The following is a 72,089-nucleotide window of genomic DNA, read 5'->3' as shown; positions in this document are numbered from 1 at the left end:
GAGACGCTGCAAGCAGCAGAGATGGAGTCCACCAGGATGCAGACCCTGGAGAGCTACAGACCATGAAGAGGACACCTGATGCTGGAGAGGAAAGCGGTCAGCTACAGACCAGAGAGGCTGGAGAAGATGGTGATCAGCTGATCAGAGGATACAAGGATATATATATATATGTATATATATATATATATATATATATATATATATATATGTCCTCTCTCTACTCTGTAGCGACCCCCAATCTGCTTGTGTCAAACAAAAACTACACATATTTGGGACAATACTGTATATCTTACCCTTTACTTTTCTTCTAAAAAAAGCTAGGGAGTTGTAACTACTTTATTTTAAATTTTCTGTCCATTTTGCTAGCTCTGGTTTGCCGCGCTCCGACTGCTGCTGCTCTCTCCTCTGCACATGCGCTCACAGAGTCCCCCGGTTATTAGCTGTGGGTTTGTGGCGCTATAGAAGCAACTACTGTAACTTAATGTAATTTGACGTTAGTGACAGGGCTAATCAGACCCTCCAACCCACAGTCCAGCCCTGCTCAGCCCAGCGTTGCTGGCAGCAGCTCTGGAAAGCTGTGAAGACTTGCGGTAGGTTGCGGCAGCTGCATGAAGTGCTGCAGGACGTTGATGCTGCTACGATTTGAGCTGCTGTCTGTCGCCTGATGAGGATCACCAAGTAAAGAATAAAGTCAGGTATTGCTTTTACATCCCCCCAAAGCACAAATCCATCCCACTGCAGGAATATTTAATCAGAAACTCTGTGGAAAAACTAGTCTGACAAGTCTGAAACTAGCAAATCTACACTTCATATGCATTGGTGGGCGTCGTTTTCTATGCCTGAAAAGCTAGGATCCGTCTATTTGCATAGGAGGGCTGTGAGGTTTTTAAAAATTTCTCATGGCATAAAGAAGCACAGCACAGCATTCCTACACATTACACTACAGTACACTTCCTATACAAACTTGATTTTGCCCTATAAGGGGCGTTATGAGCCTTTTTTTACCCACAAAATCCTGTTTGTTATATAAATGGAAAAATACAAATATTTTATGATGAGTATATGTGGTTTCCATCACAATTAAGTAAAACAGTCTTGTTTAGAGCTCAGAAAACACATTTTTAGGTGCGCTACCCCTTTAATTACAAGTATAAGCAGATCCATTCAGTTGCTAATTGTTCATGTTCCAACATCCTTTCTCTGAATTCTAAAGCTTACATTTTAAAGAAAACACTTAAGTTTAAGGGATTTTTCTCCCATGTGGTGCCATTTCATGTGAGTTAATGGATTCAAGTTGTTTTTTGGTTATTCTGACATTATTACATAAACAAGTGTGGAAAGAAAGCAAAAACTTGAAATTTTCACATCAAGCCTAAGGGCAGCTAAGATAGTCTTTTATAAGAACAAGATCCGCAGTGCCTCCAACACACAACAATTGTTCATGTCATTTAACTCTCTTCTATCTCCACCACCTGCTTAGCCTTAGAAGGATTTTTATTGTTTCCATGTAGTGCCCTTTCATGTGAGTTAATGGATTAAAGTTGTTTGGTTATTCTGACATTACTACATAAACAACTGTGGGAAGACAATATATAAAACAAGCATATATCATGCTAGCAGCTGCTAAGCTGGTTATGCTTTTATGCTCCTTTAAGCTAACTTAATGTAGCTCTGTCTTGAACTTTTAAATGTAAACTGAAATGAAAACCCTTACATTTTAAACATATTTGGCATTTCTTAGAAATTCTTATTAAACATGTTCAGTTAACTTGATATTAGTGAAGCAAAAAGCATGAATATGATAAGCATGTGTTATGCTAGCAGCCGTTCAGCAGTTGCTAACTGTTCGTGTTCCAACATCCTTTCCCTGAATTCTGATGCTTACATTTGACAGTAAACACTGACGTTAAAGAGGGATTTTTCTCCCATGTAGTGCCATTTCATGTAAGTTAATGGATTAAAGTTGTTTTGGGTTATTCTGACATTACTACATAAACAAGTGTGGGAAGATAATATATAAAACAAGCATATTGTTAGCTTTGGCTAACAGGAGATATTTTGGATGCTGTGTGCAGCATAAAAGATTACTCCGGACCAGGAATATAACATTTAGCTTCCTTTTATTGGAGATGACAACACTTTACAATCTGCGGGACAATCACAGACTGTTGAACGCTCTAGCACCAGTGCAGACGAAATTTTATGTCCACACCAGGGCCAGTGAGCGATCATCACAACATTTCTCCCGGAACCCTAACCCTAACTCCTACAAAGTTCCGCTTACCAGGTAAAGCTGTAGTACTAAAACACAAACGGTCTTTCTGTAATATGCAATATAACTAATGACCCAAATAACTAAGCAATATAAGAACATAAACATTGTCTGTAGTAGATCTACAAAATATCATGCTAGCAGCTGCTAAGCTGTTGCTAGCTTTTATGCTGCTTTAAGCTAGCTTAATATTGATACATTTCAGCTGACATCACAGACGCGTTCCACTGCATTTGAATGCTTGCCGCGCCATATTGAGTACCTGCACTGAGTACCTGAACCACACAGGTAGTGGGAGATGCCGTCAAAATGCTGTGCAGTTGGGTGTGACAAAAAGAAAGGCGACCGAGATACAGCTTTTTATCGATTACCAAAGGAAGAAGATCGTCGTCAGAGATGGCTTTCAGCGATCAGGAGGGTTAACTGGACGCCGACTGCAAGTAGCCGTCTGTGCAGTGTACATTTCATATCAGGTGAGTTTCAATGCAAGCTAGGAGAGCTAGCTAAAGCTAGTGAGGTTTGATGAACAAACTTTTTAGAGAAGTAAGTGATTAGATTAAATCCGATTAGACCCTTTGTGCAACAAATGCATTTGATTAGCATTTCATATGAAGATCATTCAACAGAAATAGCAGTTGTTAGCTTAGCTTACATATCGGTCTACAGCAACAAAAGTTAGCTTACACCACAACAAGCTAAGCTGCCAAAAGATGCTCCTCTGCAGTCTGTTCTGTCTTAATAATAACTGACAATTGGTAAAACAGCAGTGGATATTTTAATCGGTTTCCCTATTGTTTTATTTATGGCCACTTCTGTGCACTAGCAGCATTTATAGTTTTCAGTTTCTGTTAACTTCGGGTGGTAGGTCAATGTTGGTAGTTTATTGTGCTTAGATCAACTTAAAATATTTCATTCATCTGGTTACTTGGTTGTAGCTGCCTTGAAAACAGGTCGAGTAATATTAACTGAAACCTCTGTCTCATCAGGTGCAAAAAGCCAGAACCCACTAAGCCCAGACCATGTGCCAACAATATTTCCTCATCTAAGTTTTCCCAACAAGCGGAAGAGGATTTATCAAATGGCAAGGTTTGAATGAACTCAGGCCCTGAAAAGAAAAAGGGCAGTGCGCAGAGCTGACAGAGGAGGGACAGGAAAAGCAGGAGAGGACAGACAGGAGGAGGACAACAGTGACCAGGAGGACCGAGGAGAGGACAGACAGGAGGAGGACAACAGTGACCAGGAGGACCGAGGAGAGGACAGACAGGAGGAGGACAACAGCGACCAGCAGGGGGAAGGGGATGCGCAGCAGAGGAGTGACAGGGAGGAGGCTGGATTGGAGATAGATGGTTCCTGTAGTAATGCAGCCTGTCAACTCACAATTAAAAGATTAAATGAGGAACGTATGAGATTAAACACTGAAATCCGTAAGATTAAAGGTCAATTAAATTTATTATCTTTCAATCAAATATTTCTTTTTCTTATTTCTGATGCATAACAGCTGAAGGTCTCATTTGTTCTGTACCTTCCTGCATTCATAACATCTCCACACTTTTGAAACTTTTGTCATATGCAAGCAGGACCTGTGAAAGTGTCTTCTGCACTGTTTGGATTTGCAGATAACGACATCCTCTGGTGGTCCCTCCGGTTCACCACAGTAGCATCCTGAATAGCGCTGTTGCTCTGAGGTTGGGGAGACCACTGTGCGTGGTACTGTGTCACTACTTTCCAAGCAGTTCTGGCAGAAGTCCAGTTTTGATGAACTACACTACTCTGCTATATGTCTCACTGAAGAACACTTCATCAAACTGAATGCGCTGAATAAATGTTTCAGTCGGACTCCACACAACAAAGTCACAATACTGCACACCCACAAATCGCATATGTGCTTGAACTTGTGACATATATTTGTGATCGGCCTTTAGTGTAATCACATTGTTCTTTTCCATCAGACAGAAATTTGTGTCGGTTTTACAGCTGTTGATAATAGAGCTATCTTTGAGGACAAAGGGACATTTTATCTCAAGCACACCTCTACCATGGCAGACACAGTTAACAATCCCATCTGGTGAAGCACCAATCCAGGGCAAAGATGGGTTGATAATGAGGCCTGTTGTTGTTACCTGAAGATCTGTGTGATGATCTCGCATTGCTGTGATGTAATGCTTCCTTGCTTCTGGCTCATTTTGATTTCCCCATCTAGAGAAATGAAGTAGCACATTAATTAGACCGACTACTACTTCCAACAATAGCAAGTTAAAGTTTACTAGTTCACATAAAAAACCTGTACATTAGAGCTTATGTATACATTATCTAATTGTAAATTGTACACATTATCTAATCGTGGAATTACCTGTCTTCTTGAAAAAGCAAAAATATAATAAAGGATTTTTTTTTTCTTTTTTTTTTTTTTTGGATGGGGGGTATTTTGAGCTTGCAAAACTTAAGTGTTTGAACTGGAATAATAAGAACTGTTTTACACTGCAATCTGGCTTATTAATGAAATTAAAACTGTTGGATAAAAATAATCCCAGACTTTAAATAAGCAACCAACAGAATCTTGGTAGAGTCAAATTTACTTGCAAGGAGTTTAATTTAACACAAAATCTGACACTGTGGACAGTGTACAGCCAGTTGTGAACCGAAAGAGAGCCAAATGTGAACTAAAGATGTATTTGTTCAGTCCATTTGTTAAAACTGTGTTATCTTCTCAGCACGGTCATGTTCATGAGAAAAATCTGTTATGTATCCACTGACAATATACGCACAATCACAGTTAGTGTGAGATTCACAGAATATGCTGCAATAGTCTTAAGAAGAAACAATTGTAACTATAAACTATGATCTTTATTGAAACAATTATGAAACTATTAACTTTATTGAACTTTATTTTCTTCTAACAAAATCCAAACCTGGGTGATCCTCTTTAGTTACGTAGTCTTTCTATATGAACCCCTGTCTTTACCTCACTGCCTCAGTAGAAAACTGACAGGATCGAGGGTAACAAATTCTTTTAATCAAGGATTAAAGCCCCGTCCGTCCTGCCTGCCTCATGAAGACTGATGCTGTGACTCTGCCTGCTCTCTGCTCAAACCACACCTTGCTGGCTGACTGCTCTCTAGTTGCCTCTTCTATTGAAAGGGACTGCAAAGTGTTTTAAACATTGAAGGTTATTTCAGTAAAATGCAGTTTTTAATGTTGGTGCATCTGTTGATATTGACGTTAAGCAAAGTACAAAAGGTATACTTAATACCAGTACTTAGCAAATTAATATTTATCAGATGCTTTTATCAAAAGTGTTAAAAAAAAGATCAATACTCAAGCTACATAGGTAATCTTAGTTAGTATACCAATATTAGAAAATTGGAAAGTGCATTAGAAAGTTGGAAAAGAATGAGACTGCCAGTTGGTCTGTACATACTTCTTGCTCTGTTAGCTGAAGATTGTCAAAGACCGTTTCACTCTCCACTAGTAGTGATGATAAATCAGCCTGTAAACTTGCATTTGAGAACAGACTTGTTAGCGGTTGTGGCAAGTTCAGTTTGAGGGTCTTTGGTATGTATCTGTCAGAGTGACCCTCGATCACAGACAAAATAGCTGTTCCTTTGGGATTACTATCCTGAACATCACACTCATGCAGCTGCTGGAAGAACTTCATGTACTCATCTTCTGAAGGGACAGGAATGCTGGGTAGTTGGTTGGATTTTGAAGGGTTCTTTTTGGTCATTGATATTTTGCTCAATTCTTCATACTGGATTTTAGATTTTTTGCTTGGGAGGACCCAGGCACAGGCCATCTGAGTGCTGGACTGTCCATCTTTGAGACTGACTGCAGCCAATAGCGCATACATCAGCGCAGTTGCATGGGAGCTTCTCCTTGTCCAGCTTTACAGGTGCAGTGAGCCGTTAGTACTGTCCCATCCTCTTTAACAACAACCCAGGGTTGCGTAGGTGTGGCATTTATGGCCTGAGAGTGATTCACCTAAAGTGAAAGAATAAAATTTATTAGTGAAGTATAAATGAAAAAAATACTTATCAAGGACGAGTGTATTATTTTAACTACCCAGTGGCAAGTACAGCATTACATGAAGTAACTTAAGGTACTAGGCTACTTCAGTAAACATTCACTTGTTACAACAGAAAGGAATTGGATTGCTCGTTCACCCACCACTTGTAATTCCAAAATAATTTATTTAGGACCTTAACATCACTCTTACACTGCTCATCAGTCATCTATCATTCGGTAGATTATTTATATCGTCGTAGCCTCCTTCTGTGCAGAGCTAACAGCTACATAGCATTAGCCATTGTTTATATTGTCTTTGAGATGCCATATTTTCGGGTCAATGACCCAGCCTGCCGTGAAATATCGATAAGCATCTGTGCTTTTAAAAGCTTTCAGACTTTCTCCTGTGTAGGATGATGGGTTATGTATGAGGTAGGTGTAAATGTCGTGAAAAGAAAAATCCGGGAGCTTGTCAGTTGACGTTAGTGGTTGGAAAATTTCTGAAGGGACTCCGTAAGGATCGTACGGAAGCGTGAAGCTGTCACCCAAATAAAAAAAACATCGGACCTTATCACGTTATAACGTGATATGTTTATTGTAAAAACGTGAAACGTATCACGTTATAACGTGATACTTTATTGTAATAACGTGAAACGTATCACGTTATAACGTGATAAGTTTATTGTAATAACGTAAAACGTATCACATTATAATGTGATACTTTATTGTAAAAACGGTCCGATTTTTTTTTTTATTTGGGTGACAGCTTCACACTTCCCTAGGATCGCATCCAAAAACAGCTATTTTTTTGTTGTATCTTTTTAGTTCTCGGCGATTAAAATGAGAAATATCCATCTCTGCCTTCCGGTGTTTGGTACTCAAAATGGCGGAAGTAAAGTGGAACGCGCAATGACGTCACGCTACTGAAAGGCATGAATAGCTCTGTCTTGAACTTTTAAATGTAATTTGAAATAACAAACCTTACATTTTAAAAATTGTTGGCTTTTCTTAGAAGTTCTTATTAAACGTGCTCAGTTAAATTGATATAAGTAAAGCAAAAAGCTTTAATATAGTAAGCATGTGTTATGCTAGCAGCCGTTCAGCAGTTGCTAGCTTTTATGCTCGATTAAGCTAGCTTAATGTAGTTTTTAAGAAGGATTTTTCTCCCATGTAGTGCCATTTCATATGAGTTAATGGATTAAATTCATTTGGTTATTCTGATATTACCACATAAACAAGTGTGTGAAGATAATACATAAAACAAGCATATATCATGCTAGCAGCTGTTAAGCGGTTGCTAGCTTTTATGCTCCATTAAGCTAGCTTAATGTAGCTCTTTGTCTTGAACTTTTAAATGTAAACGGAAATGAAAACCCTTACATTTAAAAAAGATATTTGCCGTTTTTAGAAGTTTTTTATTAGGTGTGTTCAGTTAACTTGATATTAGTGAAGCAAAAAGCGTGAATATGACAAGCATGTGTTATGCTAGCAGCCGTTCAGCAGTTGCTAACTGTTCGTGTTCCAACATCTTTTCCCTGAATTCTGATGCTTACATTTGACAGTAAACACTGACGTTAAAGAGGGATTTTTCTCCCATGTAGTGCCAGTTCTTGTAAGGTAATGCATTAAAAGTGTTTTTGGTTATTCTGACATTATTACATAAACAAGTGTGGGAAGATCATATATAAAACAAGCATATATCATGCTAGCAGCTGTTAAACTCTTGCTAGCTTTTATGCTCTATTAAGCTAGCTTATTTTACCTCTGTCTTAAACTCTTAAACTTAAATTGAAATGAATACACTTACATTTTAAAAATATTTTGCTTTTTAAATCACATAAACACGCACCTTCTGGATACCTCTCGGATAAGCTGTTGCTAGCTTTTATGTTCCTTTAAGCTAGCTTAATGTAGCTCTTTGTCTTGAAGTTTTTAATGTAAACTTAAATGAAAACCCTTACATTTTAAATATATTTGGCTTTTCTTAGAGGTTCTTATTAAACATGTTCAGTTAGCTTGATATTAGTAAAGCAAAAAGCATGAATACGATAAGCATGTGTTATCCTAGCAACCGCTCAGCAGTTGCTAAATGTTCGTGTTCCAACATTCTTTCTCTTAATGGTAATCCTTACATTTGAAAGAAAAAACTCATATTTAAGAATGATTTTTCTCCCATGTAGTGCCATTTCATGTGAGTTAATGGATTCAAGTTGTTTGAGTATTCTGACCTCACTACATAAACAAGTGTGGGAAGATAATACATAAAACAAGGATATATCATGCTAGCAGTTGTTAAGCTGTTGCTAGCTTTTATGCTCTATTAAGCTAGCTTAATGTAGTGTTTAAGAAGGATTTTTCTCCCATGTAGTGCCATTTCATATGAGTTAATGGATTAAATTTATTTGGTTATTCTGATATTACCACATAAACAAGTGTGTGAAGATAATACATAAAACAAGCATATATCATGCTAGCAGCTGTTAAGCTGTTGCTAGCTTTAATGCTCTATTAAGCTAGCTTAATGTAGCTCTTTGTCCTGAACTTTTAAATGTAAACGGAAATGAAAACCCTTACATTTAAAAAAATATTTGCCATTTTTAGAAGTTTTTATTAAGTGTGTTGAGGTAACTTAATATTAGTAAAGGAAAAAGCGTGAATATGACAAGCATGTGTCATGCTAGCAGCCGTTCAGCAGTTGGTATTTGTTCGTGTACCAACATCCTTTCCCTGAATTCTAAAGGTCAAATTTGAAAGAAAACAATTGGAATGCTGAATGCTAATTTGACAGAAAACACTCAAGTTTAAAAAGGATTTTTCTCCCATGTAGTGCCATTTCATATGAGTTAATGGAATAAAGTTGTTTGGTTATTCTGATATTACCACATAAACAAGTGTGTGAAGATAATACATAAAACAAGCATATATCATGCTAGCAGCTGTTAAGCTGTTGCTAGCTTCCATGCTCCTTTAAGGTAGCTTAATGTAGCTCTTTGTCTTGAACTTTTAAATGTAAACGGAAATGAAAACCCTTCCATTTTAAAAATATTTGCCGTTTTTAGAAGTTTTTATTAAGTGTGTTCAATTAACTTGATATTAGTAAAGCAAAAAGTGTGAATATGACAAGCATGTGTTATGCTAGCAGCCGTTCAGCAGTTGCTAACTGTTCGTGTTCCAACATCTTTTCCCTGAATTCTGATGCTTACATTTGACAGTAAACACTGACGTTAAAGAGGGATTTTTCTCCCATGTAGTGCCATTTCTTGTAAGGTAATGCATTAAAAGTGTTTTTGGTTATTCTGACATTATTACATAAACAAGTGTGGGAAGATCATATATAAAACAAGCATATATCATGCTAGCAGCTGCTAAGCTCTTGCTAGCTTCCATGCTCCTTTAAGCTAGCTTAATGTAGCTCTTTGTCTTGAAGTTTTCAATGTAAACTGAAATGAAAACCCTTACATTTTAAAAATTTTTGGCTTTTCTTAGAGGTTCTTATTAAACATGTTCAGTTAACTTGATATTAGTAAAGCAAAAAGCATGAATATGATAAGCATGTGTTATCCTAGCAACCGCTCAGCAGTTGCTAAATGTTCATGTTCCAACATTCTTTCTCTTAATGGTAATCCTTACATTTGAAAGAAAAAACTCATATTTAAGAAGGATTTTTCTTCCATGTAGTGCCATTTCAAGTGAGTTAATGGATTAAAATTGTTTGGTTATTCTGATATTACCACATAAACAAGTGTGGGAAGATAATACATAAAACAAGCATATATCATGCTAGCAGCTGTTAAGCTCTTGCTAGCTTTTATGCTCTATTAAGCTAGCTTAATGTAGTGTTTAAGAAGGATTTTTCTCCCATGTAGTGCCATTTCATATGAATTAATGGATTAAATTTATTTGGTTATTCTGATATTACCACATAAACAAGTGTGTGAAGATAATACATAAAACAAGCATATATCATGCTAGCAGCTGTTAAGCTGTTGCTAGCTTTAATGCTCTATTAAGCTAGCTTAATGTAGCTCTTTGTCCTGAACTTTTAAATGTAAACGGAAATGAAAACCCTTACATTTAAAAAAATATTTGCCGTTTTTAGAAGTTTTTATTAAGTGTGTTGAGGTAACTTGATATTAGTAAAGGAAAAAGCGTGAATATGACAAGCATGTGTCATGCTAGCAGCCGTTCAGCAGTTGCTATTTGTTCGTGTACCAACATCCTTTCCCTGATTTCTAAAGGTCAAATTTGAAAGAAAACAATTGGAATGCTGAATGCTAATTTGACAGAAAACACTCAAGTTTAAAAAGGATTTTTCTCCCATGTAGTGCCATTTCATATGAGTTAATGGAATAAAGTTGTTTGGTTATTCTGATATTACCACATAAACAAGTGTGTGAAGATAATACATAAAACAAGCATATATCATGCTAGCAGCTGTTAAGCTGTTGCTAGCTTCCATGCTCCTTTAAGCTAGCTTAATGTAGCTCTTTGTCTTGAACTTTTAAATGTAAACGGAAATGAAAACCCTTACATTTTAAAATTTTTTGGCTTTTCTTAGAGGTTCTTATTAAACATGTTCAGTTAACTTGATATTAGTAAAGCAAAAAGCGTGAATATGACAAGCATGTGTTATGCTAGCAGCCGTTCAGCAGTTGCTAACTGTTCGTGTTCCAACATCTTTTCCCTGAATTCTGATGCTTACATTTGACAGTAAACACTGACGTTAAAGAGGGATTTTTCTCCCATGTAGTGCCATTTCTTGTAAGGTAATGAATTAAAAGTGTTTTTGGTTATTCTGACATTATTACATAAACAAGTGTGGGAAGATCATATATAAAACAAGCATATATCATGCTAGCAGCTGCTAAGCTGTTGCTAGCTTCCATGCTCCTTTAAGCTAGCTTAATGTAGCTCTTTGTCTTGAAGTTTTCAATGTAAACTGAAATGAAAACCCTTACATTTTAAAAATTTTTGGCTTTTCTTAGAGGTTCTTATTAAACATGTTCAGTTAACTTGATATTAGTAAAGCAAAAAGCATGAATACGATAAGCATGTGTTATCCTAGCAACCGCTCAGCAGTTGCTAAATGTTCATGTTCCAACATTCTTTCTCTTAAAGGTAATCCTTACATTTGAAAGAAAAAACTCATATTTAAAAAGGATTTTTCTCCCATGTAGTGCCATTTCAAGTGAGTTAATGGATTAAAATTGTTTGGTTATTCTGATATTACCACATAAACAAGTGTGGGAAGATAATACATAAAACAAGCATATATCATGCTAGCAGCTGTTAAGCTCTTGCTAGCTTTTATGCTCTATTAAGCTAGCTTAATGTAGTTTTTTTTCCTTAAACTCTTATACATAAATTAAAATGAAAACACTTACATTTTAAAAATATTTGTCTTTTCTTAGAAGTTTTTATTGGATGTGTTCAGTTAACTTGATATTAGTAAAGCAAAAATCATGAATGTGATAAGCATGTGTTATGCTAGCAGCCATTCAGCAGTTGCTAACTGTTTGTGTTCCAATGTCCTTTCTCTGAATGCTAATCCTTACATTTGACAGAAAACACTCAGGTTTAGGAAGGATTTTTCTCCCATGTAGTTCCATTTCATATGAGTTAATGGATTAAAGTTGTTTGGTTATTCTGACCTTACTACATAAACAAGTGTGGGAAGTTAATACATAAAACAAGCATATATCATGCTAGCAGCTGTTAAACTCTTGCTAGCTTTTATGCTCTATTAAGCTAGCTTATTTTACCTCTGTCTTAAACTCTTAAACATAAATTGAAATGAATACACTTACATTTTAAAAATATTTTGCTTTTTAAATCACATAAACACGCACCTTCTGGATACCTCGCGGATGAAAATCCGGATTTTTTTTGTGTTTCATATCCGAGGAGATCTAAAAATAGGATCCGTGAGGGATGCGCCAGGGATTTTCCCATATCTTGTTCGTATTTCTGACAGTTACGGACAAATAGGGCCTTTTGATCGCTCTGTATCTTGGTACTTTTCATCCACTGCCTCCTTCTAAGAGTTGCTATTTGCTGGAGGAAGGGATTACTAGTGACTCAGACAAATGAAAGAAGAAACATTTTTGCTATTGCTGTTGTATGTTTGCTAGTAAAAGGTTTATATGGTGGTGTTCTTTTCTAAAATGAATGCTTGCTGTTAGCCATTTGCAATGAAGGTGTGTATTTTTTTCATTAAAATGTCTTTTTTCTGTCTTTTTCCGTTATAAATTCCTAAATATTTCTCTTTAAAAAAACAAACAAAAAAAAAAAAACATGAAGGCTCTTGCATCATATTTTCTCATAAGAACAGTACAGTATCCTTGTCATCATAAATGGCAGTGTAAAAGATCCTAACAACTATTGCCTATGTTCAGACATCAAATATGGCAACAAGCCATATGTTCAGTAATCTGACCTCAGATATAACTGGTATGCTGGTATCAGAAATAAACAGATATGACTTAAGAAGTGTCTTGAAATATCCTGACAGAATGTCTCTAGGTCTAGGACACTCTCCGAGTATAGGTATCTGATGTATAGTATCTGGTGTCAGGAGTGAATCTGAACAGCAGATTCTCTCAATATCAAAGTGGTCCCATGGCCTGAGTTTATATGCTCAGGACATGAAATCAGAAACTTATATTAGGAGAATATCCACCATGCATGAGGCATATCTGAGGATATAAAGGCAAGGATATCTTTGGATTCTGGGAGTTTTGCGCTGTGCATAGACCAATTGGACAACTCAGTGACTATGTCAACATGCAGAGTATGATAATGAGGAATAATCAGAGATGAGTGTGATCTTGCAAATGCGACCACACCTCTACGGAGGCTAAAGGCAGACTAAGGTGGCCCAGAGACCCGGGTCATCAGCAGCAATCCTGGAGCACGAACCCAAGCCACCCCACTATGAAGGAGGACCAGGTCCACCAGCGTGGGCCAACACCCACCCCAATGTTCCAGCCCGGGATCACCATTGACCACTCCCCCCTTCCTCCCCTCCTCCACCTAGCCCTTACCCCCATCTTTCCTCCCCATAACCCCTCACTCACAGCCTCCCCTTCACCGTACCCAGGAACACTCATTCTCACACAACTACATCACACTTAACCCTCCCACCATGCCCTGAGACATCCCGGTGAACCAAAGGAAAGTGAGTCTGGCTCATTGCATGAGCTCAGGACACATCTGAACACAATTCACTGTGAATACAGAATGCACAGACTTCACCCTTCACAACAGCATGGCTGTTGGGGTTGTAAATCCCTAATACATTTAATGTTGTTAATCTATTTTCATCGTTATTAACATATGAACTTTTTCTCATTAGCCTGCTCTTTTTGTCACAATTTCCTGCTTTCATCAGATTTAGTTTAATCAGCTTCATCACGCTGGAGTTAAAATCTTGCCGTTTAACATGACAGGAGAGAGCAGCTCTGCTGCTCTGCTCAGACTGCTGGTGGTAGGTAAAACATGCACTGCAAGCTGCTGCAAAAACACCAGAACATGTGTCAAACTATGTAGCTGTGTTTTGCAGCCCTGACAGTTTGACTACACACTCTTCTTCCGCAACACTACTGACACTCCCACAGGTAAGAAGACCTGTTCACAGAAACTCTGTGAAAACTGGATCTAATTGTTTAAAAGATATTTTGTCTGACATGATTTTATCCTTCTGTTTCAGCTAATCCAAATCTGTATTCATTTATTTACACTTACCTTTCTCTTAAAAATGATCTTCCTCTACATTAAGCTGTGTCTCTATTTCTTTGGGAAGTTATTCCCATCATAAAACATGTCTAACAAATAATGGTCCATATGTGGTCCCTGAGGGATTTTTCTTTTTTTTAACAGTAGTCAGCAGTTTTATGAAAGTTTCTCATTACCCTGAGTGGAAATCATGACCTCTGACCATCCTGCATCCTGCTCTCCGACAGCATCAGTGTGTGCGCAGCAGATGTTGGCTCGCAGGAGACAAAATCAGAGCATCTGGAAGAGCCTGAACGCCATGGAGGAAATATCACTGCAGCATTGCCATCTGGTGACCAGCTCTGGCAGTCACAGCCAGCAGTTTCCCTTTCATCCTGAGCGCCCTCCAGTGGACAAACAGAAGAAAGCAGGTCCTGTCAGCTCCAGATGACTCTCCAACCTGGATGACTGAGAATCTCCACCAACATGTAGCAATAGTTGCTTTATTTCCTGATTTCATTTTAAATATCTCCATTACAGACATTGTAAAATTGTATTTTCTTTATTTATGTAAGAAATGTTTACTAGGTCTGCAAGTACTGGATCTATATCTAAAATGGTGAGGTTTTAGAATTAGAAGTTTAAATGTTTAGAATGAATATTTTCAGTACTCTGAGTTATTTCAGGCCCTTTTAAAAAATTTGATTTTTCTGATGTACTTCTGCATCACCCACTGTGGACCTGTTGAGACACTGTCCTGCAGATTTCACATGCTTACCTGCTACAGGACACTTGATTCAAATTATTATTGGGTCATTAAGAGGCTGGTGCACAACTTGACAACAAGCTGTCACTTGGATCAGATGTGACGTGGATCAGGTTTGTTGCAGCAGGACAACATCTAAAGCCTGCAGGACAGGTGGTGATCCTGCACTAAAGTGCAGCATATTGGCCGTCCTCTATACATTCAGGAAAAAAGTGATATGAAATGCAGTATTAGTATTTTAAATTTCAGTGGGTCCCTGTGGATTTTGGTTCACAGTAAAAGCTCTTAGATAAGTTATGTTAAGAGCATATTTTCTAATATGAATACAATTCCATGTTCATCTGCAGGTTTTCTGAAATCAGTGAAGCAATGGAATCATCCAGTGGAGAGGGACAGAGTATTTATCAGTTTAAGCTACAGATAAGTGCTGTTACTAAATGCTGGTAGATAAAAGGTTAGTATGAATTTTAAATTCCGTGGATATTACACTGCAGTCATCTAAGCAGACCAGGCGGCAGGACTTGAGATCAAAGACCCGAGACTGCAAAAAAGAACATCTCTTACTGAATCTGCTGATCAGCTGAAGATCATTTATAAAATTCCAATAAAATTTATGCCAATATCATGCTTTTTTTTTATATATCCAAGGAAACTAAGGTACTTCCCTTCGCCAGCTCTTCATGCAGACAGTATCACTGCTAGGATTTCCTTCTCAGCCATCTTGTCCAATGCTACAGACTGTGTGGACACCTCACTTCTGCTTTTATAAGTTCCTCTTTTGTCATCATTAACTTTTACTAGATATGTAGAAAATCTTTCAAATCCACAACAATATTTAGCTAAAATGTGATTATTTCCCCCACCCCTAATCCAGGCATTTATGTTTCTTAGACATGCTTGTAGCCTGAGTAACTATTCAGTTTTATCTGAGGTACGAGGAAACTTTGTGATAACATCTCCACCACCTTTCAAGGATTTCAGTTTCCTGTTTTGAGCTGGGATATCCTGCTGCTGCTCTTTCATCCTGCTGGGATCTTTGTGAGATTTGGAGAAGATTGTGGGATTAAAAATGAACAACAATGACCTCTGCTGAGTCAAACAGCCCCTTGGCTTTAAATAGTCTAATTTACATGTTGGTGCTCTCCTCTCAAACCAGCATGAGAAGCAGCTTGGCTTTAAAGACATCCAGTAGTTTATTTATTAATTATACTTAAGCTGCATTTTCAGCTTTCTGTCCTTCAACATTTAATATTCTGCCTTTGTTGTTATAGCTGTGCTTACATTTCATTTGGTTAGAAAGAACTAGCAGACACAGTAAACCTGGCAAGGGAGGAGAATTTAATATAAGAAACTGATTTAGTTTTAGGAATCTGGTCAAGATGAGATGATGTTGCCTGCCAAGTACTGGAAATGTCTAAGGTTTATCACACAGTTTCTTGAGGTAATGCAGCCATATCAGAAAAATATGGATTTGCATAAAACTAGAACTACCATCAGTCTAAATGTGAAAATGTAATAACTTTACTGTTTTTAAAATTTAAACACTGTTGAACTGTGGCTCAGTGTCTCCAGACTGAAAAGACAATCCTTCGAATTCACAGATTTCTTGCAAAATGAAACACAGCATTTAAAATGTCTCACCTTAAAACAGATTTCTTCTACCAAAATAGAAACACGGAGATGTTTCTCTTTCTTTCTGACAACATCCAACAAACACTAATAGAATAAATTCAAAACAACCACCTGAGGTGTTTCTGTATGTTTTGGCTTCACGTTACACACACATGTGGATTTTTTACTGCAAAGAAATATAGGAATATTTGTCTTGGGGTAGCATAAATACTACCCCAAGACAAATATTCCTATATTTAAATTAGTTTATAATCCAATTTATTTGCAGTAATTTACTGCACTATGTGTTTATCTGTGCAACAAGTACAGGATGTTTGATGTAGCAAAAGTAGTCATTTCAGAGAAACACAAAAATCTGTCCACAGAGACCAAAAAGCAAAAGAAGACAAAGAAAGAAAACTGGACTGAAAAAAAAAAAAAAAAAAAGAAATCAACCAGTTTAACCTGCACCAGCTAGGCTTCCTCTTCCTCTACCTTCATGCCAATCCTCATGAAGGTTGGGAGTCCTAATCGTAAGTCACCTGAGGCAGTAAGAAAAGCATAACTACGTCTTGCCTGCTGTCGCTCCTGGAAAATACAAAAATGGGCAAAGTGTAGGAGCTAAGTGGGAGGCGGTGAGCGTGGGGGTGGATGATTGACGCCTATCAAACTCCAAGCTGCCTGTAGCTAACAGCTAACTGAGCCAACTCGGATCTAACATGAGCTAACTGGCTAATGAAGGTAGGTGGGATAAAGCTATGACACGCTGTTAACCGGCTAAAAACTCCCTTCTTGCAGCAGATATTGGATACCTGTCAATCAAAAGGACGCGTCCTTAATTATGCCGAATTTCAAGATTAAACAACATCCAAACGGATGTTTAAAAAAAATTCACCCCCCTCACAGTTGTCATGAAGGTAAACGTATTAATCCTAAAATGGATTTTTGTCCAGGCTTTAAACAAGTTTATTTCTGCTGTGAAGTTGGTCTTTTTAACATGGGAGTCTGTGGGGATTTGCTCTGTTTTGGAGCCCCTAGCGGATGAGGGGTGAACTGCAATTTTTTGCGCTTCCGTTGCTGCGTGGTTTCAACTAATCATCGGAGCATTTGTTTAAATCTTGAGCTGTTTTGAATCTAAATCTTATTAGCATACTGGTTTAGATCCAGATCAACCTTTTACAGCAAATTCTGCTGAATTTGGACTGTGCTTTGTCTTTTTGCACACACCAATTGCAATTCACAAACCTTATTTTATACTGTTTGTGTGATTAGTGCTTTATGTCTTGCTTTGTTTTCTCTTATGAAAACTATACAAGAAAAAAAACTTTATTACAGTAAAATTGCTGCTCCAGAAGAGATCAACATGTCTGTCTCGCCTGTCTTCCCTCTCCTGCTGCGAATTCCTGGTTGTAATGTCTGAGCTAAGCTGACAGACAGACACAATCTTAAAAGATAACTGGAATGTCATCTTTTACTTTTATAATATTTTCCCAGAGGAAGGTGGCTTTGATCTTTCTTCAAATCCTTTTCATTACTTGAGCATGTGAGCAGACATACTTCAGTCCCTGTGCGGGTGATGAAGGGTTAACAGAGGATGTTTAGGAGGGTCATGGGCCCCTCTGGGGGCATAGCAGGGGGCTACGGCTGGATCCCCTGTCTTTTAGGCTTATTAGCCTCTCGTCAAGATTACAGGAGACGAGAGGCCAGAAGACAAAAAAAAAAAGGACAAAAAAAGGGAAGGAAACCTTAAGTCTGTAGACCTTACAGAGAAAATGGTATTAGAGGAGGAGTCAGCTGTTTTTGCCAACCTCAGACATTTTATGTGTAGCTTTCAGATGTAGCTACAATAAAATATGCTGCAAATTCTAGTCCAGCATCGGTCCCAAGAAGAGTCAGGCCAGAACAGGGACCCCATAAAGACAGGGAGCGAGACGAGCCCCAGTTGGCCTCTAAATCACTTTACTGTGCTAATCAGGTATTAGAGACAGTTGTAGCAATTACTGGAGTGACAACAGAGATTTGTTTTGGTGACCTACAGTCAGGCAACATTTCTCCCTGAATGAGAAACCTCAGGGATTTAGAGATGTATCTAAGGCCGCTGCTCTTTAGGATTCTTGAAAAACCCAGAATCCTCTTACAGGATCTCCCATTATTCACACTAATTCCCCTGAGGAGGAGGAGGAGGCACCGTAGTGCTGTAGTTATCACTCTCAGCTGTCAGACAGAAAACTCTTATTTCATTTAACCCGTGTTTAACCTCTGTAACTAGCAGCTACATCCAGGCAGTCACAGCTGCCGTTTGCTCAGGTGGAAACATCTGAAGACATCAGGAAACGTTGATGGACTGATGAAATGCAACATATTTTTTACAGTTTGCTGCTGAATGCTGCACATCTCCTCTCCATTATCATGATCCTGCATCTCCTGAAATAATTATAAAAAATCATGTAACATGTAACTAAAGCAGAATTGGAGTGGTTAGAAAAAGAAACCATTTCCAGGAAAATTAAAGGTCAGATTTACTTCCCAGCATACACAGTGAGGTATGAGGGTGAAAGCGTACACATATGCTTGCATTTTCAACCTGAAGTTTTCTGTTTTTGGTTGGGACTTAGGGGTTATTGTGGCAAATTCTGTTGGTTGCATAGAAATAAAAATGTTATGCTAAACACAAAGTTGAGCTGTTGTAGGCATGTAAACAAGTATGTGAGTAATGGAGTAACTGGACGTTAAATGGAGTTTGGATGCCTCCCTATTTGAGCTTTAGTAACATTCTTTGTTGGCAGAGTTAAAAAAGAGGGAGGTGGGGGTGAAGTTAAGGGTCACAAGGCAACTAGAGCTCTTTTCAGATGTCATTGTTTTGGAGGGTCAGACTGGAATGGATGTTGAGATGTGGAGGAAAGGAGAATGTGAGTGTTTCCATGCTGGGTAGAGAGAGAGAGAAAGACACACACACACACACACACACACACACACACACACACACACACACACACACACACACACACACCCACACACACACATGTATGAAGAGCAAATGGGAGTGGGGATGAGTATCCAGAGCAAATCTCCTGTCTGAAACTTTAAGGAGGCTCATAAATTACAAACCTCCCTGGTCCTGCTCTCTTTACAGAAGGTGGGAAATGTTGCTGGGATTTAACATCACAAAGAAGAAATAAAGAAAAAACAGAGGGCAATAAACTTTTTCTCACTCTCTTCAGAAGAAGAACCAAACATCTGTTTGTATGCAGAGTTGTGTTGAAACTCTAATGTTCTGGTGCACTGCTGAATTTCTGCTCTGCACATTGTTCAGCTGTCTGTCTGTCTGTCTGTCTGTCTGTCTGTATGTATGTAATGTATGTAATGTATGTATGTAATGTATGTAATGTATGTATGTAATGTATGCAATGTATGTATGTAATGTATGTAATGTATGTATGTAATGTATGTAATGTATGTATGTAATGTATGTAATATATGTAATATATGTAATGTATGAATGTATTTACGTACGTACGTCCAGCAGCAGGTGATTGGTCAGTTTGTTTACTGCTTTTTCCAGTTAACGGAAAAACTTTCCAGCTCCACTTTTATTGTTTGTTTATCTTTTTCACCTTTATAATTTGTTTCTTCTTCTTCTCTTCTGTCTTTATTTTATTGAACTGAACAATCCTATACAAAACAACAAGGCACCAATAATTAATCATATGGAAAATAATAATTAGTGACATTAGAAAGCAACAGATGGACACTGCTAAACAGTCTCCAAAAAAAAAAAAAAAAAAACAAACAAAAAAAAATCAAGAAAAAAATAGACAAAAATATTTTCAATAATAATAAAATAATGAAAGTAGTACAAAAAAAAAATAAATAAATGAAGAACTTAAACACAATAAAAAATCAATGTGGTTGTCTTTCTCTTTGTGAGAGGTTTAAAATGATTGTATACATTTTTAAAACTCCAATTAATGTTCGTTGTAAAATGAATAAATATAGCTTTAGGACTCCTAACCTTCATTATTCGACTGAATTTGAGAGTATTTTGAATGATTTCAGTCAGACTTATAGACATCCATGTCTGGTAAAGTTGTTAATCTGACATCATGTAAATGTTCAGCCTGTTACGGTTCAGTGCTCTGAATACAACATTAGCTGTACATTTAAGATCTTTTTTCTGGAATTATCACCAGCTTCTTAGACAAAGGTTGTCAATGTTGTTGTTTAGCCTGTTCTGGGAGTTTTTTTTTTTTTAACCACTAACGCCACAGTTTGCAGTAATGGGCTTTTATAAACCCTCATTACCATTAAATAGCAGAATTAGCATCAGCTAGCAATTAGCAGACAGCTGCCGTCCTTCCCACTGCTTGTAAAATGCCACCAACAGCGAAGCCGCTTTGTGTACCCATGGAAGCCCAAACAGACATACAGAAATTAGTATTCGGGACACACAGCTTTTTCTCTGTGTGGACTTAATAATTGTGAATCCTAACCATCCAGAGCTTCTGAAAGATTTGATATGCCCCATCACAGTTATTTTGGGAAAGTTTAATCAGACCGAGTCTTGCGGACTTTCCTGGTGTGATGCACCCTAAGCTGATGTTTTTCAGAAATGAGACCACTGATATTTGAATATAAACTCCTGTTTCTTTTATAGTGTTTTTTATGACATTTTTACTGAAAAATGTAACAATTGTTTTAATAGAATATACGTATCTAGTGGAAATAACTTCATTTTAATCTAGTTGTTGGTAATTGGTAGTTTTCTAGTTGTTGGTAATTGGTAGTTTTCTTTTATCTTCTTGCTCCTGGTGTGAGGAAACCCGTTTTCAACTAAACAGACAGGGAAACATGTTCTGGTCTCCATACTGACCTCATATCAGCAATAATCCACCTTTCCCCACTTTCAGTACATAAAAACATGTTCTAGACATAAAAATACACTTCACCTGTTAGAATGATGATTAGCGATGAAAATAAAGAAGTTATAATTAATGTTGGTATTGTCATGTGACTGCTATCCAGTTACTGCTCCTCCCTGTGTTTAAAACCAGTTATCCAGGCTGCTGCTGCACCATCACAGAGACGTCTGGTCTGACATTAGTTCAAGCAGAAATTAACAAGAAATTTACAAAAACTTTGACTGAAATCAATCTGATCGGTAATTGCAGGTGACATGTTTACATGGATGCTAGATAAAGCAATTCAACTGTATTTAAATGATGAACAGATTTTATATGATTGTTATATTTTTTACATGCGCAGAGCATACTAGTTCAGAATAAAATATATTTTCTTATATGTGTGTGTGTGTGTGACCTTTTAACTGTCGAAATATTCAATAATCCTGAACTCTTTTACCTTCTAACAGAAACATTGTATCCGACACACTAAGTTTCTGTTGTGCTGCCATTAAGTCTTCCCTAAAACTCATTACATCACACAACCCCCACATGGGTCAAGCATGCATGGAAATAACATCCACCACAGAAACAATGAGTGTACACGCGGTGAAAAGAAATTCATTTTGTTACAGAAGTATATTTATTGAGATCTATCTCAGTGGCAGCTTCTTTTATCTGTCATGTGCCCTGGTTCGTGTTCGTAGGATGACCCTGCGTGTGGGAGTCAAAGTTTATTTGGCAGTAATTTAGCTGTGTAGGGCAAAACTGTACTGTTTAAACACACAAAGAACACTTATATCATACAAGCAACTTAGCAACCCTCAGCAACTCAGCAACCTGCAGCAACTCAACAACCTGCAGCAATTTAGCAACTCAGAAACTCAACAACCTGCAGCAACTTAGAAACCCGCAGCAACTCAACAACCTGCAGCAACTTAGAAACCCGCAGCAACTCAACCTGCAGAAACTTAGCAACTCAGAAACTCAACAACCTGCAGCAACTTAGAAACCCGCAGCAACTTAACCTGTAGAAACTTAGCAACTCAGTAATTCAACAACCTGCAGCAACTCAACAACCTGCAGCAATTCAGCAATGTGCAGTGACTCAACAACTCGCAGCAACTTAACAACCTGCAGCAAAATAGCAACCTACAGCAACTCAGCAACCCACAGCAGCTCAACAACCAACAGCAACTTGCAACTCAGCAACTCATCAACCACCAGCAACTTAGCAATTGGCAGCAACTCAGCAACTTACAGAAACTCAGTAATTCAACAACCTGCAGCAACTCAACAACCTGCAGCAATTCAGCAACGTGCAGCGACTCAACAACCTGCAGCAACTTAGCAACCTACAGCAACTCAGCAACCCACAGCAGCTCAACAACCAACAGCAACTTGCAACTCAGCAACTCAACAACCACCAGCAACTTAGCAATCGGCAGCAACTTACAGCAACTCAGTAATTCAACAACCTGCAGCAATTCAGTAACGTGCAGCAACTCAACAACCCGCAGCAACTTAGCAACCCGCAGCAGCTCAGCAACCCACAGCAGCTCAACAACCAGCAGCAACTTACAACTCAGCAACTCAACAACCTGCAGCAACTAAGCAACCTGTAGCAACTTAGCAACCCGCAGCAGCTCAGCAACCTGCAGCAACTCAACAACCTGCGGCAACTTGCAACTCAGTATCTCAACAACCCACAGCAATTCAGCAACCTGCAGCTTCTTAGCAACCCACAGCAGCTTAGCAACTCAGCAAGCTGCAACAACCTAGCAACCTGCAGCAACTTAGCAATCTTTGGCAACTCAGCTACAAACAGCCAGCCAAAGTAAAACTACACAGACGTCACTGACATATTGAAGGAGAAAAAATGAATAAAGAGACACGGTGGAAAACTCAAACATGCGTTTAGGTGATTAAAAAGTACAAAACAGCGTCGCTCACTTGTTTGGTGAGCATTCAGCACTATAACAAAAGTCAAAATAGCATAATAGGGCCCCTTTAAAAACAAAGCTGGAGTCGATGCAAATGATCACATCATAAGGTTTAAAGAAGAATACTCAATTACTTTTACAAATAGACCAATAAAAGCAGGTATTTCATTCAATGTGTTGTTTCTGTCTTTCTGTCCGTGTGTTTCTCATTGATTCTCAAGGTGAAACTACGAGCTGCTTTCACACATGCACTGCAGGCATGAAGCTTTCTGGAGCTTTACATGTGAAAAAGTAAATATTCAACTCACTCCTATATTTGTAAATAAAAAAATGAACAAACAAACAAAGGTGGCCATGCTTTGGAATAAACAGGTATAAAAAAAGATGGAAGGGTGGGACAAACAAAAGAGAAAAAAAACACACCAAAACAGAAATGAACCCCAGATAATGATTCCAATGTCAGTTAGCTTAAAGAAAAAACAGAAGCAGTTTAACTTTTACAGTCAGGATGTGACTGCATCATCACCATGGTGACGTTAACGTGTGAAGCAAATCTGGTTCACTATCTGTGAGTTCCTCTTCTGTTTCAGATGAGAAAGAGGACGGAGTGTCAGCATCCTGCTATCAGCTGTTTATTGTATGTTTGTTTACTCACAGAGCTCTTACAGAATCTTCCAGTACATCCCTCAGTCTGCTGCTCCTTGTAGTACAGTACGAGGGATAAGCTGATAACAACATGGGGGAAGATCATCTTGTTGTCTGTTATCAGAATAATTTCTTTGCCTGTGCCCCGGGTGAATGTGGATTTATCTTTCCAACCACTCCTATAGAATCCAAAGGCAAAAAAAATAATGTTTCCCAATTTATTCTCAATTCAATGAGTTTTCTGAAGCAATATTCAGTTTCTGGACTGTGTAAGGAAGTTCGTGCCTGTTATGTTTATATTCAAATGTTAAAATATAATGCTGTCAATTTATATGAATTACATAGGACAAAATTTAAATATGGAATTCATGCATTAGCTTGTACAGCTGTATGCAAAAGATATAATTATGGATTCTGTACTGTAGCTGTTGCTACTTGCATTATCATGATATCACCATGTGCTTTTCTCTTATATTAATCATAAATAAATACATGGTAATTATCACAGAATTAACAGTTCTTTCACAGGGATGGAACAGTCTTTTTTCTTTTATGTTGCCTTACACTCTGCTATTGATACCGCAGATACACAAACATACAGATATAAGACACAACAACAGCCACCGTCACAGATAAGTGTGGAGCCTCACACACCATCCTGTCTGTAGTTTCTACAGCACATGGCCTTCCTGTGTCATAATGAATACATTCAGTCTGATGATTAGAAGATTAAAGGAGAGCTGTAGAAACGGCTGCTGCCTCAGAATGCAAGTTGTACTGGAAACACAAATTTCCCTGAGGAATTTCCAGAGGGATTAATAAAGTATTTCTGATTCTGATTCTGATTACACAATTTTCTCAGAATGAATCAAGAAGTTGTGACATTGATTTGCAGGACATGAGTCCAAATTATAACAATGAACACTACGGTGTGTTATAATGATGTGAGGGGTTCCTTTCTTAAAGTAATATTTGTCTCAATGCTGGTGCTTTCCACTGGTTTTGTGGAGGTGCAGTTTGGCACAGTGCTGTTCGTGTGTAAATCACCTCCGCCCACACAGAGAGCTCAGCCACTTTTAACCTCCATAAACCGTACAATAATGTTGGTGTTCAGGACCAGGCCTGGGGAGGCCTCTGTGGATATCTGTGAATGTGTTTTTCAGGGGAGGAATAGTAAATGATAGACAGCTTGTTTTTGTTAACAACAATCAGCTCCTTGACTACAGGGACAAAAGACTCCCCAACATCAATAAAATATTTATTTGGATTCCAACCATGATGAGCTGTTTCTGTGCCCGAACCTAAATAAACCCTTAGCCTAAAAGATAAATTGATCACGTTTACATTTATTTTCCACCTTGTTGAGGTTTTAAAAATCACTTTGCCATGTTTTTATTTACCGTTTACATGAACAGTTCTATAGCGCTTCTCATGGGCTCGACACATGGGAGGCCACGTCGCTCCTTCATCATTTCCTATGGAACTGGGTCAGTGAGGAAAAATCGCTGCCCTCCTCCAGCCAAGTGACGGTCACATTTGTGCATGTGAAATGTTACGCTTGTTCATGTAGACGTGCACATGAGGGCTTGTGACGCAACATAAGAAAATAGAAAAATGTTAAATTTTTGTCGCTGTTGCATGGCACCACCACCAACCAGCGAGGGTTTCATTGACTGACCAATGAGAGCAGGCTAGACAGTACAGTCTGCAAACACTTTCAGCATGGAGGAACAGATCATTACAGCTGTGTCCAAGTTTCCCATACTTTACAATACTTCCCACAAAGATTATAGAGATGTAAATAAAAAGGCAGCCGTGTGGCGCCAGGGGGAAACTGTCTGAACGTAGGTCCTGGATCGATCTGGATCAGCCTTGAGGTCCGCCATTAAATGATAATATTCACTATGCTGTTTCCTGGTTTGTAAAACAAGATGAACCCAGTAAAATAGTAAAAATCTTCCGACTCTTCATCCTTCATGCCTTGTCTGTCACGAACTGCTTTGAAAATGTTAAAATTCCCTCTAATATCATAACCAATCAAATTTCTTGGAGTAAAGCGATCAGAGAGCATGATGCCTGGTGCTGCTGCCATCGCTGTTGTTTGTCACATCCCGTGTGCTCGGTTTCACCTTGGTGGCGTTGAGTGTTGCCTGACGCTGTCGTTGGTCACCCCCAGTGTGTCGAGCCCATCACTACATATGCATGCACTCTGTTCTCATGCACTAATGTTTAATGTAGCCTCAAACCACCAGGCATTTGAACTGGATTTTCCCTCTTTAGGGCTCGACACAGACAGACAGAACTTTGGAAAGTTGGAAGCATAGCAGATGGATCCATGTTAACCCAAAATTTTTGTGCTAAAGTCGCAAAATTGTGACATGCAACAGGACATGTTTTCAGGAAGAGAGCTTAAACCTTCTAGCACTTTCTATTGCTAGATAGCAGACACGTGAATCCCCAAAGCCAAACAGCCTTGGGGAAGCAATGATGGCGGAAGTGCCATATTTATATATACATACATAATAGGGGTGGAACTTTAACGCCTTAGTTGCGATTAATTAATTACTAAAAGATTTACGCGTTAAAAAAATTAAAACATTTAATTGCAGTTTGAATTCCAAATAACTCTGGTAAGTGCAAATTTCCGGTACACTGATGACAGCACGTCTATTTAGTGAGTTTTCAGACGCCCTTCTAGCGATTCTATTTTTTTTTTAAAGCAACTAATAACAGATCTAGAGAGTTTTTCTGGTGATTGGAGACTTTTGGTGACTGGGGTGAAAACACGCAACGTTTACTCTTCTCAATGAGCAGCAGTGCAGCAGCTGCAGGACCAGACTCAAAGCTGCTGTTGGCTGATCCTGTCCTGGCTCACTGTGACACATTAATGCCTATTAATGAAGAGTGTGGACGAGAACATTTAAAGCATTAAAAGTACTGTTACATGTTGTAGACTCTTAATCAAAGAACAGCCAAGTCTGTTAGTTAAAGGTGTCATCTCCTGGTCTTTTTATGCATCCACTGTCCTCTAAGTGTCTTTAAATATTTTTTTGAAAACAAAAAAAAAAACAAAGAGTTTGTTCTGACCCTTTGCTCATACCACAACTTTGTCTTGTGACAGTTCATGCAAGCTTTTGACTAATGGTAATGAGGTGCGTGCTGATTGGCTGCAGGGAGGCCAGAGCTGGAAAGGGGGCTGGCCCAGTGCATGCACAGCGAGTCAGACTCCAATAGTGAGGAGATGTTCGACTCTTTTCAGAGAGCCAGCCCTTTTGGCTTGGCTCCCAAAGAAGAGCTGGCCCTTTTGGCTCCCGAGCAGTTTTTAAATTAAGTGTTTTTTTAGCCCCATTAATTTACCTTAATTTTGCAAAAATTAATGAATTGTGTTTTGAAAACCGGTTTGTGTTCAGCATTTTTACAAGAACTCTATATTTGCCTCCTTTTAAGCATTTATTCTGATACAAAACCACTTACTTCTGTTTAATATTTCAACAAAAATCATATATTGCGCAAATGGACAAAAACCAGAAAACAACTCCAGAAAACAGAATAAGAAACAAACTGAAGAAAGCAGCTATAATGTCCTCAGTGCAGGTTGGCATTCAGAAAAATAAGATGCTCCATCCTGGATGGCTGATCCGGTTTCCCCCCTCTGTGAGGAAGGTTTGATAACATGACGCGCTCACTCATGTACTCTCCTCACGGCCGTCTGCTGTCTCACACAGTGTAGTGCCGTCTATCCCCCGTTTACAAAGGATAATTATCTCTTTGCTGTATCATGTGAGATGGATGAAAGAGTAGCGAATGCCACAAATATCTAATAAGATAAAAAAGGAAAAGCTGGAAGCTCAGAGCTTGACTCATTGTTGTGCGACAGTTTAAAAGAATGCAGCAGTGAGTCACTAAGGAATGTCAAACTGTGGATCTGCTGTGAATCACTGCTTCACATGTCGCTCATTGGAGGCGCCGGGGAGAGGAGGTCTGCCTTCTTAATGCCCTCTCCCTTGCCCGACCCCCTTGTCAAGTGTTTAATTAAAACTTTTCTGGTTGTTGGAAACGCAGCAGGTTGGAGTTAAGCCTGGTGCTGGGCTTAGGGACAGAGTTGCAGGGTGCAGTTGGGGGATGGGGATGGGTGGTGTATGTGGGAGTGAAGGGGTGAACAAGGCATTTATCAAGCCGCCAACCAGATAGGTGCTGGATAAGCTCCCTCCACCCCCGCTTTGTGAGCAACAATCCATTGATCCCAGACCTACTCATCATAATCCTGGACTGGAATCCAAGTTTAACCAATGTGTAAATTATGAGTAGAAATTCCCATTTTTCCTTTTTTGTTAAACTAATTTAATGTGTTTTTTATTAGGAGCATTAAGTTAGATGAAGCCGCTGCTAATTATTACTGAAAAAAAATGTTATAAACAAATGGAGTTTATAACAAGAACAAACTGAGTCAGTCCACATGCTTGGTGTTGACCAGGAAACACTAGAAACTAAGTTCTTCATCCCAAACAGAAAGACATTTCCTACAGCAACCCAGATAAGATTCAGGGCTCTAAATCTTTTTTTGATCAGCAGCCAGTATGTGATAGATTCTTAAAGTTTCCACAAGCCACATTTTTTATGGGGAAAACAAACCAGACAGGTGCACCTAAATGCATTTCATCGTCTTTCTTTAAACCGGTTGATGCTTTTTAATTAAAATGCCAACAATAACAACAACAATAACAACAATATTCTCTTAATCAAGACAACGTAACATTTGCTCTGAACACATTTGAAACTTTATCTTAGCAGATTCTTTGTCAACAATCTCCTGTAACTTCTTTCTTTTTTAAAGCTGTTTAAATTTGAAGCTGTACGTTGTTCAGACAGTACCACCTTGCCTTGGGCTGGCCTTTGATTTTAACCCATATTTGTTTGACTAGTGGGAGTTAATTTAGAGCCCTACCCATAATATACACAAAATTCCATCAAACAACAAAGTTTGTTATATGTTTAGAGATGTTGAACACTGCTGTTCTAACAGAAAGACTAACACCAGATGTGTAAACTCTAATAGAAATGTTTTTCTTGCTCTCGTAAACTCTGAGAAAACAATTAAAAACAAACAAACAAAAAAAAAAGAGCTAATAAATTTAATATAAAGTGCTGCTAATAACCGCCTTTTCTACTGTTCGACTAAATGTTCCATTTTCTAATTTATTTCATTTTAATGTGATGCCATGTTTATATCACCACTATCAGCATGATTGATATTAAATCTCTGAGTAAAGATGTCTACTTTCTTTCAGCAGCAAAACAGAGTGTCCTTGATTTTTTTTTCTCCTTATGTCAGAAGAAGAATTAGACACTTAAAAATGGGAAATTGTAGAAAATATATCATGTATAAAATATTTCTTTACAGCACTTATGTGACCTGGAGCCTCTCTGGGTTAAAGTGAACATTAGCGCCTGAATTCGCTGATGAATGAGTCCAATCCTCGACTCCGTCCCGTGTTTTCCATCCCTCACTCTCTGCTGGGGTGATTACTCTGCTTTACTCCATCCCTGCTCGGTCCCTTGAGAGCCTCATACACACACATACAAACACTAGAACACGCTTTCAAACAGACTGAGAAACTCAGTGGTCCGGCATGGAGGTGCTGGTGCTCCCTCTCAGCAGCTAACTTGCAGCAGCGTGCATGGAAGGCTGCAGCGTGTTGGATGGAGACCCTGGAAACTGACAGCATCCCTTTACACTAACTGGAGACATCAGCAGCCTGCTGAACATGGAATTAGGAAGAATTTGGTCCAGATATCAGAGGACGGTGCTTATCACCATGATGATGTTCAAACTGGGTAAGTTATCACCCACCGCTGCATGTACGTTATGCCTGAGTTGCAAGCAGGAATGTCTACACATTCACTTTTAATTCACAGTTTCAGTCACAGGTGCAGCTGCAAACTTTAATGTGTGAAGTGCATGTGTGCACATACACAAGCGTGTTTTCATCCGGTGCTTGGACCATGAGGCTGTAATAGTAAATGATAGTTTTTCAGCCTCTGATTCAATGAAAAAGTTCAAATAATCACTTTATTTATTACCAAATAACAAAACGTTACTTAAGCTTAAAACTTCCATGTGTCTAATCTGCAGCATGTGCCCCCACCTGTCTCTGGGTGTGTTGGGTTGGGTATGGGTGGGGGTGGTAAGTCAACCCCAGCAACCTTATGAAGCCCTGTTGACCTATTTTTCCCGCGACCTTCATTTGTGTGAGGCGTCTGAAGCTCGTTTAAGTGGTGACACACCAGCCAAAGGGATTGGCTGGGGGTGGCATTGTTAAAGATCACCATAGTAACGAGCTGAGCGTCCGGCTGCACAGTTTTTTTGTCTCCTTTTGAATGGAGGGGTCGGTGGGCATTAAGGAGCATGGAAAGAGGTCTAACGCTCTGCTCTAACGATTTAAAGGAAACGACAGAAAAGAACACACAGGCAGGCTGAGGTGGTGTGATGAAGGAAAGTCAGCCTCATGAGAAAGAAAAAAGTAGGAAAAATAAAGTTTTTAAAAGCTGAACACTTGTAGGATTGTTGTCAGGCCTCATACACAACAACAGCTTTGAAAAGGAGGCAAAAATCTACGTATCTTCTGTGTGGGCCTCGTGCTGTAAGTGCCGTCATCTCCAGATGACACACTGAGGAGACAAGTGCTGCTGGCAGGCCAGCGATTGCCTGTAACAGCGAAACTGTGACTAATCCTTGCTAAATTTGCTCTGCTGGGACCTGAAAACTTATGATCCTATGATAAACTTTTGAAAATTTGGGGTTAAAAGTTTTGCTTTTTAATTTTTCTGCTGATTAAAGAAAAACTCATGTACTGGGCCCAGGCTTACTAACAAACCTCTCATTAATCTAACTTATTATGGTTAATACTTTTATCAGTATGAGTTCAGTGTAACTGTAAGGAATTTCAGAATAAACACCACATATTTTGCCTCCAAACTAGACACAAAGCTCCCACAGGAGACAGAAGTCTCAGTGTTGTACATTTGGTGTATAATAGCGACTGAGTCATGGGGGATTTGTGCATTTTTTGTATAAAGCCAAGCAGCCACCTGCTGCGGAGCCTCTGGAGCACAAAGCTGAACCCCGGCGGAGCAGCCAGTGTCTTGCAGTTATTCAATAAAATTCCTCTGAACTCAGCCTGCGTGTTAGCCAGGAGCTTCCCTTTCTCTGATTTACAGCGTTGATGCTTCCTCTGCCCTGCAGTAGGACTCTCTGTTGGCTTCATGCTGCTGTTGTTGTGACTTCTTCTGCCTTTTACACCTACTGAAACTAAATCTGATTCTTCAGCTGTGTTGTGCCAAACAACTTCGCTTGACCAAGGGAAGTTTTATGGATATAAAGGAAATGAAGCTTTGTGGATATAAGGCTCCCCTTGATGCTTATTATTTTTCTTTTTTTTATGTTTAATGCTGAATTGCATATTTAAACTGGACCTGACAGGAGGAACAAAAGAAGGGGGACAGTGAGGAGAGAAAAATGGGAAAATGAAGAAAACAACAGCAACAACTAAAACAGGGAAATCAGACAACTGCTCCATCTGTAAAGAAACTTAGTTAACAGGCTGTAAACACTGTAATGAAAACAAAGCAGAGGATCATCAGGAGCACTTACAGGATGAGAAACTTAGAAAAACATGAACAACAACACCAACAACAAGAGAGTATAACTGTAGTAATTGTTGATAAACCCAGCGGTACCAGGTGTCCCATGAGCAGAACATGACAAATATATATATATTTTATGCAGTCTACCTTGCAAGTACCTACACGTTATACACCATTGGAAAGCTAAGATTTTTGAGATGTGTATGATGTTTACAACCCATACAACATTTACAACATGATCAAACTCATATTGGTAAAACTGCAACTTGCATTGCTTGGTATGCTTTCATGTGGCCAGAAGACTTGCTAATTTTGCTTTTAGACCAGGGTTCCTTTCCATGGATGTCAGGGCTTACTGCTTTGGAACAGAACGGAAGGGGATGGCTGCTTTCCCGCTCCAGAAATGACGTATTCTGTATCGTGTTGCCAACCATTCACATGACAAATTGTGGATGTCTGCCTGAAAATAGAGGTATCCAAGAAGTATTGGCAAAAACGACACTTGCAATTTTTTTGTGGTCCATGAAGATGTGATGGGGCTTAAACTAAGGTGGTGCTGAAGTAGGTCATCCAGTAATAAACCCAAGGTAACTAGGAAGTGACCAGAAGATGCGTTCTATTGGCTCCAATTTGCTGTCACGACGAGATCACTGGAATACATGAAGCAAGCAAGGCCTTCGCTTGTTCAGTCTTTTTGAATTTGAGCAAAAACCACCAAGACATTATGCAAACACTGTTCCCATAACTTTTTTTTACCATAAGTAAGCCTGGAGTGGAGGAGTCTCTCTGAAATGACAACCCTAAAGCTATTGCTGCTGAGGTGGAAAACCTGTGACAGCTTCTTTGTGCATTTGGTAAAACCAGGATCAAACCAGGGACTTTTAGATCTAACGGTCTAACGGTCTCCCAGCTGAGCTATTTTAGCTTGTGACAGTTCTATAAGTGTTCTAAAAACAAAACTTGTTATTGACCAGAGGGTCAGTTGATATTCAGGCTGGAACAGAGCATTTGAAGCACAGATGAAATCTCATTTAATTTTCTGTCCCCTGTTATTTGTGTGAAAATGTAATCTTAGATATTTTATATACAATTAACAAATATTAATTCCCGTTTTCCTGTCTAAAGGGTATTTAGGCAAAATGTCATTCTTGTCAGCAGATGTTGACAGAGAAAGTTCATAAATACGTCTCCAAGGAAAAAGAAACAGCTTAGATTAGTGTTGCCAGTTACAGCCGATGAAATGATAATCCTGATTTGGTGAGTTGGGCATTCCCTAAAGCAACTATTGTGCAAACGAATTTACTAAAAGCCTGCTACTGCAAAGCAAACTAATAGACAATAGCTAGACAAGCATGTTGTTTGAATATATAATATATAACTTTACTTTTGACCTAAATTAGACATTTTGTTACAGTTTCTGTAATTCAAGGAGCAACACAATTAACAAAAGCTTTAGAAATAATAAGAAAATAAAGAAAATATGCTGCATGTGGAAGGATAACCTGTCAAAGCTCCCCAAACTAAAGCAGATTTGTTCATTTAAAGGATATCAGAAGACTCCGGTCAGTTTGTGCTGCTTCATATTTATCTCTGGAGAAGATTAAGTGTTTCTGAGACCATGCAATAATTTTTAATAGAGAATCAGGTTGGTTTTTAATGTAGTGCTGCCTGAGGGCCCCAGGATTACCATTATTCAGTTTTAACCTTTAGCATTGTCCTATGTGCACAGAGATTCCCCCTAATTGTTTTAATGTTTTGAAGATATAAATACACTGTAAATGGTGGAATCGTCAATGCCTTCATAGTTTTATGTTGAGGAACATTTTCTATATCTATATATGTCATTATCTAGATATTTGAGAGACTCTGCCTCTCCTTTTGCTCCTTTTCAACCAGGTGATATTACTGACCAGTTAACCTGATTACTTGTCAAATGCTGCTTTTTAGATTTGTACCAATTACTTTCCCAGCCTTTTGTTGCCCTCTTTCAACTTTTACAGATGTGCTGCTGCCATCAGATTTAAAATGAACTAATATTTTCCATGAAATTGTAAAATGTCTTAGTTTTAGCATCAGATATGTTGTTTGTGTTTGGGAATAAAATGTTGGTTGATAAGATTTGCAAATTATTGCATGAATATATTTTTTTTAATAACGTTTCACAGTGTCCCAACTTTGTTCCACCTGTGTCTCTTTTTCAGTCATACTTTTGTACAATCTCCTCACGTTAAATCATGTATTTATTAAAAGATTAAAAGAACTGATTTTAAAATCTACTTGTTAAATGACCATCAAACTTTTAACAGGAGAGATAAAACAAAAGCTTTACATGTGGATCAACTCAGCAGGAGGACTGATAACAAAGGCCCTCATGCCGGGGTCTCTGGAGAGCGTCCTGAGATATTCTACCTGCCAGCGGTCAGCAGCTCTGCTCAGTGTTACAGCTGGGACCAGTCAGTGCCAGGATCAGCCCCGTCCGGCCATAACCATGATCTATGAAGTGCTTTGCGATGGGGGTGGGTGGGTTGGTGTCTGTGGGAGGAGCTGTTATCAGCTCCCTGGAATGTGTGAGGGGTTGATTGGGTTTGGATGAAGGGGTGAAGAGTGAGGAAACCCTTGCTGCCTGTAAGGCCACTTCGACAGGATTCATGAGATTACAGTTGCAGAGCAGGATAACACCGTCCTGACTGCATTCAGCTGCTGGAGAGGATCATCTGGGCTTTCATTGAAACAAGGGGAGAAGAAAACAATGATACAAAAGAAATAAAGTGTAGAAGATCTTAGAGGGAGGTGAAAGAGATACTGGATAAAAAGATGACGCAGGACTAAAGAAAGGACTGGAAAAGACATCACAGCTTAGGAGGAGATAAGGAGGAAGAAGGAAACAAAACTAACCATCTTTAATTCCTCATAATATCACAATCAGCAAACAGTTATTCATGCATATTTTTTGCAAACATTATCAAAGACTAAAAGCTTCATAAAACATTTCTTCTCATAACAAATGTTAGTTCTGTTATCAGAAAGCCAGGAGGAGATGGGAGGAGACGTGAGAGGAAGGTGGAAATAAAGGCGGGCGTGTGTGAAAGGAAGAGGAGGTGTAAAAGTGGTTACAGAGGGAAAATGTGGGTGTTATATGGAAGAAATAAACACATTGTTAGCTGAAGAGATCACTGTCTGCCATTTAATTGGAGGGTTTTTATTCCACCCCACCTCCAGTAACTGTGACTCTGTACAAGACCTTCCTGCACGTGGTGAAGATAAAACACCTGGTTAGGAGACAGAGGAAGGTGTCAGAGTCACTGTGTTTGATAAACAGGTGTTTTATCTCTCTTAAGGTCAGGAAAGCACCGTTTCAAAGCTGGAAAAGCTAAAGTAAAACAGTCCAACTCTGTGCTGCGATAGCGGAGTTTTAACTTTTACCCGTGACCTTCCCAGTCAGTCACCCCACAGTGCCACACTCATGAGCTTCTGAATTAAACTTGTAAAGTTCAATCTGGATGTCATGAAGATTACAATCATCAGTTCTGTAAAAACTGTGAAATTACACACAAATCTTGTTTGGAGAAGTTTAGCTTGCTGTGTTAACACTTTCTGACTGGGAAAGATGGAGATCTGGTCCTCTGGAGACTGGTTGTGTTTTCTAAATTCTGCTGTATTTTATAAAATTGGTTTTCGACTGAGCCTCTAACCTAAATTATGATCCTCATATTGCTTTAAAGCAGTTTGTAATGCTCCCAAAAACATGTAATTTTGTTAACTTTAGTGGAAGAAATGTCCATGAACCAAACTCTCAGCTGCTAACACATTTACGTTTTGTACCATCTGCTGTGACCTGAGAAAAGAGGCGCTTGTAATTCTTTATCACCAGATTGGTTTCTAACCACCTCCAAAGGCCATGAGTCCTAATACACACAAAGCTAAAGAGAGAAGAAAGCTATGCCACAGTCATTTGCAGAGATGAGACTTTGGTAAAAAATGTTAGTGTGTTTTAATCCAGAGGACACACTGTGACATGGAATTTGAATAATGTTTTATGTTTCATTGAGGCCCTTCATGGTTTTTAATGCTGCTTATATTTAAAAACACACAGGAGTGGAATCCAAATTTTCCTCCGTTTCACTGTTAGCAGCAAATTAAAGACACCGTGTTGAATGTTGCATCTACATTTGTAAATCATAAAGTCAACTCAAGACACTTAGTTGACTTAGAGACACAATTCAGTTCAGTCCAGTTCATTAGTCCATTTGTAATCCAATTAAAAAGTATTTAATCCAGATTAGTCCAGTTTATAACTGTTTTCATTAGATTCAATTCATAAAATGATTTGCTTGGTTAAGGAAACCAGCAGATCGCACCAACTCTTCTCTTCTATCCTCCATCCTGAGCTGGCAGTGGAGAGGAAAAACTTCCTCATAACAGCAGGGAAACCCTCCAGCAGAACCAGAACCAGGAAGGACACCCATCTGCCTGGAGTCACCATTCGGGGGTGAAGAGGTCAACAAACACCATAACTCTAAGCCAGGCATACCTGCTGAGACAGAAAAAGAGAAACAAGTTAATGAGAGCAACAATGTCATGCATGGAGAGAAAGACAGAAAAGTGTGGTGCATCATGGGACGTCCCCCAGCAGCCTCGGCCTGTAGCAGCAGAACTAAAAGGACAACTAACGGTTGCCAAGCCAGACCTGTCTGTAAACATTATCTCAAATGAAAGTCTGAAGGCTGATCTTAAGGTCAAAAATGATGTTTGCTTCCTAAAGCCAAACTGGGAGCTGGTTCCAGAGACAGGGGTCTGAAAATTAAAGGTTCTGCCTCAAATTCTACTTTTAGAGCCTCTAGGAACCAAAAGTAAACCTGCAGTCTGAGAGTGAGGTGCTCTGTTCAGAAAATGTGGGACTCTGAGATCTTTAAGAGCCATTGGAGCTTTGTCATTAAGAGCTTTATATTTGAGGAGAAGAATTTTAAATTTGATCCTGGATTTAACAGAGAGCCGATGAAGAGAAGATTAAATGTTATGTCTGCTGCTAAATCTTTTTAACTTTATCTAAGTTCCACAGTTTATCTCCACACAAACATTCATTAGGCACTTTTTTCTAAGTGCACTCCTTATACAGTTTGCAGCTCTTTTTCTCTCTGATCACACGCCGGTGGGCAAGCATGGCATCGATCAGTCAACCTTCCAAACGGAGAACAAGCTGATCCTAAACTGATCGTTTCACAGTGGAGCTTCTTCTATTCAACGAGACTGCGAACATGTTACTGTCAAATGGTTTTTTTTCTATTTGGTCAGTTATTGTAATTATCTCTTGTTTGCATGACTCAGTTTTAATCATTTTATCCTCCATAGGTTTTTCATCAGTTACCAAAAAGAGAATCTCTGGATGCGGGTTTGTATTTAAACTCGATTTTTTATATTTTTCCTGTTTCCTTGCTTCCTTGCAGGCCTACTGTGCACAGCAGCAGCAGACAAGTGTTTATCATCTCCCTGTAACAACGGAGCGACGTGTCTGGACCACCTGGGCGATTATGTGTGTGTGTGCCCCAAAGGACCCGTGTGGTACATGGGCAAACACTGTGACGATCTGTTTGACGCCTGTTTGATGGAACCTTGTACAAACTGCACCGGTAAACTGGGAACTGATGAGTTCACCTGCCACTGCCCAGATGGCTTCACGGGGCTCAGGTGCGACGAGGATGTGGATGAATGTCAGAGCAACCCCTGCAGGGGGCTCAAGTCCTACTGTGTAGATGGAGTCAATGGTTTTTCCTGCCACTGTTCTTTTGGACTGGGAGGGGATGACTGCCAGGATAACGTGACCACTTGCTTAGTGGAAACGTGCCAGAACGGTGGCACCTGCATGGACGTCCCTGACACTGGACATCAATGTCAGTGTGCTGCTGGATTCCAGGGCAGCAACTGTGAGGAGAATATTGATGAGTGCCAGTCTGAACCTTGCCAGAATGGTGCCATCTGTAAGGATGGGGTCAACGGTTACCAGTGTTTCTGTGTGCCTGGATTTCAAGGTTACCATTGTGACTTGGACATCAACGAGTGTGCCTCCAGACCCTGCCAAAACAATGGCACATGTCTGGATGAGGTGGATCATTACGTGTGCAACTGCGCTCTGGGTTTTAAAGGTAAGGCACCATCTAATGCGAATCAGTTTTACAACAGGCTGAGACTGATGAGAATAATTTGACCATTTCTTTACTTTTAAATATTCACAGATTCTCTCAGAACTGCATTTTACACTGCAGCCCAAATGTGCTTGAATGCGTGAATGATTAAGTCCTTCTAGCACTTTTACTTTACAACCTTATCTAGATTTAAAAGCTTCCCAACAGTAGCTACCATATAAGCCAATTTTCCCAAGTAATTAAATGCAACCTGAAGGTTTCAGTGTGACTTTTGTACTCAAGCTGCATCACCACCCTTATACTTTAAACACACTTTTCCAATCTGATGGCATAAAGATCAGCGGGTTTCGGTTTAGTTTGTTCTTTAGTTTCTGGTCTTTATTGTCTGAATCCTCTGTCTTGTTTCCCATTTTATTTCGTAAGTTTTATCCCATTGTGCATTTTGTGTCTGTTCAATTTACTTGTTCCAGATTCTGGTTTAATCGTCACACCTGCTTCATATTGTGTAATTAGTCCCTCTATTCATGTTCCAGGTTTTCCTACTTCATTGTGTTGCTTTTAACAAACAACTAACACAGCATGACACTCATCACTGTCAATTACTTCTATCAATCCCTGTAATTACCTTTTCCCAGTCGGTCAGCCGTCTTGCTGTTTTAGTTCCTGAGTCAGTTCGCACTTTTGTTCTACTAAACCAGTGGTTCCCAACCCATCGTGGTTTAATGCTTTCATTAGCTAGCTTCTCGCCACACATGATGCATTCTGGTTGAGTCCTGTCCTTTGATAAACTAAAGTTAAAGATAACTTTACAATATTTGTTGTTAGTTAATGCGGTTGAATAATCTGCACTCATACTTTTCTCAGACGTTATTATTAATCCAAATAGAGCAGGAAAAAAAAAATAAATAAATACATACAGACATACATACAAAGACACCAGGATAAACATGAACTACTCCACTACCATTAATCCACCAACTCACTGAGTAAACCACACAACACATGGACCAAAACTGATTGGATGCACAAGATGTGGCGGATAAAGACAGAAGTCTTACAATAAGCCCCTCCCTTTTATTCACTTTGGGACCTGTTTTAAAAACAAAAGTATAAGAGCTTCAAAGTTGCTTCTTTATGAATAAAACATAAAAATAAGAAAGAAGAAATAAATGGTCTTAAACCCAGTTAAGACAGCATTGGTCTTAATTGGCCAAAACCCCAGGGACCCCTGTGGTCTTTGGGGACCTCAGGTTGGGAACCACCTCAGTACTTACATCCGCTTCAAGTATTTATTAATCCGCATTTGGCTCTTAGCTCATCGTCTCCTGCTGCCTTGATGCTTGACTAAATAAACTGAGAATGAACGAAGGAAAACCAGGAGCACAAATACAGAGGGACACAACGAGAAGCAGGTGTGGCAGTTAGGAGCCAGAATCAGGAGCAGGAAGAAAAACTGTAAACAATGAAGGCCAGAAACTAAGAAAACGACTGCAATAGAAAAACTTTCTATCCAGGTGCTTTCATGATGCTGCTTTTAAGCAAACATGTATATCAGCATGTCTCACACCAAATCATTTTGCAGTAGTCATGGGTTTTCATCAGCTTCTGCTCAGCATTGATGAACACACAACATCATCCACACAGTTTTTCTTTAGAGAGACACATTTATCAACCATTACGCCTCAAGGAGGCTCTGAAGCTGAAGGACAACAAGAGGAAAGAATGAAAGAGAACTGCAAGCTCGACTTTAAAGTGATTAAAACAAATAAACTAATTTAATTATCATAGAAAACTGTGCTCAAACACAGCCTGTAAGATACAATTAATACTAATACCATTCATTCATGTTGTCCTAGCTTACAGGCTAACCCTCAGAGAGCAGGGCAATGAGAAAAGACTAAACTGCCTTTCATAGCAGTTATAATAAAGTTATAGTTATTAATATTGCTGTTTAACTAATTTTCCTGACATGTTTGCTGCAGCAGGAGCCGTGATGTACACCTCAAAGAGGCAGTTAATTAAAACCTTTAGTGCCACAATTTCTAAATACATGTGCTTTAAAATTGAACCAAACAGCATCACATGGATGATTTATTCCCCGTCATTACGTCTTATTGCCTACATACATCCTGACACATCCTGAATTATTCGAACAGCAACACACCATGTCTGTACACCCACAGGCTCATTTCGTTAGTTGTAATTATGCACAAAAATCTGTTTAAATTTAAAGGTTAATTTGTAGTATTGAGTCCAGGAGATATTTCTAATAAAGTTCTGTCTGAGGATGAACGTAGTATAGAGATGTGAAATATCCTTCTTCAGAGTGAGAATCCTGCCTCAAACATGACAGAGACGCATGTCAGATATAACAATTATATTGTAATGATATAAACATTTTCTGATTTAATGATATATGAAATATAATTGACCGTTTTTAAGTGTAAGTATAGTCAGAGTGGACAGCAAAGTGAGAAAAGATGAAGATTTGACATCACTTCATGATTTAGTGTTCTGAGTAGCATTAGTGATGTCATTGTGCTGTTTTGGTACATGTAAGATAATTAAATGTGCTGCCCATCTCATACCCTGGCGCTGTGCCATCCTTCCCCTGCAGGGATTAACTGTGAGGTGGAAATTGATGAGTGTGAGGTCCGTCCTTGTCAGAACGGTGCCACCTGCCGAGACCACATTGCCATGTACTCGTGTGAATGTGTGGCCGGTTTTCAGGGTCAAGACTGTGAGATCAACATCGATGAGTGCATCAGCATGCCTTGTCTGAATGAGGGCAAGTGCATAGATGGGGTCAACAGGTAGGATCACACATACACACACACACACGCCCGCAAACATACCCACATGCATGCTTTCATTAATTCATTAGAGGAAGGGACACGACCTTACACTGATTACCTAGAGACTCGGTCTGACAGTAAATGAAGCCGTGAACTAAGTCCTCATGTTAGATTTTCCTTTTTTTGGATCTAAAAGTGAAGACAGTTCCCAACGTGTGACTGCAAACGCATTCCTATTCCCAAAAGGTTGAGAGGGTTTGTAAAATGTACATAAAACAATGCAATGATTCTTTAAATCACATGAACGCATATTTTTTTTTTCTAGAACATAAACAACACAGATGTTGAAACTAAGACATTTTACAATTTCATGGAAAATATGAGCTCATATTGAATCTGATGGCAGCAACACGTCTGGAAAAATTACTTCCAGGGTGATGTTCAGCACGGTGTAATAAGTAGTTCCAGGGTGATGTTCAGCACGGTGTAAAAAGTAGTTCCAGGGTGATGTTCAGCATGGTGTAAAAAGTAGTTCCAGGTGATGTTCAACACGGTGTAAAAACTAGTTCCAGGGTGATGTTCAGCACGGTGTAATAAGTAGTTCCAGGGTGATGTTCAGCACGGTGTAAAAAGTAGTTCCAGGGTGATGTTCAGCATGGTGTAAAAAGTAGTTCCAGGTGATGTTCAACACGGTGTAAAAACTAGTTCCAGGGTGATGTTCAACACGGTGTAAAAAGTAGTTCCAGGGTGATGTTCAGCACGGTGTAAAAAGTAGTTCCAGGGTGATGTTCAGCACGGTGTAAAAAGTAGTTCCAGGGTGATGTTCAGCATGGTGTAAAAAGTAGTTCCAGGGTGATGTTCAGCATGGTGTAAAAAGTAGTTCCAGGTGATGTTCAACACGGTGTAAAAAGTAGTTCCAGGTGATGTTCAACACGGTGTAAAAAGTAGTTCCAGGGTGATGTTCAGCACGGTGTAAAAAGTAGTTCCAGGGTGATGTTCAGCACGGTGTAAAAAGTAGTTCCAGGGTGACGTTCAGCACGGTGTAAAAAGTAGTTCCAGGGTGATGTTCAGCACGGTGTAAAAAGTAGTTCCAGGGTGATGTTCAGCATGGTGTAAAAAGTAGTTCCAGGGTGATGTTCAGCACGGTGTAAAAAGTAGTTCCAGGGTGATGTTCAGCATGGTGTAAAAAGTAGTTCCAGGTGATGTTCAACACGGTGTAAAAAGTAGTTCCAGGTGATGTTCAGCATGGTGTAAAAAGTAGTTCCAGGGTGATGTTCAGCACGGTGTAAAAAGTAGTTCCAGGGTGATGTTCAGCACGGTGTAAAAAGTAGTTCCAGGGTGATGTTCAGCACGGTGTAAAAAGTAGTTCCAGGGTGACGTTCAGCACGGTGTAAAAAGTAGTTCCAGGGTGATGTTCAGCACGGTGTAAAAAGTAGTTCCAGGGTGATGTTCAGCACGGTGTAAAAAGTAGTTCCAGGGTGATGTTCAGCACGGTGTAAAAAGTAGTTCCAGGGTGATGTTCAGCACGGTGTAAAAAGTAGTTCCAGGGTGACGTTCAGCACGGTGTAAAAAGTAGTTCCAGGGTGATGTTCAGCACGGTGTAAAAAGTAGTTCCAGGGTGATGTTCAGCATGGTGTAGCATCTCTTCTTCTAACAACTGTCTGGGAAGTGAGGGGACCAGGTGCTGGAGTTTTAGGAGAGGAATGTTGTCCCATTCTGGTCTGATGCAGGATTCTAGCTGCTCTACAGTCCTGGACCTTGGTTGCTGGATTTCTGCTTTCATGATGCTCCAGATGTTGTGTACTGGTGAAAGGTCTGGACTGCAGGCAGGCCAGTTCAGCAGCCGGACTCTTCTCCTGTGAAGCCATGCTGCTGTGATGGATGCAGGATGTGGTTCAGCATTGTCTTGCTGAAATCTGCAAGGCCTTCCCTGAAAGAGACGTTGTCTGGATGGGAGCAGATGTTGCTCCAAAACCTCCATGTACTTTTCAGCATTGATGGAGCTTCACAGATGTGGAAGCTGCCCACGCCATAGGCACTAATGCAGCCCCATCCCATCAGAGATGCAGCTTTTCACCTGTCCACTGATAACAAGCTGGATGCTCCCTCTCCTCTTTAGTCTGCAGGACACGCCGTCCATGCTTTCCACAAACTAGTTCACATCTTCATCCATCTGACAACAGAACAGTTTTCCTCTTTGTCTCAGACCGTTGAGCTTTGGTCCAGAGAAGATGGCTAACATGATCCAGTGCTTCTGAATCATGTTAAAATATGGCTTTTTCTTTGCATGATGGAGCTTTAACCTGCACTTTTGGATTTCAGGGTGAACTGTGTTCACAGACAGTGATTTCTGGAAGTCTTCCTGAGTCCATACAGTGATTTCCAGTAAAGAATCATTTCTGGTTTTAATACAGTGCTGCCTGAGGGACCCAAGATCACCACTATCCAGTTGTCATGTTCAACCTTGTACCTCTTAAACCAATGCAAAGCTTTATTCTGTTTGAATGGGTAAATGCACAATGTTGCAGATGTGTTCACTTATCTATATCTGAGAAACTGCCTCTCTGAAATGTTCCTTTTATTCCAACCATCTTTACTAATCTGTTGCCAAAAAAAGACTAATGGTTAAATGCTCCTCCAGTTTTTTATTTGTGTCAATTACTTTTCAGCCTTTTGTTGCCCTGTTCCAAATTTTTGAGATAAGTTGCTACCATAAAATTCAAAATGTGCTAATATTTTCCATAAAATTATAAAAATGTCTCAGTTACAACATCTGATATATTGTTTATGTTCTACTGGGAATAAAATATGACTTTATGAGGTTATTTAATAATATTGTCCCAACTTTTAGGAGCTGGGGTTGTTGGGGCTGTTTATCTCGTCTGCACATCCACACACATGCAGCTGAAATGATTTGTGTGGAAAACGACACACAGTGAGATCACTTAAAGTCCAAACCAGACGACCACAGTAATAAAGTGAATCTGACTGTGTGTGTGTACCAAAGGTCAGATGTACTTTTATACTTAGCAGACTCTTTTCTCTCCTTTAGTTTAGTGATCAGATACCACAGAAACAGAACAGCTTCAACCTAAAATGATTCACATTAACTGAAAGGTTGCTGTGTGAATCACCGGCAGCATCCTCAGTTCTATTGAATTGTGACTGGTTGTGATGGCAGGACTGGTTTAAATGTTACACAGCACAGGCTGTACCAGGCTTAAAGTAGAAACTAAATAAAATCATCTTGTTTATTTATTTCATTGCTCCCACACAACATGAAGACAGCTGAGCTGCTGAGCCTGTAAGGGCGACGTGTTATCGAGCAGCGGGCTGTGTCTGCACGGCAGACAGTAAAGTTGAACTGGGATAAGAATTAATCCCCTTACAGTCAGTCATGGTGATGAGTCATTAGATGCCCGGAGGTGCTCTGAATACCTGGTGCAGTAGTAACGCTGATGGGAATAGTTCGGAGTGAGAATGGTAAAAACCTCACTGTGGGGTTTTCACTCTGTATTTTCAGCTCTTTAAATCGTCCATTAATCCTTAAACTCTGGTCAGTCTGAGCTCGGGCTGTATGCTCAGTCATGCTCACACAGAAAACCTTGTTGTCTCTTTGCTTACTGCTTTTCCAGTTTATCCTGGATGTATCCGTACTGGATGGTAGCCCTGAACTCTTTTATTTTTTTTATTTTTACCCTGAAAAACATTGTTTTACTGTTGGATCACACTGAATGGTGAACCATGCTGCCTTTCAATCTGACCCGTCCGGGTTGCTCTGCAGTATTTACTCTACATGCAGTCATGCCACTGACTTAATGCCATTTAATCTGATCAGTGATGACTTATTTCACATGTTGCTTTTGTAAGCAACTTTTCCACTGTTTTCTTTTTGTTTTTCTCTTTCTAAGGAAACTTTTTTCATATTATTTTGACATGTTTTCAATAATTTTTGTCTATTTTCAGTAGTTGTATTACACAGGAAAGGAGAATAAAACGATCCACCTCATCTCGCTGATGATGACAGCGTAAGTCTGAATTGTGTGTCTGTGGTTTTTCTTAGATATGAGTGTGACTGTGAGGGGACCGGCTTCGAAGGCGACCACTGTGAAGAGGATATTCCTGAATGTGCATCGGACCCCTGCCAGCATGGAGCCACATGCTTAGATGGTGTAAACCAGTACAGGTGTCTCTGCTGGGAAGGTACGCTGCAGGTCAACACATGGACCAAAAGCTCTGCTTCATCACTTAGTGGAAATCACAGAATATAAATGTTCAAATTAGTGCTTTCTGTTTTTATTCCAACTTTATATTTCTATTTAATCATCTTTGGAAATGTCTTGTAAATTAAAATCAGTGATGAGCTCATTTAGAGATTAAATTCCCTTTACTGGAAAATTTCCCTCAATTTGGAAATAATAAAAAAATAAAATAAAATAAAATAAATGTTGCAAAGTGCTTTCCAGCTGCTTTGGAGGAAAACATTCAGATGAAGCACAAACTGGTTTAAATGTTAATGTGGAACTGGTGTGAATAAGGAAATTTACATAAACACATTTTCCAACAATTTCTTGAGATTGTTAATGGACAGAAATAAAATTTTGGTGTTTCCCTTGTTTTTGCTCATGCTTGCATGCATGTTTGTTCAGGCTACACGGGAGAGAACTGCCAGGTGGATATAAATGAGTGTGAACAGCATCCATGTGACAATGGTGGCAAGTGTTTCCAGCGCTCAGATGTCCTGAACTACGGGGTGCTTCCTGAACTCAGCATGGCTAATTTCAGCTTCGAAGTGGCAGCTGGCTACATTTGCCATTGCCTGCCAGGATTCACTGGTGAGCCTCACATCAGAAACAGATCTCTAACTTTCCTAATACATAATTTCCCCTGAATGTGATAAATCCTTGTTTGTTTTTCTTTTTCCTCTTGCAGGAGAAAACTGCTCAGTCAACGTGGATGAGTGCGAGTCTGCTCCATGTCAGCATGGAGGAAGCTGTCAGGATCTGGTCAACGCTTATCAGTGTGTGTGTCCAGATGGATTTAGAGGTAGGAGAAGCATCTTGTCACTTGTTCAGTCCCAGAAAAATCTTTCCTGCTTTACTTTTTGTCAACAGATACTAAGGACGGGAGATATTTTCAGTTTGCTCATGACACAGCTGCCATGGGTTGAAGATGACTTATTTAAACAAATAGATGTACAGTTTAAAGTAGGGCTGTCTAACGATTGAAATTTTCAAGCAGAGTAATCGCAGCTTACAAAATAATTAGTCATGATTAATCACCACTTGCGACTATGCCTGAAATTTGCCTGTTTTTACTGTATTCTATCAACAGAAAGAGCTGATGCTCTTTACTGTTAAATTATCTTCCCTTGGGTAAACTTCAGATGTCCAAGGGTCAGTAAATGCAGCATGTAATGTACTTCTATGTGTTGTTCTGCATCATCTCTACCATGTTCTAGATCTGAATGCAGAATTCATATATCATCATCTCACCAATCGTCTCCATGGTGATAATATCCGTCATAAAACCACCCGATGTTGACAAATGAAGTTAAACAGCTGATGTTGATGAAGAAAGTCCGATACAACTCATGATCTGGCTAAAACACAAAGGTCTCATTTGTGCCCCCCTTTTCCTGGTCAGTGCCCCTACCTGGCCCTCCTTCAAAACTTTTCTAGACCCGCTCCTGCATAGCTGAAGCATAAACCCTGTCTACCACCCCTCAGCTACTGTGTTAAAGAAGGTCCTGCCAAAATGACGGATGTGTTGTGCTTGATATGCCGCGCGCATTAACTGCGTAAAAACCTTTAACGCAATCAATTACATAAATTAGTTACCGCCGATAACGGGTTATTTTTTAAATCCCTAATATAAAAGAATATATAAATATAAATATCATGGATGTTTGAAAGCGTTCTTCTGATGGCTGATTTTGTTGAGGTCTTCATGGAAAATTTGAAATTTTTTAATTTTTTAAGATAATTGCTTTTCACTTCAGTGAGCCTCATGCAGGGAAAGATCCCAATTTGAAGTAAATAAATTATTTACAATCAGCCACATTTGCTGCAATGTAGACATAATGCAGCACTAAAAGATCTGTGAAAAGATCCTTTAGTCCAAACATTCCCAGTAAAACGTGTATGGACAGATGACCTTCAGGCAAGGTCTCAGAACCTCTTGGCCAGGCAATAAGGGGTTAATCCTCCTCTAGCTGATTATTTTTCATGACTACCCCAATGTATTAAATTCTCATTAGAGGAGATTTGTCACTGCATCACTCAAAACAGGAGTAACCGTACCAAACACTGACCTTTTATCACACAAATCTGGACTTCACAGGGAGGATTTTTCAGCAAAAAGCTCTTTAACAGAATGAAAGACCAATTTGCCAACAGCATTACGAGCATGAGCGGAGGATAGGAGGGGATGACGGGGCATATGGTATGAAGGAGCAAAACAGAAAACAAAGCCAATAAAAGGTGCCATATGTCAAGCATCCATCTCGGGCATTAAACAAGGGGTCTCCTAAGAAATTTGTCAGGGGGAGGGGAGATTAAAGCAAATCTGCTTAGGAGCCTAATTAAAGTCTAATGAAAAGACAATACAAAACAGGGTAAACAAAACAAGGGTCTCTTTTAGTTGATCTTGCTTTCATTCCTATCATAGGTTACTCTCATATAAACATACCAGCATCAGCAGACAACGGAGGAAACTGTATGAAACAAATATATGATGGTCTTAACTTTGTAAGGCTGTTTGAGTAAAAGGGTCACAGCTGTGTACGTGGCTGTTAATCCAGGAGAGGTTAACGTATGGGCCCTCCGCTTTACTAATGCTGCTTGTGTTTGGAGATGAGGTTCAGCTGAGCCTTTTAAGCTGATGGAAAACATTGTGAACAAAGTATGTAAATGGGGTTAAAATAAAATAAAAATAAACTTATCACAAGCCAGGAAATTAGTGTTTGGTGGATTATTGCTTTGTTATGCTTGTAGGCAAGAAATCTTTATGTTGAAAAGTCTGTTTATTTCCCTTTTAAATGGAGCTACATTAGTAAGGAAAATTTGTAGGATGAGCAGCAGAATTGAGTATGTAGGTTGTGCCCATGAAGAACATATCTGCTAATACCAAACAGCTGACTCTGCTGATTTTGAGCTTCTGCTACCCCAGATGCTAACAATCTGGTTCTTGACTGAAATTCAAGACGGTGTTCTGAAAAACCAAGTTGCAAAAGTATTTGGAGCGAGACCTGGCACCATGTCCAGAGCAAAGGCCAAGTTCCATATAACAGCGAATGTCAGAGAGACATTTCCTCACCCTGTCAATATTTAGGAACTGTAGGCAGTCTTCTACTTCTACCACAGTCATTAATTACAGGACAACACGTCTTCTCTATTCAGACAATCTGGATCAGACTGCACACAACCAATATCAGGGGCCGTATTCCTAAAGATTCTTCGTGCAAAGAGTCGCTCCTAGTGGCCAAATTCTTAAAAAAATTCTGATGTTTCATGATGCATTCATGATGTTTTCTTAGAATTTCCCCTAAAAGTGAAGGGTAGATCCTAGTAAAGATAAAAGCTATTCCTAAAGAATTTTAGCTCTTAAGAGAGCTCCTAAGGTGAGATCTGTTAAGAGCCGGGAAGAGGACTTTTAAGATGCTGAGGAGTTCCCTAAGCAGAGGACAAAATGGTGGACAGAAGAGGCAGAAGAGACATTCTCCAAACACTGGATGGCAGTGAATTCATTAAACGTTACAGACTGGATTGTGCAGGAATCATTTTTGTGGTTTTTCCTACTTTTGAAATGATGACTCATACCTAGCAGCAAGGTCAACCACACCTCCTCACTAAGGTCGGAGTTTCTGTCTATTCCTTGCTCAGAGTTCTCTGAGAATGTTCTGGAATCACTTCTAAGCTAAGATTCCTTGCTAGGAATTTTTAGGCTAACTTAGGAGCTCTCTGAGAGGATTCTCCGAATCTTTAGGAATACTGGCCCTGGTCTCATAGATCTGCCATGACTGCCCTTCCCCATCAAGTCTGTTTGCACTGATGATGGCAACATGTACACTGTAACCTGGACATATGGAAGAGTGCATGTTCAATGATTAGTTAAGATTCTGCCTACAGAAGTTGGATAATACCGGTCACAATGAGAAGAAGATGTGGAGAACATCATGCTGTATTCTGCACCGATGGGGTAACAGCTCTTGGTGGAGGCAGTGTGATGGAAGGCAACATCTTCCTCACTGGAAAAACAAGACTGGTCATCATTAGAGGAAATCTCAATGCAGAGAGATGGAGATGAGATTCTGCAACCAGTGGTGATCCCATATCTCCACAGTCTGATACCAAACTGTCTTCCAAGACGACAACTCTGCCCCCCACAGAGCAGGTTTATCAGAGACTGCCTCCAGAGGATGGATGACCTGCCTGCAGTCACGACCTCAACCCCACTGAATACTTGTGGGATCAACTTGGGCTGCTGGATGCCATCCCACAGCAGCGTGTGACCAAGCTGGGAGGAGGAGGTACCAGGCTGTTGTCACTGTGCATGGTGGTTCTACATGATACTGAAGCCCCTGACTGTTAAATGAAGACATAACAATATGTCTTGTTTCTTAAGACTTAAATCATCCAATCTACTAAAAAGCACAAAACAAGAGTCACCAACTCCGGTCCTCGAGGGCTGGTGTCCTGCAGGTGTTAAATGGTTACCTATTACAACACACCTGTTTCAAATGAAATGGATATCCAACAGCTTGTTGTCAAGTTCTACAAAAGTCTGTTAATGACCTGAATCAGGTGTGTTGCTGCAGGGAAACACCCATGGGATACCAGCCCTCAAGGACCAGAGTTTGTGATCCCTGACTTTTATACTCAACTCTGCTGCGCATCCCACAAATACATTTATGTTACTAATGTGGTTTAATTTAAAAGGGAACTAAACAGACTTTCTAACATAAGATTTATTACCAAGAAGCGTTGTTAGAACAAATAAATAATTTACCAGTTTCTTTACTTTGTGTTAATTTCTTTTCTGATAATGTACAATGGTGTTAACAGTGTTTTCCGTCAGCCTTAAAGGTTCAGCTAAACTTCATCTCCAAACACAAGCAGCATTTCTTACCAAATAGGAAAGAAAAATCCACTAAACACTAATTTACTTGTTTTTTAAAAAAAGCATTTTAATATATCTACAGTCATGTATAATTAATCTGAGGTTTTATCTAATATTACACCAAGTACATGGTGTAAAATGATCTAGTATCCAAATGTACTAGATGTATTTATTTGTTTATTCTTTTTTTTTTTTTATTTATTTCATATTTTATCTGATGACTACAGTAAGTCATTCTCTCTCTCTCTCTCTCTCTCTCTCTCTCTCTCTCTCTCTCTCTCTCTATATATATATATATATATATATATATATATATATATATATATATATATATATATATACACATACACATACACTCTCTCTCTCTCTCTCTCTCTCTCTCTCTCTCTCTGTCTCTCTCTCACACACACACACACACACACATATATGTGTGTGTGTGTGTGTGTATAAACAAATAAATAAAGGGTGGGACATGATTAAAAATGTATCTAATAATTACAGCCTTTATAATGAATTAATCTCAATTAGTTGCATTTTATCACATTACAATATTTACACCAAAAAGCAACATTTTCTAATTTAAATGTGTTTTAGAGGACGACTGAATCAAATAATAGACACAGAAGATTACATTGTAAACTCAAGCTCTAGTAATGTCTGTAAATTTATTTAATTGCATTTCAATTCAAAACAGAAGGAAAAAAAACACATAAAAATATCCCTGCACAAAAATGAACAGACCTAAAGTTAAAGTATCATTTTAAGTACTTTAACTAGTAGTTCCAACGGTTCCAGTACTTTTAAATTTTTAATTGCTTTCATCAACATTCCCCTCTCAGCTAGTTCATGGAGCAGACGTAAACATCTGCTGCAGCTGGAACTTTTATGTAAGGACCGAGCCTTTTGTGTGCTCTTTGGACGGGGGAGGGGCCTGCAGCAGCACTTGCGGCCCATTGAGAAGAGTAAACTATCCATGCTTTCACATCACTCTCCAAAGTCTCCAATAGCACCAGAAAAGGTCACTAGATTTGTCCCTAGTGGCTTATTTGAAGTAGAGTCACTAGAGGGGTCTGAAAACTCAGTAAATATAGTACCAAAGTCATTACGTTGTTAGCTGAGCTCTGACATGTGCATCAGTGTATTTGATGTACCAGGAACTCATGCCTTGACAAACATTTTGCATAGCTCAGAATTTAAACTGCGATTAAATGCGTTAATTTTTTTACATGTAAAAAAAAAAAACTGCGTTCTGTCCATTTTCTGCTGAATTCATTTTTGTTCATGAAGAAAGTCAAATACTACATGTTTTTATCACACAGAGGTTAAAAAATAATTTCATGGGTGTAGGTTGTGTTTCAGATGCTCTCTATTTAAAATCGTCAGTAGGCGGTAAGCCTGAGGGAGCAGTTGTCAGAGGAAGTTTGGGAAGAAGCTATAGACAAGGTTCACTTATCCTCCATGTGTGTGTGACATAAAAACATTCAATTCAAGGTCTTCCACTGTCTTCTGGTCTAAAGCTAAGCTGGCAAAATTTAGACCAAACATTGATCCCACTCATATCTGCAGACAAGCACCAGAGACCCCGTCACACATGTTCTGGTTTAGCACTGAGTGGCTATTGGCAATCAAAATTTTAATTTCTCTCTGATAGTCTAAAAGTACTTATAGAACATTTCCACTACCTCTGCACTCTTTGAAGTCACCTCACGTGGTGCGACGCCAGGCAGAACATACCATTTACTTCTAAACTCTCTTGGCAAGATGGCTTTTTTCACTCAAGTGGAGGGAGGAACACTCTCCAACATCTTGTCTTAGAAAATATCTGCCACACCAAGAAAGGCTGCACACAGTTTTTACTCCCCATGGCAACCAGTTCTGATCCACTTCAATCGTCCCACTTTGTATGCTAGCATGGCTCAGGTGAGCCCTTACCTGAACGTCTACACTGTTGAAAGAATTGTTTCATAGTGTGCCCACCGTACAATATACCCACTTGTCCATTTACTCCTTTATAAACCTACTTTTGTATATGTATGTCTATATGCTATAATTATGTATTATTTATTTACTTATATATTTATCGTCTATTGTCTATCATCTATTTATTTTCCTGCACAGGCGACAGTATGTATAGTATGTATAGATGTATAGTGTGAGCTGGGGTCTGGTTTGGCTTCAGGGTGCAGGGAAGTTGAGTTTCACCCCTTCAGAATACATTCAACTTATAAGTACACCTTAAACTGTGTTGATATGATTTTAAATTGAAAATGAAAAAGACCTTGAACATAATAATAATAATAATAATAATAATAATAATAATAATAATTAGCAGTGTGGTTTATATAGTAACAACATACAGTTTTTATAAATTACATATTTCTTTTAGAAAAATCTTTCATTTAGCAAAAGATCTGGTCTGTGTGAAGTGTTTTGTTTTTAAAATTGTCTAACCAATCATTAAAAAACAAACAAACAAACAACAAAAAAAGTAAAACAAATTCCTATAGAATCCTACAGATGTAGCAGGCCGACTTTAATACACACCAGTTCTGACTCGGTGTTTCAGGCCTGCCCCCCCTCAGCGCTGAACCTGCAGCACCTCCTGCTGGCTCTTTCTAACAGCTCCTGCTGCTCCGGGGCATGTGTACATCAGCCCATGCAGCTAGGATGGGGTGGGTGAGTGGGAGCACTGCAGCACTGCATTCCTCTTGTCAACTGACAGGAGCCAGATGGAGGCTTACTGCAGACAGGCGAGGAGGAACGGGACTGAGGGAGGGAAGAAGAGTTTCAGGGAGGGACGTAGGAGGGAGGAAAAGAAGAGGTGGGCAGGGCCGTGGTGTAATCACTTCTGCCTGTCTCCTGGTACAGAGTGGAGGAGTGGAGGCACTGTAAACTAGAGAGGTGAGAGGACTAGGTCGTGTCCTTGTCCTTGTCTGTCATCATCAGTGTGAGGACAGCGCTGGTAGTTGTTTCAGTGGATCATGAGAGGAAGGTGGTTGGTGCTGCTGGTGTGCTGCTGCTGTGGGCCAGGTACAGTACGGTTACATCACTTTTCAATGCTAAAATACCCTGAAGGAAAGTTGTGTGATTTCCGTATGAGGAGATGTCTTGTCACAGTTGGGATGAAGAGCTTTAGCAGGTGTGGAGTATTTTAAAGGACTATGTTAATGGAAGCTGACTGCTGCCAAGGCTTAATGCGGTTTGACGAGGCAGGTCTGACTGCTAGTCACCTGCTGGATTTAGTGAACAGGATGTGTGAGGGGTAGAAGTGAATCTAATGCAATGTTTCAATGTCCAGCTGATACGAGCAGATCAGATCTAATTGTGTTAATGTCATTTCCTCAAGTCATTTCCTCGTCTTCAGATGATGGTGAAAATGATTGTCCTGTTCATCTGAATGTGTTCATCTGTTGCTAAATAAGTCATTTAATGTTGTTTGACTTTCCAGACACCCACTGTGGTTTGTTTACTGCTTGATAAATTCTATTTGTTGTTGGATTAGAAGAAATTTGGCTTTCAGTGAGATCTATAGGAGCTGTTTGATTTAGCAGCTAAAGTAAGTATCTGTCAGTACTGTAATTTGTACTAAACACGTGTGTGTGTGTCTCCACATTAAGGTGTTCACTGTGAGGTGGACATCAACGAGTGTGACAGCAATCCCTGCCAGAATGGCGCCACATGCGAAGACTCTGCCAACTCCTACAGGTGTCACTGCCCTAAGCCAGAGCGTGGCCAGGAACCCTGGGGTGGGCGAGACTGTGACGTCCGTCTGGTTGGCTGCCGACGACACCAGTGCCAGCATGAAGCAAAGTGTGTCCCCGTCCTGACCGACACTGGTGACCACAGCTACATCTGCCTGTGTCAGCCTGGCTGGACTGGAGAACACTGCAACATCTCCACCACCTTCTCCTTCAACTCCGAGGGCTATGTCCACATTCGGCTGCCTGTTTTCAAGAACAGGATAAAACGAGAGACTGATGACAAAAACAACGGACTCCACATCCAGCTTCGATTCAAAACCACTCTGCCAGACATGGTGCTGTACTACTGGGGCACATTGGAGCGCTTTGTGTCCCTGGAGCTTGTCGGAGGCTCCCTTCAGGCCAGGATGAAGTCTGGGAAGGTGCTGCAGCTCACCTACCCTGGCCTGGTCAATGATGGAAGATGGTACCAGGTGACTGTGACCATGGAGGAGCGGCTGGTTATGACCGTTACAGGACCAAGCTGTGAAGAAGGATGTCTGGTGAAGAATGAAGCCCACAATTATCTAATTTTCCTTCAGCCTAGCTTTTTCCAAGAGCTTTATGTAGGAGGGGCCCCACAGGAATATTTGGCCCACTTATCCAGTGGAAAGGGATTTATTGGATGTATGGAGGACCTCAAAGTTCACCATAAGCTGCTGCTGCCTGAAGACCTCATGAGGGAGGAGAATAAGGGCTTGGAACTGGGATGTTACAAAAAGGACTGGTGTGAGGAAGATCCATGCATGCAGCACGGACAGTGTGTGGACATGTGGGTTCGGGCCAGCTGCCAGTGTCATCGGCCATTCCACGGAGAGCACTGTGAGAAAGGTAAGAGTATACACACATGTACAAGCTTCCTTTCTTTCTTTTTAAAGAAGAGATTTTTTCATTTACATGGTGTTCCTAAGAGTGGTGATGATAAGCATCCAAAGTACTGTAATGCAAAGCCGACACTGTTAGAGAATAACTAACTTTTTTGTTTTTGTTTATATTCATTTCTTCTTACAACCACAAATCTGTTTTAAGAATATTACCTGGATACAAAGTATTTTGGTAAATCTAAAGTACTAATAATAGAAATACCAGTAAAAGTTAAACTGTTCTGAGATGACAATCAGACTTTTTATCTTCAATATAGTATGAAAGTTAGGATAGAGAGAACACAAACAGTTTAAACAGGAAAAATAAATCCAATCAAATAAATTGTCCTTTGTCATGGTGGGTGGATGATGAGGACCCTAATGCAGCTTGAAGAGGCAGACAGGTGCAGGAATAAAGGTTTGATGATAATAAGGGTAAAAGCTAAAAGGGCTGGAAAACTAAAACAGAGGCACAAACTTAGAAGGACAACGCCAGGGAAACAAAGATCTGGTAATGAGCAAAAGAAACCAGGAAGCAAATATACACTGAGGAGAGCAAACTAAACAAGGAGCAGGAGAAGCAAATCAGCAAATAAAACCAGGTGTGTAGAGAACAGGAAGTAACACAGAATTTTGTACAGCAGGGAAGGAACTACAAAATAAAACCGGAGAATCGGACAACAACTTGGTCAACAGTAACTCCAACAAACCCCAACAAAAACCCACAGATCATGCCAGCAGTCGTAGCTGGACTCGGTCAGCATATGCTAGCTGGTGAGACATGCTTAGCTAAAGCAAAACAAAACAAAAGAAACTTCTTGTTCCAAAATTTCCTGACTCAGCTTTGCACTTAATCAGTGGTGGAGGAAGTACTCAAACACTGTATTTAAGTAAAAGTATATATAAACACAGAAAAATGTACTCTAGCAAAAGTAAAAGTACCGCATTAACTGTTCTACTTCAGTAGAAGTAAGTAAGAACTTGCTTTTAAATTAAATATACAAATAAATATTAAAAGTAAAGTACTGGCTGAATGTATTGGCTAATGCGGTTGTCTACAGTATCATAAAGGGTGCTGACTGTTTGTGTATGTAAAACTGATGATACTGGGAACACTGGAAAAATCTCATATCTGAAAGGTTATTGCTCCTGTTGTCTTTACTCTTGGTGACACACTTCACACTTGGATTCTCGGTACTGACCATGTAAATCCGTTCAGGATGAAATGATTTATTTTTCGATAATGACCGTCGGACTAAACATCCTGCTTATTATACGGTTACTTACCGAACGGATGAAAGAAGCTAAAGAAGTTAAAGAAGTTAAAGCCATGGCAGGATCATCCTAAGTAAAAAAACATAAATGGCTTGTTTTTTTTTGTTTTTGTTTTGTTTTTTTTTACAAGTTTTTGCTTTACCGTTTTACATTAGATGACTGCTTTAGTTTTATAATAATCAGTTAATTATATTTTAAAATTTAGACCCTTTTTTAAAAATGTCCCATTTACATGTGCTACCATTTTTGTTTGGTGTGCTCCTGCCCTCCTGATCAAATATGTTCTCATGACAAAACAATGCTCAGTGCGTCAAATTAATGTTGTATTTTGTGGATATCATTTCTCTTAGCTTTTGTCAAGCAGTATAAAAACATATTAAGTGGCAACACTGAAAAACCTAGAATAAAAGAAGTAAGAAAAATAAATTAATAAAACAATAATAATAATATCCCAACTTTCTCCTCTGACCCCCACTCAGAATACCCATCTTGGACATTTGGCCATGAAAACATCACCAGCTACTCTTCCTTCAACATCTCGGAGAGTCATGGAGAAAACTTCACAATCTCCTTCTTAATGCGCTCCCTCAAACCCAACGGCTTGCTGCTGCAGTTCCACAGAGAAGGGAAGGCCTACCTGACCATCTATCTGAAGGAAGGCACCGTCGCTATCTACAGTCCTCACACCACGCTGCTGTCGGAAGCCAAATCAGTCGCTGATGGCAGCTATCATTTGGTGACCATTAAGGTTCACAACGGCCATGTGGTCTTTCCTAAAGCAGGACATAATCGCGCCTTAGGAAACGTGAGTGTAGAGGCAGACGATGTGGCATTTGTTGGAGGCCTCCCTGCAGGCAAGAACATGAATGCCTGGGGTGGACACTTCAAGGGCTGCCTGCAGGACATCCAGCTGGACCACAAACAACTGACTGCTGGGGCTCATCCGGAGGGGTTGGAGGTTTACCAGGGAAGCACAGAGAACGTGCTGCAAGGATGCCAGAGTGACAACACATGCCGGGTAAAGCAGAAATACAGTACTGTGTGTAATCTGATGTACGACCATCACCTTAACTCTCTTTGGTAGATCATGAGAAATGATATATACAACCCCAAATCCTAACATGGTGGGAGGCTGTGTAAAAAGTAAATAAAAACAGAATGAATAATCTTATCAACACATTTTACCATTTCAAGGGAAATTTAAGCTAATTTTGAATTTGATGGCAGCAACATGTCTCTAAAAAGTTGGAACAAGAGCAACAAAAGACTGGAAAAGTCATATATACAAATCAGAAACAACTGGAGGAGCTTTTGATAAGTAATTAGGTGAAGTGGTTAATGGCTGCATATAAAAGGAGCATTTCAAAGAGGCAGAGTCTCTCAGATTTAAAGATGGACAGAGGGTCACCAATCTGCAACACTGTGTAAATACTAGGGGTGGGACTTTAACACGTTAGTTCAGATTAATTTATTACTAAAAAATGAATGCGTTAAAAAAATGAATGCATTTAATTGCAGTTCGTGTTCCAAACAATGTGGAACCTTCGTCCGGTACAATTACAGCGATGCACACGTCAGAGCGCGGGTGTTTTCAGACCCCTCTAGCACTTCTAGTTTTAAAAAAGGGAGTGGCAACAAATCTAAAAACTTTTTTTGGTGATTGGAGACTTTTGGAGACTGACGTAATAGCTCGCAGCGTTTACTTCTCTTAATGAGCAGCAGTGCTGACTCAGGCCCCGCCCCCGTCCAAAAGCGCTCAGCAGCCTCAGCCCTTCGCAGCATCAGTGCCAGCTCCAGCCTCCAGAGCAGATGTTCACCTCAGATCCAGACCAGACTCAAAGCTGCTGCTAGCTGATCCCATCCCGGCTTACCGTCAGATATTAATGCCTATTAATAAAGAGTGTAGTTCCGTAAGTTCTGTAACATGTCGTAGACTCTTAATCAGAGAATAGTTGGAGCTGTTTTTGTAGTTAAAATTACACTTTAACTTTAGGTTTGTTAATTTAGTCCCAGGGATATTTTCTATTTCTTTTTCTACTGTTTTCAATTGAAATGCAATTAAATGCATTTTTCCAGACATTACTAAAGCTTGAGTTTACAATATTAATGTCTGTGTCTATTATTTGATTCAACTGTCCACTAAAATACATTTATAATAAAAATGTTGCTTTTTGGTGCAAATACTGTCATGTGATTAAAATGTGATTAATCGAGATTAATTATTTTGATAAATTTTTAGTCCCACCCCTAGTATTTAACCAAATGTAAGAGGGTTGGGTTTGAAGCTGTCATGGCAATAACTAAAAAAAATAAAACAAAAAAAAGTGCAATGATAATAATTATTTTCTCTTATTCTGAAGGCCATATGGTCGTTAATATCATGCAGAATAACGTATGTAGGCCTTTGCTACTGTCGACTGTGACAGTGGAATGCATATTATTAAAGCCGCTCTATGGTTATTGGTTGGAGATGTACACATCCTGTGCAGGTCCTGTGTAAATGCAGTTCAGGTACATTAATTCAATCATCTTTGAAGATTAGCAGCTAATCGTTGTGGATGGAGAGATATGAAAGCGAACATTGCTAACAGGATTTGTGTGATGTGCTTTGCACTAATTGACTAGGAATTGGACTGAAAGCTTAACAAGGAACCCTGCCATCACTAAATTAGCTTTTTATAATAAATAAAGAGGCATAATGAACTAGCAATGATTTAAAAACTCTTTCTTTTGAAAGGAAACTCCACATAAAACAATGTTACATTTTTCTGGTGAGACATGAAGATGTTTTCTCTGTACAGTAGTGACTCAACCTTATTAACACACTTAAACATCTATGCAGCTTTAACTAGTACGGTCACATCAGGTAAGAGATGCTCCCAGCGGTGGCCTAATCCATCCATCTGTGTTTGTGTGTACACAGGATAAGCCTTGTTTCAATGGTGGACAGTGCCAGATCACCTGGAATGACTTCAGGTGTAGCTGCCCCAATAACTACTCTGGCCGGCTGTGTGAGACGCGCCTGTGGTGCAGAGACAAGCCTTGTTACGATGGCGTGCTCTGCGTGGATCTGCATGACGGATATGAATGTAAGTTATGTCATGTTATCTTTGTCTCTCATCAGACCGGGCACGTAAAGTCAGGCTGGACCTAGTCTTTTTGTTTTGGTCTTAAATTCTTAACCAGCCTTAAGAACCTTGTGAGACATGAGATAAAAACCACTTTTTCTGCGTGGATTGCATGTGTCTGGCTGAAATGCATATTAGGAATCACCACTGAATTATTTCCCGAATGTTGCTTGAAAACAAACTTAAAAAAAATGTTCTACAAAGTAAATGCTAATATATATCTATTTTGTGAGTAACTTTAGCTTCTCGTATCACAACAAAACTGGTTTAAAGAGTAATTTAATTTTGCAGAAACAAGATATTTTCTTGTTGTTATAACAAGAAATGATTTCCTCCCACAGGTTTAACTGAAGCCACCTTTCAGGACAACTCTCTGCAGTATGCTGCCAACGGCTCCCTCCTGAACCCCGTGACCAACATCAGCCTGGACATACGAACGCGGGATGAGAATGGGATCTTGTTACGAGCTGCTGGTAAAGCTGAGGTCTTCTGCCTGGGCCTGCTCAACTCCAGCCTGCTGGTCAAACTGGACAGCGGGGCTGGGGCGGAGCTGCTGGCCTTCACAAGTGACAGGATCATCGCAGACGGAGGGTGGCACCGTATCCAGATCAGTATGGTCGACCCAACAAGGTCGGTGTCCCGTTGGCGCCTCACAGTAGATGGGCAGAGAGCTAGTGGCAGCCTAAAAGATGGCGGCAATCTGAACTTCCTCAATGGCTCATTAATCTGGTTGGCAGAGAAGTACACCGGATGTTTAAGAGAGGTGAGGGTGGGTGGAGTCTACCTGCCACTCATAAAAGTACAAGATGTTCCTCAGCAGAGCCGCTTCTCCAGGCTTGGTGGGCATGAGCCAATAATCGGATGCCACAGTGCACCCATTTGTGACTCCCAGCCTTGCCTCAACCAGGGTGTGTGCCAGGACCAGTTTAATGAGTTCAACTGCAGCTGCAGCCCTGGATGGGAGGGGGAGCTGTGTGAGACGGAAATAAACGAGTGCTCTTCAGCTCCCTGTGTCTACGGTAGCTGCAGAGACCTCCTGGCAGACTACCAGTGTGACTGCGAACCAGGATATGAAGGGAAAAACTGTCAGGATGAGGTGGATAACTGCCTGGAGTTCAGCTGTGTGAACGGTGGAGAGTGCAAGGAAAGTGTGGGCACACACACATGTTCATGCCCTCCTGGCTACATCGGCAAGCGGTGCCAGTGAGTACAAACCTTCTTATTTGTAGAATTCAGATAGAAATAATGTGGCTGTAGAATACATGCATTTAAAAAGGGTTTTTATTAGAAGTTGATTTGTTTACATGGAGGCGCTCCATGTATTGGAACTATTTATCATATGATAGAAGGTGTGTGATGTCTGTCATAGCTAGAAATTAGGCAGTTTTTGCATTTGAGTTATTTGTCTTCGGACCCAAACCTGAAGCAAGTTGAATGAAACACTATTTCAGTGCATCATTATAAGTCATGCTGATGCACTCCTGTGCCTGTTTTTTCAGCCTCTGCTCAAATATCATCCTCATCATGAAATGAGAATATATATCTGCAGCTACAAGGCCTATCTGAATCCTTTTGTAGTCACAGTAAAGGAAACACTGATTTGTTAAGATATGCAAACATCAGTATTTGTGTTATTGGTAAAGAGTAAATGAAAATGTTTCAGGCTTGCCTTAAAAAAAAAAAAACATTTAAGAATGAATATGTTTTTGGAATGATGCAGCTGTAGCTACAAACCTCTGTCAGATATGTGAATATTATCTCTGCAAAGACCAACTCTGATACCGTGAAGCAGAGCAAAATTAGAGTTTTACTGCAGACAGTCCAGGCGAGGTGATCAAAACGGAAATTTTGTTAGTTTGGTACAATCTGTTCTCAACATCTCCGAATTTCCATGCTCATGCTGGTCATGCCACAATTTATGAATGTTGTTGCTATTGGAAAACTCAAAACAGTGCAGAGACGGGACAAAACGTGTCTGTACAGAACAACACAGGATAGACGCAGCATCACATCCAGAACTAGATGAAGACAAGACTGATAAGTAACGATAAACAGAGCATGTTGCTGATATGACAGTCTCGTTTTATCTGTGTGTGGGTGTTTATATGCCTTCACTACCAATTTCCATCAAGGACAAAGCCTTTAAAAGGACAGTGAGGGATGGAAAGATGGACAAATGAACAAAAAAATAAATATGAAAAAAGGGCTGTTGGGTTTTTTCAAAGAATCAAAGAAAGACTTGAGAGTCACATGACCGTAGCTGTGAGGAACACCTTACCTTTGGATTTGTTCTGATGTTAAACATTAAAATCTTACTTTAGGCTTATGGTGAAAATATGTGATTTTTTTTTTTTTATTACAACATGTGACAAATTCGTGACAAGGCAGGACATGAAATCACATATATAAGATACAAAAAAAAACAAACTCACTAACAAAATATACAAGTAAAAAAATTGGTTTCGAAATATATGAATTTAATAAATGAGAATTTGCTAAATTCACACATTTGAATAGCTCATGTTAGATTATTTCATTGTAAAATGAAGTGGGGAAAAATCACTTTATAAATCACATTGAAAATGTAATTTCTGTATTTCCGATGCTTTATCAGACAGTGAAATAATTAAAGAACAGTTGGCAGATTAGTCTGTAAAGACAACTGTATCAGCTACAGCTGTGCTAAAGATTTCCAAAAGATTAATTGTACTAAACAGTGTTTTTGTGCCCAACAGGTGGCGTTTTCCTCCAGTGGCGTGTGACGCAAACACAGAGTGTCTTAATGGAGGGGTTTGTATAGGAGGCGACTCTGGCGGCAACTGCACCTGCAAGCCAGGATACACAGGTGCCAGGTGAGAGCAACACTTTGTACCTGTCTCAGGAAAACGTCTGTAAGGTGTCCAAGAGTTCAGACCAGAAGTGTGTTTGTGCTGCAGCTCTGTCAGTCAGAGTTGTGATAAAACCCTCTGATGTGTTTCAGGTGCGAGGCGGAAATAAACGAGTGCGAGTCCAATCCTTGTCTCAATGGGGCCACCTGTCTGGACCGACTTAACCACTTCCAGTGTGTGTGTGTGTCCGGCTTTAGTGGCAAATGGTGTGAGAGCAACGTAAGTGATTCCTCTGCAAGTCACTTTAACTGAACACAAATAAGGCTAATGAGTTCAGGTTCAAATTTCCAACTACATGTGGCTGTCATCAATAAATGTAGAAAAATAAATAAAAAAAATAACACATACACTTAACTACCGTACCACCGTAGCAAATTTATTCTGTCTCTAAAAGCAGCACTTTGTACGACTCCTTTTGGCAGCATTAACAGCTTTGAGTCTTCTCGGGTAAATCCCTCCAAGCTTTCCACGACTGGATTTGGACAGTTTATGCTTATCTCATTCTTCCTGACAGGTCCTCTGACGCTCAGACTGAATGGAAAGCGAGTGAAGAAGACTGATCTTGTGTCTGTCCACAAATGTTCTTTAGGATGAAAGTCAAAGCTCTGGTCTAGTAGTTTCCATCCAAATCAGCTAAAACTTTGGCGGAACCTGTTTGGTTTGGAGTTGTAAATGTCAGTCTAACCTACCAGCTTTATGTGTATTAAGCACACACTGGTTCAGGGCTAAGCTTCCTCTGTTTGAACTACAAGAGAAACAGCCTAAAATGTCCCAGTGCGAAGTGGTCAGGCTTTAAAGGTGCAGTGTGTAAAACCATCAAAGGTCAATGGCAGAAAAATGGTATATATCATTTTAAAAAAGCCTGTGTTTCTATTGGTTTCTAATCACTTCACCAAAATAACTGTTAAGTTTTTATTATCAAAGATAATCGCCTTGCTCTGGGTCCACATACATGGCAGCTGCCATATTTGTGCCACCATTTTTACTACGGTGTCTCTGAAAGGACAAATAACTCTGTGGGTGCAGCGAGAACCCTCTGAGCTTGAGAACTGCAGCTTGGTTTGATAGATGCTAGAGCACTGTTTGGGATAAGAAACGCCTTAAAGGGACCATAGAAGAAGACAGTACACATGTACACAGCGTTGAAGTAGCTAACTGTAGTGCAGTCATTGCTGCACCTGAAGCCTCTGCAGCCACTTGCAAACATGTTGACGACCAATGTCCATTTACAACTATGCTTTGCATTTGAAGTCATTTCTATGCCCATCTTAACCACTAGATGTCAGTAATTCTTACATAAGAAAGAGAAACGCAACTCAAGCAGTTCTTTTCACTTGTTAAACATCTTATGAATAATCGAGTTCATTGTTTACAAAACAGAAAGAAAACAAGCTTTAACAAAGTCAAATATCAGTTGGGTGCCGTAACTAAACGAGTATTAAAAGTCAGTGGAAGCTAATGTATACTTGACCTTCTGTGGTCTTCTTACAGAAGGAAGAGCAGGCGGAGAGAATACCCTGGCTGGCAGTGACCATCCCGCTGACCACCCTGTGTGTGTTATTGGCCATCCTGGTGGTCTTTTTTCTCATCATGACAGCACGAAAGAAGCGTCAATCAGAGGGCACATACAGCCCCAGCTCACAGGAAGTGGCTGGTGCTAGACTGGAAATGGGCAGCGTCCTCAAAGTGCCTCCAGAGGAGAGGCTGATATGAGGCCCAAAGCCCCGCCTCGAAGTCTTACATCCAAAGGATGCATATTACACACAGAGAGAAAATATGTTCTGCAGCGTCATGCTGCGCTTCCCTTCCTCCTACAGAGAAGAGACGGGCGACAATTAAACGAAAGGTCTGCTGCCTGGAATAACTACTGATGCTGGACCCTCACAGGCGGACAGGTAAAAGACCAGAGGCAGAAAGAGGCTGTTGAAGGATTCTCTGACTTTGTAAACCCTCAGAAGAGTTGTGTTTTAAGGACAAACTGTATAGCAAAATGGATCAAAACCCTTATCTAACGATTAAAACAAAGAGCAGCGCTTCCTCTTTCAGACATTCACTCAGTCTCACACCACAATGTACAACAGCGCTGGTTCATGTCGCAACATGTGATAGTCAAGACTCAAAAATAGTAAAATTATTTCATTCAAAAGTGCTAAAAATGATCTATGTATTTCATTTTCAAGTCTTAAAAAAACAACATAAAACTAAAATGTCCTCAAGAAATTGTAAAATGTTTATATTGAACATTTTATTAACAATTTCAGTCCCACTTTAAGTTTGAGTTACATCCAGCTGAATGACCCAACAGATTTTTATTTTCCTACTTCTGTTTAGGGTGAAGTAAGGGATCAGTAAGGGATTTAAAAATGTTTTTAACGATAGTAAATACATGGTTACAGGGTTGCATCACCAGGGTCCAGCATGGCAGTGTTTTTAATGTTCTTGCAGGTTTGATTGATTGTGAGACTTTTCAACTCTTCATCTCCTCCACAGACTTTCCCTCCAGTCTGTTTATAACGTGAACTTTCCTGTGTTATTTTTCTTTTTTTGAGTTTTGAGTTTGTTGAATGCTGTCTCCAACGGCGAGGACACTGATTTTGAGTGTGGAAATGTTAATGCAATGAATCACGATTCCAGATGTGAGTGTATGTCACTGCAGCCTTTTAAAGAGTCTAAAACTAACTGCTGTATTAAACTGTCAGTGTGCACTGGAGGACTCAGCAGGCTGATGGAAATACCCTCAATACGCTTGCTTCTGTTTCGTCCCTTTTTGTATGTATTGTAAGTATTTGCTGCAGAAGTTCGAGTCACTGTTTTTTCGTTTTTTCGTTGTTTTGTGTAGATATTTTAAGGAAAGCAGTATTTAACTGTAGAGTTGTTGTTGCTGTGGTCTGATGACACATCATCAGCTTTTGGGACGGCGAATAATTTCCTGAGTCAAAAGAAAAGGGAGATTTTTCTCAGCCTTGCGGTGCACTTTCTCTGTAAGAGAGAGATGAAAAACTGAAACCCATTTCTCTCTGAGAGGAGCTGGAGTCAAGAAATGCTTAATCACTGTGAGGAGATTTAATCAAGCAGCTCTTCCTTAATGTATTAATGTGGATTATTAGACACATTAGCAAACTTAGAGGTGTTACTGGGACAGTCTGGTTTCCCACTGCACGTGCACATACATTTGACCTTCATCTTTAGGGTTTGGGTGTAGTTTTGGGGGGTTTTCAGATCTACCCTGGATCATGTTTTACATATTCTGATCAGGTTGCCTTTGGTGTTGAGGGTAATGTTAAATTAATTGTAAGAATTAGTCCTTAAAGTCTGATGCCACTGAATACATTTATACACCAAGAAGTGAAACCACTCACTTGCCTTTCAACGCTCACCAGTGCTACTTACTCCACCCAACCTCCGAACCCGGTGCTCTCACAGTTCACAGGCTTACCTTTCACTTCTGATGTCCATGTTCACAAATGTTTGTTTGTAAAGGGCGAGTCACAGCTAATTATGGTTCAGAACAACAGTTGTATGGAAAAAATAAGACTTTGTTTCATGGACAGAACTGTACCAAACTAACTCAGTACTGCTCACAAGCAGCACATACCAGAAGATTGTGTAAGTGAAGGCCTGTAAAGTAAAAAAGTCAGGAAATTAGAGTTTGCTGGATTATTTCTTTTTGTAAAAATTATTATTGGCAATAAATCTTAAACTGTTGAAATGTCTGTTTTCCTTTTTAAGTGGAGCCAATTTTAAAGGAAAATGCAAAGCAGCAGAGTTGAAAATGTGGGCTGCACCCATGAAAATCTTCTCTTAACAGCTGACTCTGCTGTTACGTGGTGTTGTTCATTCGACTGGATGATTAAAGTGTAAAGAAACAAGATGTATTGGTAATTTAACATTTTGTTCTGATAAAAAATGGGCCTCAGTTTCATGTAGCAGAACCATACACAGCCTCTTCAGCTTGGTACCACCTCCTCATGCTGGTCACTTATGTGCGACTGCACCCCATTCTTCTACCAGGATATGTTTCAAGTCATTGAAACCAAAACTTGTCCCACAAGTGTTCAGTGGGGTTTAGCTCAAGACCGCAGGCAGGTCATCCATCCTCCGAAGGTAGTCTCAGGTAAATCTTGCCCTTTGGGGGCCAGCACTGCCATCTTGGAGGATAGAGCTTAATAATAAACTGTGGAGATATGGGATAACCACTGGCTGCAGAATCTAATTTCTATCTCTGTGCATTAAGATTTCCTCCAATTATAACAAGTCTTGTTTTTCCAGTGAAAGAAATGCCGCCCACACCATTACACTGCCTCCACCTACAGCTCTTATCCTATCAGTGCTAGATCAGATCAGCATACACGTTAACCCTCCAATCCATCTGCTGTCCGCTGAATCTGGACTCATTGTCGAACATAGCTTGATCCACATGTCCAGGTTTCAGTGTACGTCAGCATGTCATTGGGAAAAAAGATTTGTCAAGTTTTGTCAACTTTGCTGCTCGTCCTACAAATACATCTTCCTTACAAATGCGGCTCCATTTGAAAAAGAAACAGACTTTCCAGCAGTAAAATATTTATTAGCAGGAAGTAATCTACCAAACATCTGCCATTTTGTGCTAAGTTAAGATGATCTTTTCTAGATACACAAAATAACTTTTGTATTTCCACACGAGGAACTTAGGTTTTGTAAAAGGAACAACAGAGTAGGAGAATTAAGTTTTTTCTTTTTTTTTCTTTTGTGAAAACAATCACGATGAAACAACCTGAGAGATTTTCCAGCATCCTGGCTTTGAATGAGTTTTTGCGGAGTTACAGTGGCATTTTAAATCTGGGGGAGATGTCTTGAACACCCATTTTTCAGATGTAGCATACTTCTGGCTCTGAACGATGTTTTATGAAGGCTTAAAAAACTCTAAATAACTGGTATATTTAAATGATAGAAATGGTGTGTTTTCTCTTGGGGCTTCATGAACTGGTGTATAAGGTGAACTGACGTCTGTTATCAGTGATGGCTCAGAGGCCTTCTGGACAGGCTTTTGTTACAGAAAGTTTTATTTCTAATTGATTAAAATAGCTGAAAGTGAGAAGTTAATGTTACTAAAGATTTTATCTGTTCATCCAACATGGCTTCATCTCGTATTTGGTATTTGCTGCTGTAAATCTTACTGGCCACAAGTTATATTTATAAACACCAAATTTCCTTGAATGTCCCCTTTGAAACGACTGCTGGACATACAGACAGGCATGTGCATGATGAGACGGTGAAATGTGCCTTCATGTCCTCCTGCATCCCTGAAACCTGAGTGTCCTGTTTTTGTTTTGTTTTTTTGTTTTTTTGTTCCTGTAGAGGTATGTCAAAGTTTTTGTGTTCACTGCATAGGAAAGGTCTAAAACGATTCCTCCGAATGTTGTTAGAAACGTCAAATCCGTTATGCATACATTAAATCACAGAATGTCACACATGGGGCAGAAACAAACTACTTGCAGAATGGTAGTGATGTCACACTGAAGTTGTTTTTATTTGGACTGTACCACGTGCAGAAAACTGTACTTTACATGAGTTGTGCTGATGTTAGGTCCCTGTGGAGCTGCTCAAAGACAACATTGGTCATGAGAAAGATGTATTGTAGATCCATAGAGAAATGTGACTGTAAATGACGTACAGCAGGACCACAGTTGTTAAAACAGACCTTGAACTTGCCGTTGTGACTTGACGTCGCTGCCACTGTTTTTACAACTTTTGTTTCTGCTGACAATGGTTGTTTATTTGAAGATATTTGTTCGTGAAGTAAGATGTACATTTTCAGTCCCTGTTGATGTTTGTGTAAACAGAGGAAAAATGGTGTCTGAATTAAGGTTGCAGGTATGAACTGTGTCTTTAATAGTGTTCAAATAAAAGTAAAACAAGAAATGAGATGATTGTTTTTCTCACTTTTAAACTCATATTACTGAACTCTGGCAGATTTTTGTCACTTTGGCGCCCCCTAACGACGGCTAATTTAGCATCTTTCTTGTATCCTCTCTTTTCTGAGATCTTTCCAGTAAAGTCAGTCCAACACTGAATCTTGTTTTATGAGGTGCTCTGTCTCTTTCTCTCTCTTCTTCTTTTCCTTGCTTCCACCAATAATGTCCTCTTGCATGTTATTTGGCTGAATCAGCCATGATGTGCATTCAAAACAATCAGTGTGTTGATAGCCAGTTGCTAGCATGTGATGTGGTGCCGTAAACAGCTGTGACATGATGCTTCAGGCTGGAACACTAAGTTGTGACGTGTGGTCTGTCAGCTCTGAAATGCTGCACAACAACGATGGTTCTGGGAATGAGCCATAAAAACACATCCGAAGCACAAAGTTTCCTGGTGGAAAAGTGCTTCTTTACAGGGAGTGTACAGAATAATGTTTACATATGTCCTTATGGTTTCCACCTACCTAATGAAGATTACTCCAGCAAACTTTCTTAGCTCTTGAGTCTGGTTGGTACTCTTCACCAGAAGGATCCGATTGTTTCCTCGAGGACTTCTAAACCTGATCAGAAGCATCAGATCATTTTAAGCTTAATTTATTCTCACAAATCATACAAATTATCAAAGGTCCAGTCAGACATGCAAAAACACTTGTCCAGTCCCTCAAACTTTTAGTAAAACAGAACTGTGAGTCAAACTTTCTGGAGCTCACTAGTTCACTTGGAAGTTCTGCCAGGGAGGAGATTCGAAGTTACTATAAGTCCAAGATGGGAGGTTGTTAGAAGAACTGTCACAAACTTGTCTGTCCTACTTGAGTGTCTGGAGGTGAAATCCTGGATGGAGGAGTACATGGGCAGTGAGTGGAAATCTAGGAACAGGTGCCAGCAGTGGAGAGTGGGTCAGCAGGTGAACACATAGTGGGGTAAGTCTGGCTGGAGGTCTCCAGAGGAGAAAACCTCCAGGAAGGTAACACCTCCACGTGAGTGATGTTCAGAAAACAAAGAGGTAAAAAGAGATCTGGTTACAAAACTGATTTGAACAGATTACAACCTCAGTGGCCAGGAACGGTGATCCGTTGTCTTTGTAGCCATTATTAATATTATTATTATTATTATTATTATTATTATTTTTTTTTTTTTTTTTTATTTATTTTTTTTGCCAATGATTGTGGGCATTAATATTGAGTTAGAGGCTCTGATGGCAAAATCATCCCTATCTCCCATTAATGAAGAATCCTTCAAAATTTGGATCCAGGTAGTGATCCTGATCACTCACAGTCAGTCAGTCAGTCAGTCAGACCGACCGACCGACCGACAGCTACATCAACAAAGAAACAGATTTTTCCGTTTGAGTTTCGTGGTGAAGGCTGTAACTCTGAGCCTCACTAAGATTAAATTAAATATAAACTGTGCTTTCAAAAAGAAATATTAGATGATCTGCTGATAACGCCACATCTCTCCTCCTTTTTCAAAACATCTTCTTTTCCCACTTGGTCCCTCCGAGCACCCCTGCAGCCTTTCCCCCGTCCCTCCGCCTCCCTTTGAAGCCGTGCATTCCTTTGTGTCACTGAGTGACTCCCACCCAGGGTGGCTGCTGCTGGTCAGTGCTTCTCCTCCTAATGACTGCCAGTGAAACAGGACAAACATAGCCCCCCTCTTCCTCCCTGATGCTCCACGCTGTGGGGGCGGAAGAGCCAAGAATGCTGAACTGAAAGTGAGATGGTGTGTTGTCACTGTGCTGCGATGAAAGCAAAAACTTTAGAAACATCTACATCCGTCAGTGCAGAAGTGCTGATTAGTTTAAGATGTGATGAATCATATTTTCTAATCTGCAAAGTAAAAACATGTTTTCTTGTCTCTTATTCGCTCCAGTAGATTTTCTTCTGCCCTGTTCATGGTGGTCCTGTCAGTTCTTCTCACACATTGTGCCAGCATTGAGTTCTTTCTGTGGCATCTGAAGCATCGCTGTTTGTGTAAATACACCACCTGAACAGATGTACCTTCTCCATCAGATCTGCACTTCCAGTCCTTGTTTTGATCTCCTCAAATGAAACATGACATTTACTATATTTAAACTAAACTTGTATTTAAAATCCTCTTTGAACCACTCAAGTCAGCCATATGCAAACTGAACTCATCAGCTGCTGTGGTTGGTATTACGAAGTGGTAAAAAATGCAGTAAAATGTCTCATTGACAAATATTTAAATATTTCTTCCTGAAATTTAACTGATGTTTTCACTTTCCTCACAGTTTGTAGATTTTTAACAGCCTGCGAAAAACTGCATGTTTCAAGAGAAATAACCTTAATTTCTATGTCTTTGTTTTCCATATCATGAATCCTCATCACAGGATTTTCTCAGATATAATTTGCATCGTATACACTGTACACACTGTACACACTGTATATTCACTGACAGTTACTTCAACCAGTGAGTATATCTGAAACAAATATTACTTCAGGCTCCCCGACATAAGGACTTCTTTTTTATTTTATAATATTTAAAATGAATTATGTTTAAAAGCTGAAAAACACTTGAAGAGTATTTTTGTTTGCATGATGTATTTGCATGATGTAACATTTCTGATAACTACCATAACAACTTTGTTAGATTATGATCCAGGATCTTTCAACTAGTTCAGCAAATTTAAAAAAGGAACTTTTATAAACTTCATTTTGAAATAATTATTTTCAATTATAGTTAAAAATATAAAATTATAAAATTATTTTATTTATAATATTATGTATTTAAACATAAAATTTTTTAAATTTTATATCATTTTTATCATTTGGAATATTTTGCTTATCTGTAAATGAATTGGCGTCTTTTTTCCCTGTATTTTATATTTAAATTGATTTTGTGAGTTTTGGTTTTTTTATGTTTTATTTGTGTTATAATTAATTCCCAAACTAACAGACTGATCAACCAACAGACTGTTTAAGGTCGAATATTTGTAAAAACTGATGTTCATCATACACCCTGTCTGTAAGCTTCTGGTTTCCAGTCCAGATGGATTTTTCATTCTTATTTTATTTTATTTTATTTTATATATATTTTTTATTTTTGTCACATGGATGCTGTTCACACTCATTTATATCCACCTGGCAATTCTCTCCCGTGTAGCCTGAACAAACATGCAAGCAAGAGCAAAAACATTTTATTTCTGTCCATTAACAATCTCAAAAATATGTTGGAAAATGTGTTGATTATTTGTGTAAATTCCTTATTCACACTGGGTACACCAGTTCCACATTAACATTTTATCTGAGTAAACCAGTTTCATCTGATTGTTTTCCTCCGAAGCAGCTGGAAAGTACTTTGCAACTTTAATTTAATTTAATTTAATTTAATTTAATTTAATTTAATTTTGTTTTATTTTATTTTATTTTATTTTTTAATTCTTTTCAAAGTGAGGAAAAAAAGTAACAGGAATTTAATCAGCACTAATTTGAACATTTATAATCTGTGATTTCCACTAAGTGATGAAGCAGAGCTTTTGGTCCATGTGTTGACCTGCAGCGTACCTTCCCAGCAGAGACACCTGTACTGGTTCACACCATCTAAGCATGTGGCTCCGTGCTGGCAGGGGTTCGATGCACATTCAGGAATATCCTCTTCACAGTGGTCGCCTTCGAAGCCGGTCCCCTCACAGACAGACAAGTCAGACTTACGCTGTTAGACGGCGCTACACTGCGGGTGAGACAGCAGACAGCCGTGAGGAGAGGACGTGAGTGAGTGTGTCATCAAACCCTACTCACAGAGAGGAGAAACTGGATCAGCCATCTAAAAAGAGACATTTTATTTTTCTGAATGCCAACCTGCATCAAGGACATTAAAGCTGCTTTCTTGAGTTTGGTTCTCGTTCTGTTTTGTGGATTTGTTTGCTGTTTTTTGTTCATTTGTGCAATAGAAGAGATTCACTGAAATATTAAAAGTGGTTTTGTATCAGAATAAATTTACAAAAGGAGGAAATTATTGCACACAAAAGGGTTTTCAAAACACAAACCATTAATTTGTGAGAAGTTAAGGTAAATTATGGGGCTACAAAAGATGCTAAATTAAGAGCCGTTCAGGAGCCAATAGAGCCGGCTCTTCTTTGGGAACTGAGGCAAAAGAGCCGACTCTCTGAAAAGAGCCGAACATCCCATCACCAACATCCACAGACTGAACATCTGATCCTGTCAGTTGTCTCACGTTGATGCTGATTGCTCAGAAGCTTAATCTAAATATTTTTATTTATTCATTTATTCATTTATGATTAATTAACAAAGCAAAGTGCCGGTAGCAGAACAGCTGAGATGATGAGGAACATGGACTTAAAGAAAGAGGGAGCAGAGAGGGGCCCTGTTTAAAAAAAAAAAAAACACTTCAGGACGTTCAGATATTTCCAGTTCCCACCAGACTGGTTAATAAATGCGAGATCCAGGTGAGACAGCTGGTGAGGAGCTTCAGATTTATATGTGAACATCACATGATGACCCCTGTTGAGATTCTTCATCACCCTTTTCATGTCGCTGAAAAATGACCCTGGAAAACTTTATTTTATCGTTGCCGTGGTTTATTACAGTTCTGTTATCTCTTCTATTAGCTGAAACATGAAGCTACAGGCTGTTCTAACCTTGGATAAGGTCCTATATTTTCCTGGTAGATAAAATATTAGTTAATATAATGTTCTGTGTTAAACTGACAGGTGGA

At 39.5% G+C, this 72,089-nt stretch overlaps 1 protein-coding gene across 1 annotated transcript; it reads left to right on the top strand.

Annotated features, from left to right (window-relative positions):
- The first annotated feature begins 29,584 nt into the window (after positions 1 to 29,584).
- Positions 29,585 to 65,565, top strand: LOC121649567 (protein crumbs homolog 1-like). The gene is made up of 13 exons (XM_042000501.1): positions 29,585 to 29,685; positions 36,939 to 37,634; positions 40,252 to 40,447; positions 44,493 to 44,632; positions 45,079 to 45,264; positions 45,362 to 45,475; positions 53,167 to 54,120; positions 55,907 to 56,445; positions 58,351 to 58,516; positions 58,897 to 59,758; positions 61,291 to 61,407; positions 61,536 to 61,662; positions 62,935 to 65,565. The coding sequence occupies exons 1-13, from the start codon at positions 29,616 to 29,618 to the stop codon at positions 63,154 to 63,156; spliced, it is 4,389 nt and encodes a 1,462-aa protein (XP_041856435.1). The 5' UTR covers positions 29,585 to 29,615; the 3' UTR covers positions 63,157 to 65,565.
- The last annotated feature ends 6,524 nt before the right edge of the window (positions 65,566 to 72,089 follow it).

Source organism: Melanotaenia boesemani, chromosome 11 (assembly GCF_017639745.1).
Source record: "Melanotaenia boesemani isolate fMelBoe1 chromosome 11, fMelBoe1.pri, whole genome shotgun sequence".
Classification (NCBI taxonomy): Eukaryota; Metazoa; Chordata; class Actinopteri; order Atheriniformes; family Melanotaeniidae; genus Melanotaenia; species Melanotaenia boesemani.
The sequence above is the reverse complement of the archived record's forward strand: the minus strand, read 5'-3'. Positions and strand labels throughout refer to the sequence as shown.

What these genes read in the sequence shown, in the direction of transcription:
- LOC121649567 (XM_042000501.1), top strand. Translation starts at nt 29,616, where the DNA reads ATGGAATTAGGAAGAATTTGGTCCAGATATCAGAGGACGGTGCTTATC. An exon ending in CTGCGCTCTGGGTTTTAAAG is followed by an intron (nt 37,635 to 40,251) that starts GTAAGGCACCAT and finishes CTTCCCCTGCAG; the next exon opens with GGATTAACTGTGAGGTGGAA. An exon ending in TACATCGGCAAGCGGTGCCA is followed by an intron (nt 59,759 to 61,290) that starts GTGAGTACAAAC and finishes TGTGCCCAACAG; the next exon opens with GTGGCGTTTTCCTCCAGTGG.